The sequence below is a fragment of the Spea bombifrons genome, chromosome 2 (assembly GCF_027358695.1).
Source record: "Spea bombifrons isolate aSpeBom1 chromosome 2, aSpeBom1.2.pri, whole genome shotgun sequence".
Lineage (NCBI taxonomy): Eukaryota > Metazoa > Chordata > Amphibia > Anura > Pelobatidae > Spea > Spea bombifrons.
In genome coordinates this window covers 112,515,521-112,567,765 of record NC_071088.1, presented here as the reverse complement: position 1 = coordinate 112,567,765, position 52,245 = coordinate 112,515,521, and the positions used below count along the sequence as shown (strand labels likewise).

General features: G+C 38.4%; 4 protein-coding genes across 6 annotated transcripts; all 4 read left to right on the top strand.

The window, feature by feature from the left end:
* The first annotated feature begins 6,302 nt into the window (after window positions 1–6,302).
* LOC128473472 (retinol dehydrogenase 7-like) lies at window positions 6,303–9,813 on the top strand. Its single transcript, XM_053455701.1, has 4 exons — window positions 6,303–6,618; window positions 7,206–7,464; window positions 8,376–8,539; window positions 9,266–9,813. The coding sequence occupies exons 1-4, from the start codon at window positions 6,303–6,305 to the stop codon at window positions 9,478–9,480; spliced, it is 954 nt and encodes a 317-aa protein (XP_053311676.1). The 3' UTR covers window positions 9,481–9,813.
* Window positions 9,814–11,744: 1,931 nt separating this feature from the next.
* LOC128473470 (17-beta-hydroxysteroid dehydrogenase type 6-like) lies at window positions 11,745–24,166 on the top strand. Of its 2 annotated transcripts, none has more exons than XM_053455698.1 (5): window positions 11,745–11,775; window positions 17,193–17,523; window positions 19,426–19,684; window positions 22,363–22,526; window positions 23,750–24,166. In XM_053455698.1, the coding sequence occupies exons 2-5, from the start codon at window positions 17,208–17,210 to the stop codon at window positions 23,971–23,973; spliced, it is 963 nt and encodes a 320-aa protein (XP_053311673.1). In that variant the 5' UTR covers window positions 11,745–11,775; window positions 17,193–17,207; the 3' UTR covers window positions 23,974–24,166. The 2 variants fall into 2 exon arrangements, with proteins under 2 accessions (XP_053311673.1, XP_053311672.1); XM_053455697.1 differs by lacking the exon at window positions 11,745–11,775 and adding an exon at window positions 15,844–16,050.
* An 8,209-nt stretch (window positions 24,167–32,375) lies between these two features.
* On the top strand, window positions 32,376–36,791 carry LOC128473471 (retinol dehydrogenase 7-like). The gene is made up of 4 exons (XM_053455699.1): window positions 32,376–32,696; window positions 33,414–33,672; window positions 34,321–34,484; window positions 35,907–36,791. The coding sequence occupies exons 1-4, from the start codon at window positions 32,381–32,383 to the stop codon at window positions 36,122–36,124; spliced, it is 957 nt and encodes a 318-aa protein (XP_053311674.1). The 5' UTR covers window positions 32,376–32,380; the 3' UTR covers window positions 36,125–36,791.
* A 4,454-nt stretch (window positions 36,792–41,245) lies between these two features.
* LOC128473468 (retinol dehydrogenase 7-like) lies at window positions 41,246–51,844 on the top strand. 2 transcript variants are annotated; one of them, XM_053455695.1, is made up of 5 exons: window positions 41,246–41,282; window positions 46,899–47,231; window positions 48,628–48,886; window positions 49,849–50,012; window positions 51,553–51,844. In XM_053455695.1, exons 1-5 carry the CDS (start codon window positions 41,261–41,263, stop codon window positions 51,768–51,770), a joined length of 996 nt encoding a protein of 331 aa, XP_053311670.1. In that variant the 5' UTR covers window positions 41,246–41,260; the 3' UTR covers window positions 51,771–51,844. The 2 variants fall into 2 exon arrangements, with proteins under 2 accessions (XP_053311670.1, XP_053311671.1); XM_053455696.1 differs by lacking the exon at window positions 41,246–41,282 and adding an exon at window positions 43,720–43,850.
* Window positions 51,845–52,245: the final 401 nt, after the last annotated feature.

Below are 52,245 nucleotides of genomic sequence, written 5' to 3'. Positions count from 1 at the left end.
TAGCGGAATGGGTGTCCATGGTGAGGCCTACTGGAGCAGCAGCAGGGAAGGGAGAAGAGGCATGGATTAACTAGACACATTGGCATAAAAAACACATGGAAGTTGTCAAAACACTTTTGCTTAATTTTGTACAATCTGTGCTCTCAATCTAGCTGGTCTCGTTCCCTATACTCTGGTAGCTACTTCTTCATAGACACAGACTTCCCGCCTGAGCAGAGACACAGTTTGCATGCTACAGACACAGACACTTTATTTCAAACATGTATTGCAGTTAGGGATAGTTAATGCTCTCATGACTCCCAGTCTGGTATGTTAAACATCATGGGAAAATGAGTACAACTGGAGTGTCAAATGTTAGTTTTTTATCATTATGGATTGGCACTGCAGCTGCTATGGAATGCACATCTCATGGTTCTCAGCCATCTATTTAGTTGGCTGAACATCATGACAAACAGCAACTTGAGTGCCAAATTTTACCAAAACTGCTGGAAAACTATCAATGTCCTATTTTGGTTCCAAGCCTTTATGTCCCCCAGAATGCTCCCATGAAATACAATCATTACTGGCTGAACAACTGTTGCAACAGAGCCAGCAAAATAATTTAAAATGACACACAATAAGAAACCAGTACAAAACGAGAAGAGTGGGGTAGTTGTGGCTAATCTTTACCACCCCAGCTATTGTAAATTAAGTTCTCATGTGGTGCATGTACATGCTGGCCTATTGGCTACTGCCATGGTCATATCATGGGACAACTGCTAAAATTGGCTATTCTGTCCCTTCTTATGCTTTTAGGTTATGGAAGTCACCAGGGGAGGGCTGGCAGCCTAAGGCCTGGGGGGCAAGTCAAGTGAAGTGACTCCGCCCCCTCGCACTCACCTTTCACCCCTCACGCTGCTCCAATCACTATGCGGCCATCAGACTGCTGGAAAACGTATCTAAACGGCCGCTGGGTGCTGATGCCACTGGCTGGAGCTACTTTAATCCTTTTTTTATTTATTTAATATGCCGGATCGGCTTGCCATATTAAAAATAAATAAATAAAGTATTAATGTAGCGCCGGCCAGCAGCATCAGCACCCAGCGGCCGTTTAGATTCGATTTCCAACAATCTGATGGCCGCATAGTGATGGGAGCAGCGTGAGGGGTGAAAGGTGAGTTCGAGGGGGCGGAGCTTTCACCCCTCACGCTGCTCCCATCACTTGTTGGCCATCGCATACGGCCGCTGGGTGCTGATGCCGCCGGCCGGCGCTGCTTTAATACTATTTTTTTTTCCATTTAATAGCCGATCCGGCTTGCCATATTAAATTTTTTAAAAAAGTATTAAAGTAGCGCTGGCCGGCCGCATCAGCACCCAGCGGCCGTTTAGATTAGATTTCAGGGGGCCTGGGGGGCAATTGCTCCCTTGCCCCCCGGCCCAGCCCGCCCCTGGAAGTCACCGTGACAAGCAAGTAAAACCCTCTAATTTAAAAACAGGAATTTAAGGGAATATTTACTGCAATCTACATAAAGTTTTATTTTGCAGAGAGCTATGATACACAAAACATATATCCACCATCATTGAAAAAACTTTCGTCACGTCACTAAATTCTACATTTTACCATTTTCTATCGTAATTAAATATACTATATATATATATATATATATATATATATATATATATACGGTATATTGAACCTATATGCCAACGATAGCTCTAACCCAGCTCACACCTCAATCTGCCTCATCAAAAAACAACCAACCATTTAGTAGTTTTGTTGGGTGAGTCTAAGCCTAGCTTGTCCATCTTTATGTACTAGAAACTAATGTATATAGTATATTGCCTGCGTCAAGGGGTAAGTCCACTGAGGGGGAGATCTGCGGTAGATCTGCAGCGGCAGCTTCTACTTGTAAGTGGTTTATTGTTTTTCCTACAGATACATAATGCATGTAAAAGTACTTAAAGTGGTGGAGCTGTATGGGACACTATCTTATTAAATGGTCTGCCTCGTTAAATGATATGCTGTTTCTTAAAAGTAAAGTAGTCTCTTCTTAGTAAACATTTACAAAGCTGACTGCACTGACGAGCAAAATGCAGAAGCTATAGTTTACTTTGATTAAATATACTAAAAGCTGAGAAAGTTTCAAGTTAGAGAGCGCAATTAGGATACTTTTACAACTAAATGGTAATACATGTCTGAACAATATATTGTTATTTAAAAAAAAAAAAAAGGCAATTTGGAAAGTTGAACTAGGACGAGAGAAAAAGACCCTGCCAACAGTTAAACAGCGGGAACATTTTGATGTTGTAACACCAACCAGTTTTCCTTTTTACACATCTGGTATTTATCATCATGAGCCTGCAGGCAACATCAAGGAGTGTTTCTCCCTGAAGTTCAGCCAAGCATCATTATTTCTGACCTTGCACAGGGATTTAAGTCCATCATTCCACAATAGTTTCACAATAATCTTGAACACACGATACATTTCAATGCCAAATAAAATTATGTGGCCGCTCCCTTCAAGGTTATGTTGGTGGTTTTGATACACATAAACCAACCTTACAGCATAAAAACCCAATGTAATAATATCATTGTTTTTCATTAAGTCTCTTTATAGCTTTGATTTCAATTTTAAAGTAGGGTTATTAATTTACCTGATTTTAATCTAGTCCTGCAATATACCTTTTCCATAAACCCTCCCAGGTTAAAAGGGTAGTTTGATCACTCTAGCGAAAAAGGTGGCATTCCAGGCGGCTCTTTTAATGAGGTCCGCTTCTAAAATAGGCTTCATGAAAAGCATTCTTGCAATGTATTTCACTGTTGTAATAGTTCTATGCAATCTGCTACTGCTTTGTAAATAAATATACTGTAAATATGTATTTTCTATTAGCATACCAAGTTAAAAGACCCATTGAGACACAGTATCCATTGGCTATGTTCTCGTTTTACCCTTCCTTCCTGTGTTATAAATAGTACCTTTGTTTGTGAATAGCATGGTCGCTTCAGGCAACTCACCAGTTCTGTGTGTGACGTGAGGATGCCACGTTGCAACTGATTCCCAAGCCATTCAGAGTTTAGGCCCTGAAAAGGTGAGTACGTTTTATTTCTGTTTTTATTTTTTTAAATAAATCACAGGCATTGAAAAGTAAATCCATCACGTGAGCTCTCAACTACTGAGCGTTTACACCTTCGAGTGCCAAATTAATAAAAAGTCTCCGGTGGATGAATTGAATTTATGGATGTAAGCCTTTGCAGTGCAACATAGCCATGTTGTCAGAAGAACTCTGCTGATAATATTACTGCCAAATTCTTTGTTACCATTTAAAATAACAATGTACTTACAGACAAAGTGACCAGATGGGACTTTTAAATGCATATGCTTAAACGTTTAATTCTCGAGGTGTCAGCTAAGATGTACCTACCTGGCAAATTAGGTATAGAATGCTGACTGCATTCATCATATGTAGTGTACTAGGGCTGCTTATCAACTTTCTTAAGGACATTTGGATTTTTTACTTGTACTATTTGGTTTGGCATATGTGGGCTAAGTAATTGGGTAATATACATTTTTTCTTTTTTGTATTTTTGCCATTATATCATCTGCCTGCACGGTATCCCTAGGTAATATATAAGCCTGTCAACTAAATATAAATATAGCAAAACTATAGAAACTTTGGCACTCAAAGGGTTATGTGATAACACATAAATTTGTAATTTTGATTGCCACCACTTTTAAAGTGATATCCTACACTCCAAAGTGAATACATTACTCACTTATTCATCCAATAGCATGTATACCTCAGTTGCTGCTCTAGGTCTGACTCAGGACAGCACTCTCAGCCACCCCTTCTGGGGCACCCATTCTTACTTCAGATCACCTGGATATGACATCATATCTGAGCGATCTGTGTCTTAACACATCCTATGAAGGCTGTGCTGTCTCAGTATAGCCCTCTGTAGTCTAAATGGGCAGGTTGGGGAGATCGGTGATCTTCCTTGTAACCAACCCACGGAGCAGCTCGAAAGGAAAGCAGATCGCTCAAGCATAGAAGCCAAAATATAGAGACACCTCCAAACTTGTTATCAAGAAATCTGTAACATTGATTATATCTGTGTTATGACTTGAGTCACCTAACTGGTTGAGCTGCGTATTATGCAGGGTGAGAGCCCCACTTAGAAAGAAGAAACTTATCAGAACTGTCCCTACATAATATATATTGAAGTTTAAGTTGAAACTGCAACTGCCCTGTAAACTCTCACTTTACCGAATAAACCCATACTTCCCAACTGTCCCATCAAGCTACAGGCAGTGGGGATCATGGGTGGGTTAGGAAGGTCTCTCCTAACTAGCCAATCGATTTGTAAAATTGATTGATGTCTGTGCTGCAAAAGCAGATAATAGCTCCCACATGGCCTCCTCACGGCACGTTGATGGAAATGACACTGTATAGTGTGGTGTTCTTCCTCAATGCTTAGGAAAGTTGTAACGTAAGTGCAATGTTCTGCTCCTGGTCCCACCTATAAGCATTATCCGTCTCTAATTATGTCCCCCAATGAAGATGTCTTGCTTTTGCACCTGAAATGTTGAGGTAGATAACAATGGTACAGATACACGGGGACCCATAGCAATTCTTTGAACCTAGTAAGACCCGTTTCATAAGGTCTTAATTAAAGTAAAAAATATTTTCTGCCACACAACTTCCGCTTAATAGTTATATGTTTCAAAACATCCTCTTAACCTTTTTTTGTTTGCTTAGCTGTTGTTTCCAGTTTATATAATGGGCAGTATAAGGAACAGGCCTTCTGGCACAGGATTGGCCATCTGGCACACTGGGCAAATGCTCTGGAGGCAGATTAGGTCCTGAGGTGTGTAGCCGCCAGTTGGATACATGCCGCCACACGCTGCATGACTGTAAAAAACATAACATGCCTCCTGGACCTTTAAGGCTAATAAACGCTGTCAGGCCCAGTAGACTTTTTTGTGAATCTAGTGTTTAGCCAATATGTGTGTAGTAGATACATGGACTGGTTCAAGCAGAAATGGTACGAGGGTGGAGTATCGAGCGTTAACTGAGTTTAAATGAGATGCGGTGTGGACCCAATGAACTCTACATGAGGTTTACTCCAGTCAATTAGCATCCTTGTGTTTTTCTGGGAGTCATTTTGCCTAAACCATTCCTAGCTAGAAAGGCGCCATTTTTACCCTGCAAAGAACCCTCCAACAAACAACGGACTTACAAACTCAGCCTCATTTCTACTAAAGGTTATATTTAAAAGATTAAATATAGATTCAGGGATTAACATCTGGGGGTCCTCGTATGTATATTTGAGGTGCCCCCATTTTTACTAGCAGATTGACAACAGACAAGGTTGGGGTATCTCCAATCATTTAAGAGATAAACAAAAGTCTGCAGTGTTAGATCACAGATTGAACATGTAAGGTCTTTATGGAAAGAGGAAATTCTGAGAAGTCTGAATCTGAAAATATAACATTTATATCAGATCCATACCCCGAGATATCAAGCTTTTCTTATTGGTGCTGTAAATGGAAAAAACCCTTTGCTAGGTGTCAAATAAGTGGCCCTATCTCATAGCCGCTCCTGTTTTTCCACCACATTCATCCCAGAGGCTGGCCTTAAATTTGACCTGCAGTCAACAGGTATAAAATATGCTAGACTTGTAATTTAAGGTGCCCCTTTTGGGGGCCAAGATCTAATTCTGCAGTAAGACGCCATTTTTCTTGCCGGAAGCTCCCTGGTAATAGAATCAAGTACTTCTGTAAGTACAATTTCTATTAATTGTTCTCCCTTTTATTTTTATCTGTTTGGTATGATTAAATTGTTTTTGTATGTACTGTGAATATTTTTTTATTTCATAATAAATCATTCTTTTATTCAGTTCCTGCCTTTGTCTGTTATAAGAACCACAAGAGGCTTATTTAATAATCCACAGTTTGCATAGATGCTTGGCTAATCTGCATATTTGGGTATCTATCATAAACTACTTGGGGACAGTAGATTAATTGTGAGTTGAGAGTTTTAACCAGGTTTGGTTTGGTGGCAGCATTACCTATCTTTATATTAGAGTGGGAGGTATCTAAGCGGGTCGTTTAATGATTACTTTCTGTTCTAGTGAAGACAGCTAGTGATTTAGACCCTCTTACCGCTAAAATAAATCACATACCCGCTTGGAGTAGTGCCCATTCGTGACAAACGCCGTACATTATGTGGTGGTCATTGACATTAAAGTGCCAGTGCCACTTAGTTATGCCCAGTCCATACCTGATAAGGAAATATGTTTTACAGAAAGCTGTTCCGTCACCATGTGGATCCCTCTGCTGGTGGTGCTGTTGGCTCTGCTCTTCCTGTACAGATGGCACAGACAGAGCCAAATACTCAATAATCTCGCAGATAAATACGTGCTGATCACTGGATGCGACTCTGGGTTTGGGAACCTGCTGGCAAAGCAGCTGGACAAGCGAGGACTACTAGTACTGGCAGCTTGTCTGACAAAGAAGGGGACTGAGAATCTGAGGAAGGAGACATCCAGCAGACTTCAGACAGTAATCCTGGATGTAACTGATAGCCAGAGTGTGAGCTCTGCTACCAAGTGGGTGAAAGACTGTGTTGGAAGTGCAGGTATAGTAGCATTTGTCCATTAAAATTATTTTTGTGGTCTAAATTATTTCCCTTTGTAATTTCCTGCCTAAATACAGTACATTCATTTTTTACAGAAGGACTACTTGTTGTTCTACTAAAAACTCTACTATAAAAGGCTGGCAGTTAAATGAGTGACCACGAGAGCTCAGAAAAAACACCTGAGATTACCATGGGGCTTTCATTTTTTATACATTTTTTATTTCCTTTAGATTCCTAGATTGTATTAGGGGGTGCATAAACAAGAGACGATGGCACTGTCCATAATGCTGCTCATTAACACAACCACCAAATTTAAATCTAGTAAAGCATCTTGATTTGCAATGGCTTTGTGTCACAAAATGGCGGTTTTCTTATTGCCTTTTTGCCTTTCTTGGAATTAACCTACTAATTCTATTGGATTGTATGGTTTGCAAGCAGAAATTGTGTCTCAAATTGCTTAAAGAGAAGAAACAGGTATGAGTTATTGGAACAAAATAGTTGGTCAAGATGTGTTTACTGCATTGACAAGCACTTTCTTACTTGTGTTCATATTGTAACGGAATGTTTGAAATTCCTGTGTTTTGCAGGGCTGTGGGGTTTAGTAAATAATGCTGGTTTTGGATTTTCTATTGCTCCTAACGAATGGCAAAGAAAAGAAGATTTTCTTAAGGTCCTTCAGGTGAATTTGTTGGGAACGATTGATGTGACTTTAAACCTACTCCCTCTCATCAGAAGATCCCATGGACGAATAGTCAACATGTCAAGTGCTTTGGGAAGGCTGTCTATGGTTGGTGGAGGATACTGCATCTCAAAGTACGGAGTGGAATCTTTCTCCGATAGTTTAAGGTACGAGCTTGCCCCCCAAACCCTGATTTACAGATGTGGCCAAGGTCATTGGTGGTTACATAATGTACATTTTTAAAGATGCATGGGTCTGGTGTTTATTCATTTGACTAAAAGACAAATTACACAACACAATGGTTTTAAACATATTAAGATATTTAAAAGAGAATTACCAGTAAAAAATTCTGATTCCATGCACTGACAAGTAAGACTTATGCATGGTGAGTATAATCGTTTCTGATAACTTTTTCATTTTGTTAGTGGTGCAATCTTTTTCTTTTTCTGCTCTGATTAAATTTGTAGTTTTTTTTTCCAAAACAACATTCAGTGCACTACTTTCAATGGGAGATTTGCCTGCAACCTTCTGCACTCACTTTTAAACACGACTGCAGTAGCATTTCAGGGCTTAGAACGAGATCTAGACTAGATTTTGCATTGCATGAATACCTACCCTACCTGTCTACCTGTACCAGGTATGTCAGCATGCCTCAGTGGGCTCATAGGTTCTGGGACGTACCATGCCTAAACAATGCCCCAGCATCGCCACAATTGCAGGGGCACTGCTGTCTGCCCAGGTGTTTTAGGGGTTAATACTAATTTTTCAACAGCAAAGTAACGGTCTCTAGGAGTCCCTAGGATCAAGGGTGCTTCCAAGTCAATTGCTGTCAGTTAAGGATCTGCTGCAGTTCAAAAATGGTCTGAAGATGATCAGATCACTCCTGGCCAAAAGCTGTACTCTTTGAAGGGTTGAAGAATTGGTTGACCATTTCAGATTTTTTTTCCCACCATAATTGCAATATAAAAAGCAAAGGGTTTCATTTCTATTTAAATACCAAAATAAGCAAATATCAATACATTTTTAGGCATTTGGTTTTAAAAATGCTGCAGTTGTTTTGTTTATTTTTTTTCTGCAGAAGGGAGCTGAGGGCATTTGGTGTAAAGGTCTCTGTCATTGAACCTGGCTGTTTCAGAACTTTAATGGCTGACGATGAAGGTCACATTAAGAACATAGAACGTCTGTGGGAAAATGTTCCAGCTGAAACCAAGGAGTGTTACGGCGAGCAGTACTACCAACAATGTAAGACTCACATTGTGCATAGTAGTTTGGTGCTTAATAAATACATAATAGTATAAGAAAAAATAAATATTTCAAGTAACCAAAGGCTATATATATCAAATGCTTTTACAGCAAGAATAAACTCATTATATGTAGTCCTTAAACTTACATAGGGTTAAGTTTCAGGAAAATGTGATGCAGATAGACCAGCCCAATAGTCTTGATAAGAGTCGACTCAAAACCTACTAGCAGAAGCTCAGTCTTTAGTTCTGATTTCTGAATATTTTCTATGTAATTATTATGTACGCATTCTAGAAAACACTAGATAACTGTACTGATACTGTAGTGTTTACTGACTGTGATGTATGAAATTAAGTATGTCTTATTTTGCATGGAAAATAATTATAGAAATTATGTTATGTTACCCTATTACCCTATTGCCCTGTTTCCTTAATAAAATACCCATGTATGTTTAATTTACTATAAACTGAAAGTACATTGCACAGTTATCTAGAGTCTATTGCTTTACATAGGCTATATGGAAAAGTTTAGCATTAGTGGTCAGACAAAAAACATAATAATGAGGAAATATTATGATTTTTTGAGTATTTTTAAGTTAAGTTGTAACCAGTCTAGCATTCTTGCTACTTAGGGAAAGAAAAATCCATAGTACCTTTGTACTTTAATGTCTTTGCACTAAGCTTTCAAGAATAATGAATAAATCATGATTATGTTTTGTTCCTACAGATATCCATTCCCTAAAATGCCTGTTTGCAACAGCTAGTCCCAGATTACACAAAGTCACAGACTGCATGGAACATGCCCTGACTGCTGTTCACCCATGGACACGATACTCTGCTGGCTGGGACTGCAAACTCTACTACCTCCCTCTTTCTTACCTTCCTACTGTCCTATCTGATTATATGCTACATCGCTCTGCACCTAAACCTGCAAAGGTATAGCCCTTTGTCAGTGTTATATGCAATGCACTGGAATATTAAATACACAATGCAATTTGACCTGAATAACACCGGCTTACAACTTCTCATGCGTACCCATGGTTCTTTGTGGACTTGTAAAGCCAAACCCCAAAGTGGTTTGTGTTCATGATCTCTTCATAAGGATAGCAATACCAAACCATGTAGAAGTCCATTTTATAAAAAGTGACTAAATCTCAGAACCTCTTTTGCTGTTGTGTAGATGTGTTAAGAACGGGAGCTTTTAGTAGGTATCAAGAAAAGTGTTTGGTGTGTTCTGTCATAGGAAATAAATAAATAAAATATTTCAGATTCAAATTCTTGTTTTATATATTGAACTCTAGAGATATACAGCTATGAAAAAGCCTGACAAGTTAAATTGCATTGCTAAAACAAAACATATGGGCAGATATTTGTGCAAAAAATCTGATGAGGAAACAAACAATATACAAAGAATGCAACACAATTGTATATCAAATAAATAATATAGGTATCATGCAATATCAGTAATAAATGATGCTCTAGTGCAGCAATTGCGAACCTATGCTTGCCACAACGGGTACGCCAAAGCCTCTGCTGTAGCACAATGAAAAAATAACCGGCAACTTCTCCACCGCAAATGGAGTATTAATGCTATGCGTCAGGCTATGACGTCATATCCCGCCACTCGGCACTGAAGCCACACACAGCAGAGAGCCCCGAGACTTGCAGGAAAAGACCTCCAACCTCAGGAAAAAAGAGGTAGTGGGACAATGATATAGGGGAAGATAGATAGAATATAGGAAAAAAGAGAGATATAAAGAGGATAGATGGGGAGAACATTATGTTCAACATTTCTTTTCTCTTATGGAAGAAAAGGGCAGTGGCAGCAGCACGTTCCAAGTATATTAGATATATGTGCAAACACCTTGTACGCCTCCTGCTTAATCTAAATGTGTATAAATATTTAGATTGAACAGTATGGGTACCATGTGTTTGCACATATATGTAATATACATGGAACACATGTGCTGCTGGTGCCACTGCCCTTTTCTTCCTTAAGAAATGAGAAAAGAAGCGTTTTAAAGTTGCTGCAATTTTTTATATAATTCTGTTGGGGGGAAAAAGTAATTTTGTGTACAGTAGCTTTGTGCAGTGTTGGCACTTTGAGGTCTGCAACTTAGTTTAATGCAGAAAATTTGGCTCCCAGGCCAAAAAATGTTCTCTATCACTGGTCTAGTGAAACTAGAGACTTGTAATGAGTAAATGACGCCCGTTCTCTGTCTAGCTGTACACAGAGTCTAAGTGACTATATTATACCAATAGGTGGTGCAGCTTTCTCAAAAACTATTATTGAGAAATTGAGAAGACATGAGGGTTAAAGTAATAATGGATCGCCAGGTGCTCAGCAATGTGAGTAAATCAGTGCAGTTTTATATCCACACCAGTGGCCACGTTTCAACCCGATAGGGTTTTTCTCAAGCCATGATTAAAGTAATGGAATAAACAGATAAGAGAAGGTGCAGAAAGGAGAGCTGTAATTAAAGGGGGAGGGAGTGAAGCTGCACACACAAATGGAGGTTTTTCTGAATTATAGCAGTAATGTTAACCCTTTGAACCAGGGTTTCAGGTTTCCCCTAGGAAATTCTGTATTTACAAGGGGGAACCACATGGATATTTAAAAGAGGCACTCAGCTATCATAAGCATTAATGTACATTTGAGTTGAGTTGTCCCATTAACCCCTTAACAACCAGTGATGCGCCAGGGACATCACAATAAAAAAATAGCACGTCATGGCATTACATAAGCTTAGAAAGCCCTGCGATGCCACCTAATGGCACATGAGCACTGTTCTGCACCTGCTGACATTGGCCTAGGTCAAAATATGCCATTGTTTCTATGCACTGTGCCCAGTTCAGTCACTGTGTATGGTAAGAAGTCAGGACATCAGCTGTAGGAGCATGACACAAGTTGTTATGTTTTTACTGGTAAATTTGAGTGCTGTTGGCAGCTATGATTAAATATACTTAAACTTCAGCTTATAACACAATACAGTGTTGTAAATGAAAAATGGGAGAGAATACTAATAGAGAAACAAACAAACAATACAAATACTGCCCTTTGCATCATCTAGGCGTGTTTCTTTAAAGACTTGGTGACTTATAAGCCTTCCTCCTTAGCTGTGAACAGGAGGTGAATCTTACTTGAAGCAGTTGCTAAAATCATCCACCCTACTCTCTGCCAAGTGGTTGCAATAAAAGGTAACAATACAACACTTTCTGAATCCTGCAAATTCTGTGGTAAGTGTAGCAGTAAAGCTAAACCATACACAATTCTGCATTGCAGCTAGACAACACAACACAGTATGTAGTGCGCTATTTTTATTTTAAAACATACAACTCTTGCGTTGTGACTGTGCTTGCCTTTTTTATCCGCCCATTCTACAAGTTAATCTTTGTACCCTGTTAAACAATGAATATTACCAGGTAGCACCCAAAATGTGGTCCTTTGACGGAGGAGAGTCAGAGTGCTTTCTACTAAACAAATCATTTAAAAAAATCTTTGATTCCTTATTGCACAGTAGTACATAAAAAAAAAACTATTTTAGTTTGCACTTGATATGCCAGACTTCTGCCTTGATATGCCAGACTTCTGAAACAAAAAATGTCTTTTTACTTTGGTATATTTCCTGTGCTTGTTCTATGGCATGCCCATTGAAATCAATTTGTGTTGAGTAGCGATAAGAGATAAGTGCCCATTGACTTCAATGAGAGTGTTACAAGGTGATTTTAATGTCCTATAACTTTCTATCAATCACTGTTTAACCACCTGATCTAGTTATTGCTGTTTGCATAAACCAGGGTCAAAGTACATCTGTATTTTTTTATGAGCGCTCCAAGGTAAATGTCAAGAGCATGTTTGAACTCTGCTTTTAGTTTTGAAACAGATTCCATTGTTGGATCTTTTAGGTTTAAGGAAACATAGTGAGAGTTATTTAGAAGCGTGTTGCAGGTGCACAACAGTGAAAAATGAGCAAAACTGCAGTTGTTCCAATGTACAAACATTTTTTGTAACCATGTTTTCAAGACTTTAATAGTAGATCCGTGATCCGCATTTCATAAATAAATAATTGTTGTTTTCCGTGCCCCAGAAATCTTTTAAATTAAGCACCACATGTAAAGGAACAGTATTACGTCTGCAATTGATGTATAAATACTGGTAGTTCCATTTGAAAAAATCATAATTTGTGTGCCTACCCTAGTTTTTAGAAAATTATTTTGTTTTCACTGTTATTTTGTACAAAATATGGGCAAATATGTTTTTCCTTCCTTTTTCCTTTACCCTTATATCCACCTACTTCTGTTGCGATTGCCCATACTAGTCCTTTAGAATGTAAATTTACCAGCAGGACCCTCATGTGTATTAACTGCCCCACTTAAATTGTACAGTGCTATATTATGTGTTAGTGCTTCATAAATAAAAGATAATAATATTAATAATAATAATAAAACATGTGGACTTAAACTATGTATGAATAGCCTAAGTCCTAAGGTGTCATGAAAAAATGTATGGTTGCCTATGCAAAGTATAAGCTTTTTATAAGATTGTTTTCTTAATATAAGCGATTAAACTGGTTTAGCCTCTCAGGGATAAAGGTGTGTGCAAAATAACAGATGCAAATCTTGTTCCAGTAATTGTGTAATTTCCATTAAGGCAGTAATGCAACTTCAGCCCATATTTCAGAAATGAATTACACAACTTTTCTTATACTTCTCATCTGCAGCATTTCTTTGTTCCTAATATTTAATTGTAATCTCACTCACTTATTTTATTGACACAGAAGTGTTGGGTAGCATGAGTAGCAACAGAACATTAATGGTAATTCCTAGTTGCACACCTGGTCAGAGAGAGAATGTAGTGGTTGGACCCACATGAAAAACAACAATGCTTTAATGCCAGATTTTTCCTTCATTTTTCATGAACACCCACAGTGTGATATATGGGAACTTTCTGTTCACAAATTACTGGAACCACCTTTGTCAATGCGCAAAGCCAGCTATCGTCATACCTGGGAACTTCTTGGCTCCGCCTACCCGGAGCCTTCCCTCGCGGGACGCGACCAGTACTGCACGCTGACGTTGGTGGGCGCTCCCGCTGACGTTTGCGGTCCCGTTTAATGGGAAAAATGTGCGGGGAGTGGGGCGTTCAAGACCCCACTCCCGTGATCCGTAGGATTCGGGTCTTGACCCAGAGAACAGGAGGAGCAACGCTCACCCGGCAATTTCTGGGTCAAACCCGGAGAATTCCCAGGTATGGCGATCGCCCCCAAAAGACCAGAGTATACACATTAGTCTGTATAAACTGTTTTGACATCATTTGATCAAGAGTAATGCAAGGGGTGTCACTGGCATCATACAAGACCATGGCCTTTTGTGTCCATAATAACTTTAGCAACTGTTGCCAAATACATCACAAACACTAGTTAACACCCCACAATACCCTATACACATATGGAATGCAAAAACATCACAATCCCATAGGCACGTTGTAGACTTTCATCACTAGAAAAAGTGATCCTTTTGGAGATAACCATTCATCACTGAATGATGGCACAGAAAGGAAACTATGATATTTCTTTGCTCACAGAATACCGTATTGGCCCGAATATAGGCCTCACTTTTTTCCCCCAAAAGTGGGGGTGCGGCCTATATTCGGGCAGCAGGGTTAGGATACAGAGCCCCCGGTGCAGGGGACCCGTATCCTACTCTCTCATACGCTCAGACAGCCTCCCCTGCCGGCACTTTCCACGGGGGGAGTGCCGGCACGGGAGATTGTCTAAGCGCATCGCACAGACGTTCACCGGCTACAGTGATGCGCATGTAAACAACCTCCACTGCCGGCACGTCTGCACGATGTGCTTTAACAATCTCCCTTGCCGGGAATTCCCACGAGGTTGTTTACGCGCATCGCCGCAGCCGGTGAACGTCCGCACAATGCATTTTTCCTCTGCCCCCAAGACTTACCAGAGCAGACTCCCGGGTGTCTTGCGGGGCCGGCGGGGGACATCTACGCAATACGCGTATACAACTTCCGGTGCCGGCACTTCCGCTGAGTGCCGGCACCGGGAGTTGTATACGCGTATTGCGTAGATGTCCCCCTCCGGCCCTGCAAGACACCCAGGTGTCTGCTATGGTAAGTCGGGGGGGCAGAGTGGCAGCATATCTCGCGGGGCGGGGGGACAGAGTGGCAGCATATCTCGCGGGGGGGACAGAGTGGCAGCATATTTCGGGGGGGCAGAGTGGCAGCATATCTCGGGGGTGGGGGGGACAGAGTGGCAGCATATCTATTACAAAACTTTTTTTTTAAAAGCACCAAACGTTTAGGGTGCGGCCTATATTCGGGTGCGGCCTATATCCGAGCCAATACGGTATATCCTTAACTGGTTGCTTCTCTTTCACTCATTGAGAGCTGCTGCATCTGTACCCCTCTGAGCTCCATTTTCTTGGCTACTGTAGCATACACAGTGCAACTACTGCTATTTGGCCAGTGGAGATACATTGGCAGATTATACATTAGAGCACTGGGTCATCAGGGCCTAGTAAACCTAATAGATAATCCACCACTGCTGGACTCTGCTCTTCAAGAGAAGAGCAAAAGCTGCCCACCCTGCTATAATTTCCCATTCCTAGAGTGGTTGGTGAGTCTACACTCACATTTTCCCCATGAAAACCTGGATATGTATAAATGAGTATGAGAATAGACAACATGTCATAACGCTTATGGTGAGTCCCTATTCTGTAGTGTCTGGAACGAACAGTATTGTTGAATATTTCATATCCTTAATATAATTGTGTATTATATAAAGCTATCTCTACCCTTCATGCAGGAAAAGCTCACTAGTGTCTAAATGTTCCAAATGTGTGTTGAATTTTTCAACTCTCTTGCAAACTTCTGGGAATGTGAATAGGCCCCGAAGTATGTGAGACTAACATTCTGCACAGTCCTCTATAGTTTCCTTCCACATCGCACTACCTTTAAAACTAGGGGGCAGAAATATGATGTCATATCCCAACACCCAGAAGTATCAAGGAGATGAAGCAGTAAGGTAAATGCGTGGCTGATTAAGAGCATTCACGATACACTCTTCATTTGAAAGCTGTATTTTATTTAGAAGTAAATAGAAAACCTTTATTGAATACAATCACAGTTGGCCTTCACACATGACTTGATTTACCTTTTCCCAGCAGAAACTTGTTTTTAGCTTTGCTTTTAATCTTAAAGATAAGACATCTGTGTTTTAGAATTGACAACATTTTGCTTTTAAATGTATGGGAGTGCCTTGCAGCTCAATTAAACTAAAAGACATAAATGCCAGCTTTATGTGTAAAACTTTTATTAATCTGTAACACCTCTACTTAAAACTCACTACCAGTTCCCTGTTCCACTTCTGAAATTAACATGGTAGCACCACATGTAATAGTCTGAATTGTGGAACATAAATCTTTTTTGGTAAAAAAAAAAAATCTGCAGAAAGAACCCTCTGTGTCAGATATTCCAAATAAAGCAATTACCTGGTAAGTTATTTTTGTTTAATTTGGAAATATTATTTAATATTATTAAAGCACAACTTATCATCTTTTTTTTGTTTTAGTTGACATTCTATGATGTTTTTGGTTAACTAACCGTATCTAACAGAATGCAATGCATTTGCTGCGTGGGAATGTCTTGTGTCTCTTAATTAAGTGCATTTTATGTTCTGAAAAAATTACTTTTAAAGATTTAGAATTAAAGGATGCTTTCTGACACCTAGTCTATGGAATAACCATAGCTATTGAAAATCATGCAAGTTCTACATTGCCTTTTATGCTCAAGGGGATGGAAGCTTGCAACTGCTTTCTAATGGTCTAGCTTAAGGTGGAATATTGCTTATTGCCAGCGTGTCTAAATGTTGTCTTTAGGTGCTGGTGCTAATGGACCAGAGCCTGGGAATGAGAATGGGCAAGTAGCTTTGTACTATCAGTACAAGGTAGCTTTGTACGGACCTTTTCTCCATCTGTATAGGTTTAAAAAAGCTCTAGCCGTTATATGCACATTTATGCATATGATACCTGAGAAGTCCCATTACATTTTCATAGTGTCCCTCTTGAAAATTCATGGGGGAATTCTACAGATTCTCCTCGTAGGCATTTACCTAAGGTACATGCTTTTCAATAATGCATATTAACATACTCAAAGTGATTTAATATGCATTATTGGAATCATTCCCTGGGAAAGGGATGGCATGGAGAAGGCCTGGATACAACTTTCTTCATCCTCGTGAAGGTTCATTGGCATACCTGGGAACTTCTTGGCTCCGGCTACCGGGGGCCTTCCCTTGCGGGACACGGCCAGGACTGGAGGAGCAGCGCTCACTGGACAATCTCCGGGTCAAACCCTGAGAGTTCCCAGGTATGTTCATTGGTAGTTTTCTTGGTGCTTAACTATATATATGCTTTATAGGCCATAACAAGTAATACATAACATAACAATTACAGAAACAGGCGAAGATGGTCATGCTCAAGCAAGTTTACAAAGTAGAGGATATCAAATATAAATATAACAATTGATAAACCACAAAAAAGTTAAGTATTATTTGCAGAAGATAATTCTTACAGAAGATAATTCCTACAGTTTCCTTTTGGGTGATTTTTTTTTTCTGTTTCTGCCTGTATTCTAGTGAAATTGCCCCATCATGTGGCTCCCCCTGCTGGTGGTGCTGTTGGCCCTGTTCTTCCTATACAGATGGTACAGGCATAGCCAGATACTGGAGAATCTCTCAGATAAATATGTGCTGATTACTGGATGTGACTCTGGATTTGGGAACCTGTTGGCAAAGCAGCTGGACCTGCGTGGGATGAGGGTTCTGGCAGCTTGTCTAACTGAGAAGGGAGCTGAGGATCTGAAAAAGGAGGCATCTAGCAGACTGCAGACAGTAATCTTGGATGTGACTGATAGCCAGAGTGTAAGCTCTGCTGCGAAGTGTGTCAGTGATATTGTTAACACCAAAGGTAAGATATTAACAATTAATATGCATCAGAATCATACCATCTCTATCCTCAGTAGAATTTTGCCTTTATTGATTTTGGTAAATTACTGATAGATATTTTATTGGATCTTACAGCCTAAGATTACACAAATCTATAAGATTTATGAATAAAGATGTATGAATAAGCTGCAGTAAAAAATGAGTATGTTACCTTTATATTTGTATTGCAAAAGGAAATCTTGTATGTCTTCTACCTTACCTCTTGTTATCAAACCAACTATGCACAGGGCCAGACCTTGACCAAGTAGCACCTTGGGTGAGAATACTATTTTCTATATTTTATATAACCTTATATTTTGGCACAGTTTTTGTTTGTTTATCCAATTACAGTTATGAACACATTTTTGCCTTGCTGTTTTGCCAACCATTATTGTGATCATTAGGGCTGTAAAACATTCCCACACACTCATACCCAGCAAACGTTCCAAGCTTCAGTAGGAGACCTCATCAGCAGAAGAAAGATGGACACCAGGGTTTGTTTCCCAATACACATACTTGGCAACTTTGCAAGGATAACTTACTGAGAGCACTCTCTTTTTGCACAAGCAAAAATAGCTAGTCGTCTGAGAATGTGAAGACTTTCACTGTCCAAAATAACTTGTAAACAAAAAATTATTTACATCATATATGAACCATTTGGCCTACATAATCTGCCCATTTTTTAGCTGTTGGAAAACCTCAAACCTTACTTGGCCCCTTGGTCTTGTCTTATATTAACAACAGTATTATGCCTATTCCATGCATGCTTAACCTCCCTCACTGGATTCACCACTACCCAGTGGCGTAACTACAGGGGTCGCAACTGCAATGGAACCGTTCTTCCTACGACCACTTATTTCTCGTACTGGTTCAAAACAGGTCAGAAAGGGCCCTTTCTATACTATTTTGAACCGGCACAGGGAGACAGGAACGTATCGGGGTAAAACTGAGGCTACCCGCACAGTGTGTGAGCAGTCAGACAGAAAGCTGCAGGAGAGGTGAGAGGGGTGTAGGTGCAGGGGAGGGGTGTGAGGGGGAATGTATGTTTGTATGTATCTGAGCATATCTGTCTATGTATAAGGGAGTGTGAGCATGGATATCTATGTATACATGTGTGAGCACAGTTGCATAAGTGAGTGTGCATGGATTTGTAAGTGTTTATGTGTGTGCATGGATGTGTAAGTGGTGTGAGAGTGTCTGTTAGTGAGTATGAGTAAGTGTGTGTAATATGTGTGTGTGTTTAAAGAGTTTATGTTGGAGGAAGGACAAGGGGCAACGAAGGCACAGACAAACTGAGGGCAATAATGGCACAGAACAGCTTTTTTGGGGCAAAGATGGCACAGCTAAGCTGTTTGTTAGTAAGGAAGGCACTGATAAGCTACTTGGGGCAAACACACTCACAAGCTGTTTAGGGCAAAATGTGTCACTGTGGGAGATGTTCAGTGGTGAAGTTGGTGTGCCCCTGTGCAATTGTAGCGCCCTGTGGTTTCTAGTTACGCCCCTTCCTCTACCACTTTTTTAGCAGGTTATTTCTCATGTCCTCCACCCTCTCAGTGAAGAAAGACTTGGTGTTTGGCACAAACTTTGACCTAAAAGTCATTAGGACTTAGGATAATTTCCTCAGCAGGACTGTGTCCTTGGCAGCTACCGAGTTTGGTTTTACAAACTTCTGACTATTTATCACACCACTCTACTTGCTTTTGTTTGACCAAAATTGCCATTTCTTTTGTAAAAATATATATAGCTAGATGCGTACTTTTTATTACTGTGGATGTGTGGACTATATAAACACTGATGTGTACATCAAAATGGCAACAAGGGAGAAAGGAGGCACATTTTATAAAGACTCCTAGCCATTAGATTGACTCTCATGTTTCTTTTGTAGGACTTTGGGGATTGGTGAATAATGCAGGAATTGGTGTCCCAATTGCATTCAATGAATGGCTGACAAAGGAGGATTTTTTCAAGATACTAAATGTTAACTTGTTGGGGGTTGTTGATGTCACAATTCAGATGTTACCTCTGATCAGAAAAGCCAAAGGACGTGTAGTCAATGTAGCAAGCGTTGCTGGAAGAGTGACGATGTGTGGGGGAGGATACTGTATGTCTAAATATGGCGTCGAATCATTCTCCGACAGCCTGCGGTGAGTGTGACTTAACATCTGCAATTTGCACGCCTGTATTCAGAATTTGTAACTGTTTTCTTCCGATTATCTTCAAGCTCTTGAATAGTGATATATGGCATGTTGCAGAACTTTTCCCTTCAGTGCCAAGTATTCCATAAGGCAGACTAGGAATTTGCCTGGAGACCAGTATTTTTACTGGGCACTGGGAGGAAACACCATTAATTTGGTGATGGTTTAACCTACTATATGACATGAATGCCCAACTATCTATTTATTGTGTGATTATAAATTGGTCAAAAAATTAGATTGTGGGCATGCCAACAGTCTTGGGGGGGGGTTGAAAAATCAAATCATCCTCTGCTTATTGATTATTTTTTTTCAGTCTCTGGTGGACACACACAAACACGTTACAAATGCCTATTCTCGCAGCCATATTGTCACAACATTGAGGAGGACATGCTGCCAAATTGGGCAACTATGAATTGATTGGTTTGTTTCCATGAGAAACCTCCAGCCCCAAAATGTTGCTATTGATATAATTAGTTAGCTAGCCCTACTGTCACAAATTTTGAAATGCTTAATAGTACTGGCAAGAAAAACTGTAAATATACTGTACCCCTAGTGTAGCCTACCCCAGGCAACCTTATTGTTCATTCAGAAGAAGGAAAAAACCTAATTGACGCAATTTCTAATTGTGCTTCAAAAAGGGGAACAATTTCTCCTTGATTCCAAATGTCAATCTGTTATATAACTTGATCAAGAGGCTATAACCAATTCTGCCCAATTATATTCCTGTATATTTTTCTTTTCATAGTTAAAGCCAGCTACTGAATTTGGTAGCACAATGTCTGTGGGTAGTGAATTCAACATGTTTATTGTTCTTAATATAAAGAACCCCTTTTGCTGCTTTAAGAAAGTTTATTTCTTCAAGTCTGAATGGATGACCCCTTGTTCTTTGCATAGTCTTATGAAAGCAGCTGGTATTGTATTGCATAATAATATACCGTATTTTTCGCTCTATAAGACGCACCTGCTGATAAGACGCACCTAGATTTTAGAGGAGGAAAAAAAAGGAAAAAATATTTTGAGCTAAAAAATGGGCTAAAATATTTATTACAATAACTGAATAACTTAACATGAACAATAGCCAACAGCAGCATTAAGAACCATCATTACCAATCCACAGATTCCACACATACCAATCCACACATATACCAATCCACAGATTCCACACATACCAATCCACTCTCACTGTCACTCAGTCTTACTGAATGATTTCCTACCTTCTTTTCTACCTCTTTTCTTCTTACAGCAGTCTTCTTCTTACAGCAATCCTCCTCTTCGCTCCTCTTCTTCTGTCTTCTTCCGGGTCAGAGGGCACTGTGGGCGCGGCTTCAGTGCCGCCGGGGTTTGTTGTCAGATCCCGGTGGCACTGAAGCCGCGCCCACAGCAGCAGTTGCCGCGCGGATCGCAAGGGAGCAGTATCGGAGGTCTTTAACAGACCTCCGGCTCCCTTGAGTGATATTAAGCCGGTTCAAGGGAACCGGCTTAAAATCACTCAAGGGAGCCGGAGGTCTGTTAAAGACCTCCGATACCGCTCTCTTGCAAGCCTGCTCCTCCAGCGGCGGACATTACTGTCCGTCTCTGGAGGGGTGCCGGGTGCCGGCAAGTTGGCACCCCCTGATGAGCGGCACCCGGTGCGGACCGCCCCCCCCCCGCCCCCCGCTAGGTACGCTACTGGGCGGCGGTCTCCAGATGAAGACCTCCCCTGGACGGCGAAGCGAGACAGAGACTGTCCGGGACACTTTTGGTGAGTATATCGTTAAACCCCCCCCCTCCCTGCCTGCATCTTCGCTCCATAAGACGCGGCTGATTTTTCATCCTACTTTGGGAGGAAAAAAACTGCGTCTTATGGAGCGAAAAATACGGTATATGCCCTCTAAGATACTTTTATTTCTTAACTTCTATTATTTTATTTCTTAACTTTTATTAATTAAACTTCTCTAGCCTTTCTTCATAATTTTGGTGTTCCATTTGTATCATAAACTTTATAGCCTGCATCTGCACCTTTTCAAGTTCCATAATGTCCTTTTTAAGGGAAGGTGCCCACATTGGCACTGCCTATTCAACATGGGGTCTTATCATTGACTTAACAGGGGCAAAATTATATTTTCCTCTCGTGAATAAAAAACTCTTAATTCATGCCAATATCTGGCCCTTGCAGCAGTTGTCTGATATTGAACATTGTTTCTAAGATTTTTGTGTACAATTATTCCCATATGATTTTCCCCTTTTTAAGGATATAGTTTACATATTTATTTATTTTCCAAAAATGCATAACCGGGCAGGGAAAGAGTTTCCTCACACAGTGAGCGGGGGCACCCGGGGCAGGCCGCCTCCCTTTAGTTATGCTACTGCAGTGGCCTAGGACAGAACCCTGAGGAACTTCACTTACCATGGTTGTCCATTTAAATATTTTTCCATTGACAACAACTCACTGAACTCTTACCTTTAAGCAGGTTTTCAACTTGGGTGTAAAAATGTTGCCTAAGTGTAAGGCAATGAAAACTTGAAGTAAACTGTATCAGAGTATAATCTACCTCATAACCTCTTATATTGGCATGTAATCTTATTTTATCCTTCAGGTAAAAGCCCTGCGTTTGTGTTAAATGTTGATGTATATGTTCCTCCAATAGGCGTGAGATGGTTCCATTTGGTGTCAAGGTATCTATTATTGAGCCTGGTTTCTTCAAAACAAGAGTCACTGATGGCGAGATACTAAAAGACTGCCTGACCAAAGTCTGGGCACGTCTCCCAGAAGAAGTCCGTAGGGCCTATGGGGAAAACGTCTATGAAATATGTGAGTTCTCTGTTTTTTAATTAAAAGGTATACATCAAACTATTTTTTCCATATGGTATGTATATGACAAAGTTTTATTCAACTACTGGGATTTAAAGGTAAAAAATTCATTTAAAAGGGAGTTTTAATGCTAAACCCAGCAGTCTATGTGTTATTTATTTAATATGTTGAGTCATAAATATTTATTATTTTCTAACTTTGACATTATAGTTGCCCACGCCAGAGGCACAGCCAGGGAATTTTCATTTCCATCATGCTCTATGGCCCCATAATGAAATGGGGTACAGGAAATCTACTAAATAAAAAATATTGTGAAGAACATTTAAAAAATAAGTAAAGATTAAGATGAAAAAAACGAATAAATATCAGTAACATTTGGGTGAAATTTTAAATTCCACCTTAACAACACAAGTATATATGGATGCAAAATAAAACATCCTTTAGAATCTGTTAGTTCTTACACATTAAAAACCGTTTTAGTTAATTTTGTTTTAGGTTTTATATCCAAAGATTTGTAAAATGTCTGTTTTGTTATTTACTCTAACTAAATGCATCCCAGAGTTTGTTTAAATGTGGCCCAAGTATTTAGAGAACCAAAGCAAACTGGGGCCCTTAAGACCTCCCCTGGGTTAGCCCCCCCCCATTTTAAGAACTTTAACAAAAGATCCTTCAATTTGTTAGATCTTTTTGTTAGATCAACTGTTTTTTTTCATTAGATCTACTCTAAATATTCAATATTAACAATCTTTTTCAGGGGGGGGGGCAACCCATTGTCAGCTCCCCTCAACAAAAAAATTAACCAAACTGTCATTGATTATGATAGCTCTGCATTAGATCACGTTTGATCAGACAAAATTTTTGTTAGATCTAGTCTAATTACTGAGATATTGCATATTTAATGAGCTGAAAATTGGAATTTGAAATTTTGGAATTTTTTTTATTGATTTTGGTAGATATTCGTTAGATCCAGTAAGATTAACAGTTTTTTTCGTTAGCTCTATCACGCAGGAGGCGGTATTCACAATCCTATTTTGTATGTGGGGGACCCCCACATACAGACCCCCCTGTAGTTAGCATGTTATGATCAGCTGTTCCTACAAAGCAGCTATAGCCACTCATGTTGAAAATTGTTTTGTTTATTGACAAATGCCTTACAAGTGTTTTACTTAAAAACTGTATAGTCATCCTGTACTTCAAATAATACTTTTTTAATTTAAACACAGATTGCAACACTTTGGATCAAAGTCTACCAAAATGCAACACAAATCTGCACCTAGTCACAGACTGCATGGAACATGCGCTGGCTGCAGTGTACCCCAAAACACGTTACTCTGCTGGATGGGATGCTAAACTGTTTTTCCTACCTCTTTCCTATTTACCAACAGCCTGGGTGGATGCCCTCATGAGGGTAAATCTGAAACCTGTGGACGTTAGTGCAAGTGACTGAATAGAAGTCAATTAATTAATTTAGAACCTTTAGAATATGTGTAGACCCATTATTATTACTAAAAGTTTTAGCATTTGAAGTCCAAAGTGTGAAATTTTAAAAATGTTAAGTATTCTACACTTTTCTTTTCTGTGCAATTTTTTTCTGTTGATGGAATACATAATAAATGTTGAGAGAATCATCTTTAAATGAACAGTCAAGTTATGTTTGATGTCGTTGTCCTTTTTTTTTTTTTTTTATTTCATCTGTTTTAGCAATATAACAGCATGATGGATAACACTTATTAGCATTCCAGCATTTTAACCACTCATGGCAAATTACTTTTGCTGAGAATAAATCACAGAAGTAAAAAATGAGGGTACATAAAATCAGAGTCAAGGTCTAAGCAGGGCCAATAACCACAATCAGGCCGAAACAAAGTACCAAGAGAAGCAAGCAAGAACACAAAAGCCAGATTCCAAGTGAAGGGGTCAGGCCTCTAAAAATCCCTAAACTAAAATCAGGGACAGGAAATTAGGGAAGAATCAATGCTTCAGTAAGGGATACAAAGGCCCCTGAATATTGAGTTACAAGTGTGTCAGAAATCTGAAGAGAGATGACAGGGAACATGGGGAGACATGAATTCCCCCAACTACAGAGCCTCCTGGGAGTGAAATGAGCAGTTGAACAACCTCTTATGCTCAGGGTTGCTGGATCTAATTCCAAGGTTCCTGACACCAATACTGTTCGTTCAGTGAGCAGAATACTCACCATTTTTCTCCTCAATTAAACATATGTACACCCTGTAAATACATACCCCCATACGTTTTCTACAGTGCCACCACATATGATTCACAGTATCTTGATTAAGTATTTTTTATTATTGTTATACTTTATTTATAAAGCGCCGACACATTCCGCAACACTGTACATGATGAAAATTTTTACAGATAACGACAAGTATAATACAGCAATTGACACACAAATACAAGAGGGATGGGGGGCCCTGTTCCCGGAACTTAAATCTAGGTGGATAAGGAGTGAGAAACAGGAGATGAGGACTGCGTGGTAGTGAATTATTAAAAGGATGCTGAGGCAGACGTGCTTTACATGTTTTGCACGAGGTACTTAATCATAAGCTAAATTGTCTAATTGTGTTTAACTGTAATATTCTTCTCTCCGATTCAGTGTACCCACACATGGTATTTAATGGGGGGTTTCAGAACAAGAAGTGCTTTTCTTCAGATACCATTTTTGGTCATCTAATTTCCTATTTAAAAAAAAATGGTGAAATTTGTTTTTTTTATTTTGACACCTGGTCTGTCTGTGCCTATGCCCTATTTGGGACATCTTTGAACCTGGGTCAATCAAACCATAATTTTTTTTTAAAATTAAAATTAGACACCCCATGAGTATTTGAAATGCTAGTATTTTAACTCTTTCCATGCCAGGATTTTTTGGGAGCATACAGTGCTAATTTTAGCACTTGCTTATAAAAATATATATTTGTTATTTTAATTTTTGGACTTTGTTTACATTTCGCTGGAACTGGATAGTTCCCCTGATGGTGACATCACTGCATGATTGTTTTTAAATGTTACAATTTTTTTTATTTTATTTTTAACTATTTTTTTTTCCCTTATAAATATTTTACTAATCACATTGTGTTTAGGAAGCTAGGATCTATTGACTTGCATGGTTGAATTCCTCTATTCAACCCACAGCTCTCACAGTGGCACTGTTTTCCGGAGCGGTGTCGCTGTATTCCTCGCTATCAAGGCATTTCAACAACACCATTGAAGGTTAGGAGCTCTTTTAAATCAGGTGTACACCGCCATACAAAAGGGTATTGTTGTGCTGTTGTGGTTAGGTGCTGGGAGAGTCACTGTTGGTGACACTGTGCACCGCTATACAGTATATGACGGATGTTAACCACTAGGGGATTGGCCATACGGGGCCCCTGCAGTAAATTTTGGTGGTGCTGAATGCCTCGACATCGAGGAATTAGAAAAACACTGTTCAAGTGCCAGGCACGTCATTGGTTAACTGTATTTGTGTAACGTGCTTGGCATGTCATTGGTCATTAAGGGGTTAAAGTAGAATTTTTATTCAATTCATACATGTTGCTCCTTTTGGAGCCCTGTTGGTGAGTCCATATAGTTATTCATATGCTTTATACTTGTCTTGGCTTTTTAGACTATTAGTGTTTCTTTTCAGATTTTATATTGCAGTTGATATATTATTGCAATTGATATATTCAACAGTTAATTCATCATTTCAATATGATGAATTATAGTTTGTTAAAAAAATTACAATAAGTATAGAAACAATTTTCAATGTTTCACTTAGGATTTCTTTTTTAGAGTAGGTTAATGAATAATAACCTAATTTATATTCTATAACATTGTGAACATTATTGGTAACAGTAATATCCTATAGTGACAAATTATACAGAACTAGAAGTGAAATAGTTAATTAGCACTGTTTTCCGATTGAGAGAAGACGCCAAGAACATCTGTAATTAATTTATCAAGGGTGTGGTTAGGCACTGTAAAGGCAGCTCTTAGACTAGTCTGAGAGGAAGACCTGAGAGCATGCTGCTGGACTGATCCTCAAACTACAAAGTAGGTATAATAGGAAACTTACACAGGACTGTGGATGTTGTTATTCAGGTGCCTAGTTTAACTGAGTACCTGCAGTCAGCCAAGAATATAGGCGGGCAAGCAAACAGCCTGGCCATAGTACAGTTAGATCTCCAACTGGGAGTGTTTAATTTGTTTGTTTTTGATGTATTTGTAAAACACCCTCTGTATACGCTGCCCTGGTATCTGTATGCTGTACCTACTACAAAAACTCTTAGGATCATCCAACAGAGATAAAAAGCCTTACACCCATGTATATAGTATTTTATGGTCCAGAGGGCCACATTAATCTTTTATATAGTACCCCATAGCAAAGTGTTGTGTTTATTTGTTTGTTGCTTTTTTCTTCTCAATAATCTCTACTTTTAGGGGTGGGTCTACATGGTATTTGGACATGGTTTTTAATATATTTTATCTGCTTTTTTTCTGCTCTGCTGTTTTTAAGAGACTTTGTACTGATCATATCGATCATGAAGCAGGGCTCTGTAGGCCTAAATTGCTGACAACAAATAGATTTTGCTCCTGCAGCTGCATTGGCGGACACTCCCACTGAGCGCATGTCAGTCTGCACCAAATATGATGTCATAGATTTAAGATGTAACCTAAGGGTCATTGGTGTGCAGGGAGAGCAGCTTTAAAGGGGCAGATAGAAAGAAAGCTGCGGGTGAGGTAAGGAGGTACTCCACAAACTTGACAATGAAGCAAAAAAACTCTGAATATTCGTCCAAAATATGTGGGTCCGTATTCACTCACTCTCGTTCACAAAACGTTTCCCTGCCTTGTCTGACGACCGCTTCCACTGGTTCTTCTTCTCCCTTCAATCTTTCTTCGTCTACATCTTTGCAGACATTACCAGAAGGGAACTTCTGCCAAAATTGGCGGCACTTGCGGTGACATCCGCTCCCTCGATTGGATAACCAGGGAGAGGACATCACCACAAGCACCACCATTTTGACAGAAGTGCCAGCTTGGTTATGTCTACAGAGATGTGGACAAAGAGAGATGACAAAAGATAGAAGAAGATGTGGAAGTGGTCAGCAGAGAAGGAATGGGAACATTTAGAGAGTTTAAACAAGAGCGTGAAAGTGGGCACCGGGCAATGACTTTTGTTCTGGAGTTAAAAGCAAATTTTCATCCAAACCCAATGGGCAGGGAACGGAAACAAAGGGGCCAAAAATGAACCAAGCAATTTGTCCGATTAGTCTAGTATACATACATACATACATATACACATACCCACTAACACTTTACACATGTACCCACAACCCCTCAAACACCATACTCTCTCTGATAATCCTTGCATCTTACTCAGCCTCCTTTTTAAAATAAAAACTAATAAAACAGACAGGGTAAAAGAGCTAGAAAGATAAAACAGTTAGTAAAATAAGTCTCCCTTTCATTTTACCATGAAAGAGAGAAAAATACTCAATATGAAGATAAGGAAATTGTGATAAAGGAGGGGGTTTGGTAATTTTACATAAAAATCTATATGAAGAGGAAGCTTATAAACAGCTCAATTAAATTAACACCTATAAAAAATTAACCCATAACCAGATTGAGCAAATGAAAAATAAATTAAAAGATTTATTAGAAGAAGGTTTAAAGGACTCATTAATCGTGAGAGAAGAAGCCAATTACATAAATAATCAAAATCCAGTGACACCAGTTATTTACTTCCTACCCAAAATCCATAAACATTAAAAAAAATCATCCAGGGTGCCCTATTGCCCTACCAGGCGTTAATTCTATTTTATCAAATTTATCAGAATATGTAGATTTGATTCTATAACCAGTGGTAAAAAAAAACTTAATCTTATTTAAAGGATACAATAAACTTATTGCAGATTTTCGAAAATTTGACTTGGAACCCTAATTTTATTTTAGTAACGTGATGTACAGTCTCTGTATACAATCATTAAACATGAACATGGATGCCAAGCTGTCAGAAATTTTTTAGAATTCGATAGATTAACTGTTATTTCCCTTTTTTTATTGATGTTCTAAAAGCTTTATTTATCAGATTATTAATCTTTTACTAAATAGACGCATGGGAACTACATTTCCCAGAAACCCTCGCTTTGTTTATATCAAAACGGCGGTTTCTACAACTTCATTTATTTTCGTTTTAAATTCTATTATTATAAAGTATATTATTTTAACCTGTTCTAACTGCTAACAATCCTAATATGTCCCTGTTTTATAAATATCTAAAACCTATACAAGCTACCAAAACAGCATTTTACTTATAGAGGTTAGCTCCATATTGCTTGCAATGTCTATCAAATCTAATTATTTGTAAATTTTATCATTATTTTGTATTTTTATAAATAGGTAAATTTCTACTGTTTAACTGTTTTAGGCCACGCCCCTAGATTATAACATCATTTTGGTGCCATTTTACATATTTTAAATAATGTATCAACGGAAAATGAATCCAGGAGCTCTGTTTCACACCCTGAGGAAGCCTGCTGTTAGGCGAAACGTGTGTGCTATTTTTTTTTTTGTCTTTTACTAGGTTTTATTACCAGCTTGAATAAATATTTTTTTTTAAATAAGTTATTCTTGCTCCTGGACCTGTTTTTACTCTTTTATATATTTTTTATCCGGAAAAACCATCTACTACCATTATGTGGGGATCATACCAACTAAGCGCAGAGGAGTGAGCAATTCCAACATTGCTCACCAAAAATCATCAAAAGAACCGTAACAGTGTGACGCAAGAATATCCCTAGGCGAGGATCATATCGCCTACTTTGGGGCTAATCATTAAGCCCCCATCTGCTTGATAAGACATACTAAACCATTGTGCTTTTCTTTCTTTTTTATAACTACTATCCATGTGAAGCGCAACCACTACCTCCCTGTGACTACTGTTTTTTAAATAAAAGCTACAAGTATATTTGCAATGTTTATTATCTACTGTAAAGGTAAGTTGTTTCAAATAACTGTTTTCCCGTATTTCAGTTTTCTCGCATTATACGAACTATACCGGCGCTCTCAGTTGGTCCTAGCCCATCACATGATGTCATGAGGCACAGTGATTTTAGAAACTGTGTTTTGTTATGTGTCTTATTTTGGACTTATGTGTTTTTTACAATATACTTTAAAATGCAGGGTTTGTCCCTGTTCTGAGCAAAAAAAAATATTAGGGCCAGAACTCTGTCCAGAAATGTTTCAGTATGTTTTTGGCCCATTTGTTTTCGGGCAACTTATTTAGTTACCTGCCCATTCGGTTCGGCCGAAATTCTGGGGCATTTTGATTTTGGGAACAAATTTTTTTGCCTGGTGCCAACATTAACCCATTTACTCTCACACTCCCATTCTCCTTCTCTGCCTTCTCTGCTGACTACTTCCACTTCTGACGACCACTTCTGTATCTTCTTTTTCATCTTCTTTCTCCCTTCTCTTCTCAATTCTATCTTCCTTAATCTGGTATATTCTTTCTTCATCCGCATCTATAGCTATAGAAGTACAGTATTCCTAGGTGTTGTGGATTGAGTGTCCCCAGGATCACTAGTTAGAGGAAGATGTAGAGGAATTTGCTCCCATTTTGAGACATTTTCTGTTGTCATATGCAGGCTCCTTCTCCATGTGACCCTTCCTGAGGAACTCTTCAAAAGTTCCCTGCCCACAAAGAACTTTCTGTTACAAAATTATATTCATTAACATAATTGTATTCATCTATTTAAACTGCCCATAGATTGTGGTTTGTTTGACAATAGGAGTGATTGTTTGGGATATTTTGCCTAAACTCAGGCTGACAAAGCCACCATTATCTAATTGATTTCTAGTCTTGACGTTTTACCCCTGTCTCCTCACCTCACCTCACCTCACCTTGCAGAGTCTGCCTGAAGCCACTCATATAAAGTGGGTTTGAGATATGTGTATTTTGCTTATTAAAATATTTCAATTGTAACAACCATTACTTCATGGTGCAGTTATAAACAGGATAACTTCTGTAATCCTTGGCCAAGGAGAAGCTGATGAGGATGATGTGATTTCAGTGTACGACTCAGTGCAAGATATTTTCAGAGATCAGACACAGTGTTGTACTCGCTTTACCGAGGAGGGAAGAACTGATAACAAACAGTGATAAAGTCCATCTATGTAGTCAGGCTTTGACATTTGCCTCCATTATATCATGTTTCCTGGCTGACAAACTCACTGCTCTGCAGCTGTCAAGTCTGAGGTAAGAACAGGACTACTATTGTCTGATTATTGCTTCTTAATCTAGTCCTCTTCTCCATGTGATCCTTCTGGCATTATTGAAATGAGTTACACAGCAGAAAAAATCAAACATAATTGTATATTCACATAATAAAAAGCAACTTAAAGTGAACCTGAATACAGGTAGTTTACAGCCGTAGCAATTTACAATCTGACCGTTTGTTTCTCAAATACCTTTTGATAGTGGCTTTATGATATTGGTGCTACAATACATGTATGACTGTACTAAATTAAGAAATTAAATTTATAATTAAAATGCTCTCACAACTATGTTACTAGAGCATATCTGAGCATATCTGAATAAATTTCAAATGGCCAAAGAGGGACACTTGCATTAGGTCTGTGATTAAAGTTCAGGGACATTGGTTTACCAGGGAGTGTTGTGTGAATATTTTTTGAGTAAGGTATGTTTAAGACGGATATTTTTTTTTAACTGTTTAATTTAAAAACAATTCCTGTTGTTCCATAAACATTGTGTCTTTTAGGGCAGTAGATTTCTGGGCTCCCTACTGATCCTACAGAGACCATTGGCAAAGGTATTTCCTTTTGAGTTCATAGCCTATACCCCCAAATCTCAGCTAGCTTTTAATGAGAATTTTTTTCTTTTTTATACTATACCGTGTTAAGGTATTTGTAGGCGCATAGCTTACCTCAGTAAAATTGTTCAGAAAGCTTACTTATATGTCTGTTTTCTGTTCATGAGCTAAGTGCCATCTTCAGGGCTACACAGTCTGCATTTGAAGATGAGATTTGTCAAAGCTAATGGTTGTGATTTCTAAGGATATTTACTGCTTTTTTGCTGACCTCTACATTTACAGTATATGCAGTGTTTTATGCACTTGTCGGACACAAACACTCTATGTCAAGGAGGTCAAACTCAGGACATAGATAGCGGCAAACTGACCTCTGTATATCCCCACTTGAACATGTGATTTTACAGTGCTCAAATATTTAGACTGCGCTTCCTCCATAGGAACTTAAGTGTGCCGCCCTTGCTTAAGATGTTTTGGGCTTCCACCTTTATTAATCCATCATTAGCTGACGGATACAGTCCAAAACATCTGGAGAGCCACTCCCTATGTTTGGCCAGGAAATGTTGGTTATCATGCATTCAAGTCCCATCAAAAAAAAACCTTAAGCGGGTCAAGGTTCCTTTGTCATGGGGCTAGAGAGGCTGAATTACCAACATGTTTCTATTTTCTGCATACTTGGCCAAGCATTTTCAAGTGTTAACAAAAAATTGGTGTAATATATCTGTAAGAGAAGAGCTGTTATAGTGCTTTCCTCCTTATGTTACAGCTTCAGTGAATCTTAACAAGCACATTACAAGCAAATGCTTGTAATTCTTAGTAGTTTTGTTTTCTGGCCCAAGAAATAACAATCTTTTGTAGCTTTCTGAAACAGAAAATTATAGTTCAAAGAAACCAATTGTTTAACCTGGTATAATATTATTACTTTTTGTCTAAGGCAAAATTATGACCCAGTCTGCATTACATTATCATTTCTTTAATTTTGCTTTTTTCAACCACTTATTTTTGTTTTTCAGTCAGTTTCTTACAATGTGGCTCCCCATCCTGGTAGCAGTGTTGGTTCTAATCTTCTGGTACAGATGGCACAGACAGAGCCAGATACTTGAGAATTTATCGGATAAATATGTACTGATTACTGGATGTGATTCTGGATTTGGGAACCTATTGGCAAAGCAGCTGGACCGGCGAGGACTACTAGTACTGGCAGCTTGTCTGACAGAGAAAGGGGCTGAGGATCTGAAGAAAGAGACATCCCGCAGACTTCAGACAGTTATACTTGATGTCACAGACAGCCAGAGTGTCAGTTCAGCTGTCAAGTGGGTCACTAGTGTTGTTGGTGATAAAGGTTAGACATTAATTGATCTTTGGCAAAAGTATTATTTAGTCACTGAGCCTATAGCATAGATACTGAACTGCTAGAATGCATTAATAAATCTATGCTTTGACTGTACTAGAACATGCTACAACATTTGTCTTTATGCACTTAATCTGTACTGTACCCATTACACTTACCTTAAGTATCAAATGTCAAACTGGCCCAATGACTTTCTAAAATTCAAAGGCATGAGTCGTAGCAGAGTTCAATGCAACAATCCATCTTACTGCCTTTCCTATCCATCCAGGCCATACCCAAAAAACTTTTTAAATGAGCTGACCATGAGCCTCTTAAAATATCAACCCTTTAATAGCCCATGTGAATAGTCTGATTTTATCCAAGAGATCCACAACCCCTGTTAAGATAAATTTCTAATTTTCATCTTTAATCTCAAACTTACAGGTTCCCTTGGTTTTGGTTTAAATTATTTTGTTGATTATCTAGCACTTGTAATCAGGTTCCTGATACCTTTTGTGTACCACATATGCTATAGACTCTCTATATTATAGATCCAGTATAGATATGTGCATATTGGCACAGTTAAGATTTTTTCTTTATATATATTATGATTTCATAATGATTCAGGATTTGCTATTTTATTTATTGTGGGGTTCTGTAGCAGCATGTCACCAGTTTAAGTCAGATTCACAATGTCTATTTAAGCGTCTTGTCATCTTTCTTTTTTAGGACTGTGGGGACTGGTGAATAATGCTGGTGTGTCTCTCCCAACTGCACCAAATGAATGGCTGACTAAGGAGGATTTTTTTAAAATCTTGAATGTTAACTTATTAGGCGTTATTGATGTCAGTCTCAAAATGCTACCCCTCATTAAAAAAGCTAAAGGACGTTTAGTGAATGTAGCGAGTGTTGCCGGAAGGCTGACTTTCTGCGGGGGAGGATACTGCATGTCTAAATATGGAGTGGAATCATTCTCCGACAGACTTCGGTGAGCAAACGCTGATACAAATCTCAGCTATTTGGACTTTGTATTCCTATTTAGTCCTTTAACATTATCATTTGACAAATCCGCTATGATGCATTTTATCCTGCATGATTTCAGCCTATAAATAAAATGAGTACTCCCTTCTTGCATAGAAATTGGGATAAAACAATTATTTTGCTTTTCTCTCTAATTTCCAAGATTTTTTTAAAATATTTACCTTTGCTATTTTATGGTAATCCACATTATTACATCTTACTTACCTCCTTTAAGGGGAATGGCTCAATTAGAAATGTATGTAGACCTAAGGCAACAGAGAGAAAGCATCCCTGCTAACAGGCAGGTACCTATTCACAAGCAGCAGAGTTCGGTACCTCCTGTGGCAAAAGTCTATCTCACCACCTTTTCTTAAATGACAAAAATCTGTAACCATCATTTCTTTGACATTATTATTAGTCTACACCCCTAATGTTAAAGAATTATCCTGTTTTAGTAAACATGTTGTTTTGGGGATTTTGGTGACAATAATACTGTATGTAGCAAACATTATGCCTTTTGTACATTGTACCTATACTAGCTTTTAAAAGCTGAAGGGTTATCATCTTGAATTTCCAGATGAATTAATACATTCATTATGATACTGGCATGTTACAGGGTTGAAATGATCCCATTTGGTGTGAAGGTATCTATTGTGGAGCCTGGCTTCTTTAAAACACAGGTGACAGATGCAAATCTACAAAAGGAACAATTGCGAAAAATCTGGGCGCGTCTTCCAGAGGAAACCCGAAAAAGTTATGGTCAACAGTACCTTGACAAATGTAGGTGTTCTTTAAGATAGATAATTTAGCATTTTGATAATGATATCTGTAATTAACATAGGAAATTACCTTTTAACAGTTTTGGATTGTGATTTAATTTCTTGTTTGCTCTTACCTTCTGTCAAGGTATTCTGGTGAATGAGGTATCGTGATCATTCCCAGGCCCAATATCAATTTAAGGTGCATACCATAACAGCCAGTCCTATTTTACTTCAGGGAGATCATGCCAAACTAATCTTATTGATTTTTTGATTGGGTGACTAAAATAATTTAGTTTGACACTGTCCCACATAGACGACTTATCAATAACCTGCAATCTTTGAGTCTGGATCCCAATATTGTTTAATGGATTAGGCAGTGGCTGAGTGACAGACAGCAGAGGGTTGTAGTCAATGGAGTATATTCAGAGCAAGGTCTTGTTACCAGTGGGATACCTCAGGGATCTGTGCTTGGAACCATTCTCTTTAATATTTTCATTAGTGATACCGCAGAAGGTCATGATGACACAAAGATTTGCAACTGGGTTGCTGTTTCTTGGAGTAAAAAGCCAAATGGCAAATTAATTAGATAAACTGGAAAAATAGTCAGGGCTGTGGCAACTGATGTTTAATGTGGGTAAGTGCACGATAATACACCTAGGGTATAAAAAGGGCAGAGTATAGAATATTTGATACAGTCCTAACCTCAACATCTGAGGAAAGGGACTTTGAGGTAATTATTAGGACTTAAGGGTAGGTAGACCGTGTAATAGAGCAGCAGGAAATGCTAGCAGAATGTTGTTCGAGAAAGTTCAAAAAAGGGCTACAAAAATGGTTCACGGCATGCAGGATAAAACTTAGCAAGAAAGGTTAAAGGATCTTAACATATATAGCCTGGAAGAAAGACATGACAGAGGGGATATGATAGAAACATTTAAATACTTAAAGGGAATCAACATGATAAAAGAAGAGAATGTGATTAAAATAAGAAATACCACCACAACAAGAGGACATAGGACATAGTCTTAAGCTAGATGGACAGTGGTTTAAAACTAATATCAGGAAATATTACCTTAGCGAAAGGGTAGTGGATCCATAGAATTGCTTTCCAACAGAAGTGGTAGAGATTAATACAGTGAAGGTGTTTAAACAAGCAAGGGTATCGGCATAATGCTAAGCTTGATATAAGATAAGGCCAGGGACTGAGGAAAGTATTCAGAGGCTGGGAAGACTAGATGGGCCGAATGGTTCTTATACACCATCACTTTTTATGTTTCTATTAATGCTCTGGGAGCCTATGTGAAAAGAATTGTATTGGGCACTGAGAAAGGCCACAAATACTGTTTTATTCTCATGTTAATATTCAATCTTTAATGTCAGTATCTAAGAAACACAGACGCTAGAATTGCAATAATTAAAATAACTCTGCTTTTGTCACATCCAGATTGCAGCACCCTTGAAACCGTTCTGTCAATGTCCAGTGCGAAGCTGTCCTTGGTCACAGACTGCATGGAGCATGCGCTGACCGCAGTGTATCCCTGGAGCCGTTACTCTGCAGGCCTGGATGCCAAGATCCTGTATCTACCCCTGTCTTACTTTCCTACTGCAATAGCAGATTTTGTCATGAATTTAACCTACCCTAAACCATCACAAAGTGTATAACTGCTTCCTATGTCTTAAAACCACCTCAGTTACGTGTTGCAGCCAGCAAAAATCTATACACATTTTTGAGAATAGCTGAGAAATTCCACCGATGTTAACTGTTTCTAGGTTACAGAGTAAATAAAAACGAATAAGTTAATTTAAAATGATTGCTTGGCAGAAAAAATAATAGGTATGTCTACAGATAACCATTACATTTGTCATCATGATTTATAGCACATGTGAAAGATTTGCGGACGAATCTCCTATCCTCGTCTTTGACTATCGTGAATAAAGAACAAAAATGTGTATTTTACAAATACCACAGGGTCTGATGCAACAGGTCTCAGACACAATATAATTTTTTTGTAAAAAACTCACATGATATGACCGTCGTATTGTATTAATAGCTCATAAATCCTAGTTTAGGCTGGTCCAACACATGTGTTGAATAAATAACAGAATTATAGTATAAAAGTAACAACTAGGACAAGAGGGTAAAAAATGTAGGTGTAATATGTCTAGGTATAATTTGAGAATGTATACCTTCTGTGAGGAAAAAAATGGATTTGTTGTTTCTGAACACAAGAAAATTATAATTTCAGTTACACACAATGAAGAGACCTCTGATCTTCTGAAGGTTTATGTGGCTTTACATCTTATTCAACACTGACCCAATAAAAGGAAACCACTTAAGGTTCCTTTTAAAGGGTTAACTCAACTGCCAATTTCAATTGTAATCAATTTCCATGCACTTGCATTTTATATTGAATAAACCCTATAAGTTCTAGTGTTTTGTTTTTTTGTGTTTTTTTTTTTACCTTTCATGGCCAAGGCTGTTTTAAAATTTCTGCGGGGCTCATGTCCACAACAGCCCCTAAATTAACCCTAAACACCCCATTAACCACAACTGCCACAAATTAACCCCAAACACACCATTAACCACAGCTGCTCCTATATTAACCCTAAACACCTCATTAACCATAGCTGCCCCTAAATTAACCCTAAACACCCTATTAACCATAACTGCCCCTAAATTAACCCTAAACACTCCATTAACCATAGCTGCCCCTAAATTAACCCTAAACACCCCATTAACCATAGCTGCCCCTAAACACTCCATTAACCAAAACTGCCCCTAAATTAACCCTAAACACCCCATTAACCATAACTGCCCCTAAATTAACCCCCACCTCCCCTAACTTTCAGCAGCCCAAATATTAATTTTATACTTACAGTTAGATGAGTGTCACAGCCATGTGGTTCTGGCCTTCTGGGAGAAGGAAGGGGCGGGGCCAGTTGTCACAGTGATTGCAGGGAGGGACTGGTAAGTAGGAGCTGCTGCTGGGAGTCAGACTAAACCGATTATATAATGAGGGGTATTTTTCAGAGCGTTTGCTCTGAAAAAACCCTCATTTTATAATCGATAAAAATCGATTCAACTAATCGATAATGAAATTCGTTGGCAACGATTTTCATTATCGATTATTATCGATTTTATCGATTAGTTGTTGCAGCCCTAGAAGAAACTAAGTAATCAATAACACCAGACTTATGTTTGTTCACAGGCCGACCATGAACTTAGACATGATTCTTTGTTCCCGAAGGAGGTAAAGTGATTCGTATATATCGAGGAGAGAATAATAAATATCTTAAAACATGTCTTGTTCTGTAAAGAATGGCTTAGAGCATGATAGATGTGTAAAGCCTGTGTCAGTTGCAGGTACTGAAAACACACAGTGATTTTCCAGAAGGGGCCAGGTGGTCTACTAACCTCAGCTGCCTGTAAGCATGTTGGTTTATACAAAAGTCAAAAACAGTGCCAACTTTAGCCCCTCCAGAGTCCCATGCAAATTCCGCTGCAAAGTGGTAATTTTTAAGATTTGTTTTCACTATATATTTATTTATTCTTTTAGTTTTGTTATTTTTTCCTTTTTATGTGACTTTTACAATTTAACATAGTTCATAACATAGTTCATAAGGTTGAAAAAAGACCAAAGTCCATCAAGTTCAACCTATATACATATTGTGTCCCTACCGTGTTGATCCAGAGGAAGGCAAAAAACCCTTATGAAGCAGATGCCAATTGCCCCATACCAGGGGGAAAATTCCTTCCCGACTCCAAATATGGCAATCAGAATAAATCCCTGGATCAACGTTCTGTCCCTATTAATTTACTATCCATAACTTGTGATATTATTGCTTTCAAGAAACACGTCCAGGCTCCTTTTAAACTCTTTTATTGAGTTTACCATTACCACTTCCTCTGGCAGAGAGTTCCATAGTCTCACCGCTCTTACTGTAAAGAACCCCCGTCTGTGCTGGTGTAGAAACCTTCTTTCCTCCAGCCGTAGAGGATGTCCCCTTGTTATAGATACAGTCCTGGGTATAAATAGGTCCTGGGAGTGATCTCTGTACTGCCCCCTTATATATTTATACATAGTTATTAAGTCCCCCCTAAGCCGTCTTTTCTCCAAACTAAATAACCCTAATTCTGATAATCTTTCTGGGTACTGCAGTCCTTCCATTCCCCTTATTACTCTGGTTGCCCGTCTTTGAACCCTCTCCAGCTCCACTATATCTTTCTTGTACACTGGTGCCCAGTACTGTACACAGTATTCCATGTGTGGTCTGACTAGTGACTTGTACAATGGTAGAATTATTTCCTTGTCATGGGCATCCATGCCCCTTTTGATGCACCCCATGATTTTATTTGCCTTAGCAGCAGCTGCCCGACACTGGTCGCTACAGGTAAATTTACTGTTAACCAAGACTCCTAAGTCCTTTTCCATGTCAGTCGTCCCCAGTGTTTTCCCATTTAATACATATTCCCAGCCTGGATTTTTCTTCCCCATGTGCATAACCTTACATTTATCCGTGTTGAACCTCATCTGCCACATCCCAGCCCAAGCCTCCAACCTATGCAGATCCATTTGTAATCGTGCACTGTCCTCTATTGTGTTAACCACGCTACAGAGCTTAGTATCGTCTGCAAAGATTGATACTTTACTATACAATCCCTCTACAAGGTCATTAATAAATATATTAAAAAGAATAGGACCCAAAACTGACCCCTGTGGTACCCCACTAGTAACAGTCACCCACTCAGAGTATGTACCATTAATAACCACCCTCTGTTTCCTATCACTGAGCCAGTTACTTACCCACATACACAATTTAGAATAGTTACTTTTCTAAGCTTCATGCCAGAAATGTACCAGCTCCCAATTGGTGAAATCAAAACAACCGGAAAGAACATGAACAGGTGCCACAATGCTTCAAATTAATGTGTGTAATGTGTAGCAAGAAATCCAATTGAATTACCTTGATGTGTATACTTTTCTGTAGCCTTTAAAACTACTTACATTTATCATTTAAAAATCTTTGCGTAATCCCTATTATAAAAATGGGAATTTACGATTAACTCAATATATTTTACTTATGAATAATGCATTTATAATAATACATGCATACATTTAGAGTGTTAATAAACATAATTCAATCTAATTTCACAACTACTTTGAGCTCAGCAGTCTGCTTTGACATGCATTGGATTCGGCGCGGAATCGTCAGATTTTGTGGTGTGATTATGAGATATGCCCATTAAACATTTGCATGTATCTAACGTTCGGAGTGTTTGTTTTGTGGGTTTATGGCCTGGGAGTTGACTAGAGTTTATTAGTATTTACTAATTAACTTTTCATTGGATAAGAAGGACCTCATTAGCATACCCATAAACATTCAGTTCAATGTGATGTCTGATGAACAACGCCAACAATATCAAATTGCCTACAATGGCAGCCTCCTGGCAGCTTATTGTAAAAAAAATTATAAAACTAGGTTTTGTTCAATGCTAAATTACATTATTGTATACAGCACTGCATTTAATTCCTAAAGAAAAAATACAATCTTTCAACGAATAGTTGCAATTTTTAGAAGATGGGCTAAGTTATTGTTGCAACTCTTCCAAATGAGGCACACATCCACATAGGGAAAAATAGATATTTGACAAAAAATAGTGTAACTCCATATGCAAATAGGGGCTTAGTAGTATTGCAGATACAACAGATGAAATATACAAAAGCGTGTACAAAGTAATCAGCATAAAACCAGGCACAGGGAAGTCCACCATCCAGCAGCAAGAGCTTCCCAATATATCCCTCTCTCTCTCTCTCAACGCGTTTCACCGGTCAACCGACTGCCTCAGGAGATGAATCAGGATTTCCTCAGGATATCTTCTTTCGCAGCTTGCCCGTAGATATAATGTAGACCACCTTCCTTACAGCTCAACAAATCCAGAGTGCTGCCTAATTAGGGAAAGTATTATTTATTCATTTACACCAGTGGTGTGTGTTTGCTTTTCTTGTGTTTTTGGTTAAATTTTTGTTGATAGAGCCTCAGTGAGCCTCAGAAGACATTTTGGACATCCTGCAAAACAAATAAATTATGTTTTAAGACTTCCATATAGTAAAATAATATATTAAATTATTTTAGTACATAAAAATATTAATACAAAAACCAAAACTGTCTGCGCTTTCTGTTTTTGTTTTAGTTTTTGTATACATTGTACAGCCAACACACTGTATTTGCAGCATGCAAATGTTTGATAGGCCTCATTTGTATTTTTTGAGCCTGAGACTAGCTTAGCGCACCGACATTTTTTCTTTTTCTTGTTTATAAAAATATTAATAATAACTTTTATTAGATCATTTCCAATAATTTTGCATTCATTGTTTGCCATTGCAATATAGCAAACAGTCATCAAATGAAATTGCCAGTACATAGTTATTAATTTAATTCATTACTCAGTGACAAATGGTATTATGTATTAATACTTTTAATGGAAGAGATATGAGCTGTTATTATAGGTAATTAAAGGTGATGTTTAGCATGTTTGTACCTTAGTGCTTCATTAGAACCATGATTTCTAGTGCTGTTTGCTTTTTTTTAATCGTGTGAAATGTTGCTAATTTTTTATTTTTCTTCATTGCAAGCTAATGCCTTTTTGTATGCTGGGCCTATAAATACACCACCTTCCACTAAATACTCAATCTTCTTTTATCCAGCTTTTTCTTTATTGAACTGTATTTACATGGGAAAATGTACTCTAGTGACACCTTTTGGTGTATTTGAAAATAATCTATTTGGCCATCTAGAATGTTCAGGCACAAGACTTCAGGTACAATACAAGGTGCTAAAGAGGAGGGAGCAAAAACTGTTGAAACGGATTCATCTTGAATTTGAAAAGTCTTTCAACACAAATGCATTACACACAAAAAAACAGTCCATTAGTCCACCAAGAGTAGAGTATCTCCTTGGAGACACTGACACAAATCCTCAACAAAAACATTTATCGGGAGGAGAAATACTTCATTTGGCCAACAATAATAATCACTGTGCACATTATATCAGCCTATTCTATTAGTGAAGTTGTCAGAGAGTCCAATAGTTACTCTACATGAAGTCTTACCATGCCTCACATACCTTCGGCTAAGACAAGTACTTGTAGTTGCATTGTGTGATGAGGAGCACCTGTTACACCTAAGCACAGGGAATTTGGAAATTATATCACGATCTCATCACTGTAGTGCACTATACCTCCACCAGGCTGAGTATGTATGCCTTTTATGTGTTTTAGGTTGTGCACTCCCCTTTTTCTGTATGTTTTGCTGTGTCTGTGTGTCTGTTACTGTATGTGTATTGTGTTAGAATATGTGTGTCAGTGTTAGTGTATGGTGTTAGGATGAGTGTGTGTCAGAATATGGGATAAGTGTGTCAGATTTAGTGATGCCTGCAAGAGTGGGAGAAGGAGAAGTAGGATAAAGAGTGTGTTTATGTATGTGTAAGTGTATGGTATGTTTGTATGTATGTGTATGTGGTTAGAGTGAATGTGCTATGTTGTTTACAATATGATCCACTTATAATCCCCATGAAACAATGTGGCATGGCACATAAGCTGCTCAGGGCACTAAAACACAACTGTGAATGTTGAGAAGACATTGTGGGTACACCAGGTACCATCCCCAAAATGGTATCATTGCAAACGCACAGGAACTGAAAGGGGACTTGTTTAACTATCTTAAGGATTATGCTATTCTAAACGTATAAAAAAGCTTTCCTGAAACATCCCAAACCTTCTGCAAACCACCGTTGGAAACCAACCAAGCAAGAATCAAAAAGGTATTCAACCACATTTGGACTTTTGTCACATCTGCAAGCAAGTTTACAAATTCATATTTTGTATTATTATGCATGTTTTTCCAAACCAAATATGTATTTTAGGGACATTGTTTCTTTTTACCCCAAATGTTTTTCATTTTGTTTGTATTGATCCCATCCCCCTATGGCCTCCTACAGCCATAATCCTGCCCCTTTTTATTCCCATGAGTGGGGATGCGCAGGAAGGGTGGGAATGGGAGGTTATTTTTTGTTTCTTATGTACAAGCAGGGCAAAATTTTAGCCTGTACCTTGAATGCTTCACATTCTGGCTACCAGATTTTTTACCATTTTTATACATAGGACTTCCTTTTGACACCATTTTATATGTCCATCATTTGGTATGAACAATATATCAAATATGGAAAAGAATTTAAAAAACATTTTCATCAAGTTTAGTGCCTTTACTGACACAGAATTGCAGATTTTTTATGTTTAAAGGGCTAATATGCTTCCTGACATACCAAGCTAGTATTATTATTTTTAAAACTATTAGGTTGGATGGCAGTGGCAGTTTTTTATTTTAGATTTCTAGGTTTTTTTTTTTTGAGAGCCCCAGGTCGCACTCTTCGGTCGTCTACTGTCGTGCGTTCATCGATCATGAAGAAAGGTGCTGTAGTGATCCAAACTGTGAAAGCCACAGTGGAGCCGACAGGGCCGGCCGAAGACTTAACGCCGCCTGGGGCGAAGTTTAAAACGCCGCCCCCCCCGCCGCCGAGGGGGGGCATTTTAAACTTCGCCGACGCCATAAATACCCCCCCCCCCCCCCGGTACTTACCTTTAAACAGTCCTGCGGCGAGTCTCCCTGCTCTGGGATACTAAATACAGATGATAATCCAAACTAAAGTAAAAAAAATAATTAATAAATGTCACCTACCGACTACTAAAACCTACCTTTTGAGCAAAGACTTGATGGAAAAGATGGTCTATGGTGCAAACATTTGGGACATCACACAATGCATTTTTAATTTGCTGAGCAACATCGTGAAATAAGCATGAATCCAAGGAGCATATCAGATTGTCAGTATAGTACATAATTTAAAGGTAAATATTTGTCCCCTACAATGTTTAAGAGCAAAAATTAATTGCGCAAGAGCCTGATGATGTCCCTATCTTCCATAGGGACATCAGAGACCGTAAGTATGTTCTATCCATTAGGGGTAGTTGGTAACTATAATGTTCTACTACACTGAATAAATTCCACAATGGAAGGGTAAAATGACAAAGACTTTTTTTTCAACCATGTGCAATATTTCAATACCAAATTCACCCATTCCAGTGTTCGGTATTGTGCAATTAAAATCAAATGTTGTAATAAATCAATCTTAAAGTAAAACCAACAGTGAATTTAATCTCATTGTACTAAACTTAGAGCATAGTCGGAGAGTAATTATTTGCTAGTAACACTGAATTCCGGTGGACATAACATGCACTGCAAGCTGGAGGGAGGAGACAGTTATACATAATAGTGCAAGTGTGATATATGTTTATTGTGGCACTTTGAATGAGCCTCTCTCCATTACAGACAAGGTAATATTTTCTGTAGTTTCCATGTAACTTTAGCTACTTATGCAAAAGAATGTAGTTCTTTATGTTAAGGTAAAGGTTAAAAAAGAAACATGAGAAAATAGTGATTCTTCGAAAGGTAAGGGCATTTGCAGAGATGTACAGTTTTTCTTCAATAATTATCTTCCTGCTTGTATGGGACTAAAGTTCAGCTTGCATGGAATGGACTATACATGTATTCTTTATTAAGTGTACTTTAGATTTAACTCTTGCTGTTTTCAGCTTGTGAAAAAAAAGAAATATATGAAGAATACCCTGCTTTATAAAAAAAAAGGTTGTAGCTATGGGGAATACAGTTCCAGTAGTACAGACTTCAAGAAGTAGTACAAGCAACACAGAAAATGAATGCTTGGGATGTGCATAAAGCTGTAATGAGAAATTAACGGTAAATTAAAACAGTGATTAAAAAAAGGGTCACCGGTAATCAACTAGGGATCAACTTTAATTCAGTGGCTGACTAGTTATCTGGAGCTATTTTTTAGCCCTTCTATTATGTCAGTATTCTCAGGAAAATAAATGCTCTATATTACTTATGGATTCTTTTGGGGGGGTATGGGGGTCAGATGTTGGAGGTCTGTATTCTGTGCCAAGAGGTACACAAACTCAGATTGGACACTGTACTGCTTTATTTTACTATTAACCTTTATATGTCATTTTACTTGTCACAGTGAAGGAGTGGATACATTCTGTTCTACGTGTGGGTTGATCTCATGGTTGTACATGAGGATTTAACTGTTGCAACTAGGATTGTAAAAATTGTCATAATTAGAACTGTATAAAAGGTGTGGAACATGTGTCTGGTTTTCATTTGCAAGGATTTTCACATTTGCTACAAATGGCATTAAAATATCTCATGGTTGTATATGAACCTTTGATTCTTGCAACTAAGGTTGTAAACTTGACATAATTAGTATTGCATAAAACTATAGAATTTTTCCTGCAAATGGCATTAGGCCTAAATTCTCAATTGGTTGATGTGGGTGAGAACCAAACTCCGCCAGCGGAGCAAACAAGGCACTGGTGGCCGAAAACATTTTGAAATCGGTCTCGGCGAGTAGGATAGCAGGTCCCTTATCTCTTGTTCCACAATTTGAGTCCCCCTCGGCCTGGTACCTTAAGAAGAAGCCTGGCAAACATTGTTTTGTTTCTTAGTTCCAGAGATTCAGAGCAACTGCTTCCAAGGCGCCAACGTCTGGTCTATCTTGTCCAGAGTTGTTGTAAGGATTGTTGTATGTGCAGTCAGGCAAGCCCTAGAGCAGAGTGTTGAGATTTGGTTGCCTCTGGTGAACCTTACATCCCATTTCCGTGACAAGGAAGGTAGACGTTAGGCTACATTGTCATACCAGGAAGAGCTAAGGGCTGCAGGTTTCAAGCTTTGGAGTGGCATGACATTATATGGGATTTCATTATATGTAAGATAATAAAGGGATGAAAAAAGGGCAGACAACCAGATAAGCATTAACCAGTGTCCTTTTCCTTATGGACATCGGTGATGTTTCAAGTTTCATCATTATGTCATTCAATTTCTTCAGTGCATTTAGATTAGAAAGCTAGTTTCCCCTAGCAGAGGTCAATTGGGTGGTCTACAAGTGTCTGATGTCTCCTTTTCGTCAGGATTAGTGGAGTGGTAAAAACAAAATCCACCTAGGGGCGCTCGTATGGACCGATTGTGATTCTCAAAATAAAAGCAAAAAACAAAAAGCACGATAGTGTAGACAAAAAAGAAATCAAACAACTATCTAATAGAGTCCAAGATTGTATGTGGTATTCAAGCCTTCTAGAAACCTCCTTGGGTTTGCATTCAATCCCCATAAGGAGAAAGTACCAAAAAACAAGAACAAAAATAACCATGGAATGGTACCTTCATGTATTTGGTAAACTGACAAGGGTTAATTGCACTTACACTTTGATGGGCATACTATGAACATATGCAATTCAGGTTTTTCTCCAGGGGCCAACACGGTCTCACATCTGTCTGTGATTTTCCTCCTCTGGAGTGTCCTCTGTTTTGACTTGCCCGGAAGAGGATATTGCTGCAGAGGGATTTAGATAGAGTGGGGGACTGGGCACACAAATGGCAGCTTAAATTTTATGTAGATAAATGTAAAGTTATGCACTTCGGGGTAAGGAATGCACAAGCAAGTTACAGCCTAAATGGTAGTGAATTAGGGATAACAACAAATGAGAAGGATTTGGGAATTGTTATAGACAACAAACTAGGCCTCAATGTGCAATGTCAGTCAGCAGTTGCTAAGGTCAGTAAGGTGTTGTCATGTATAAAAAGGGGCATCAATTTGCGGGATAAAAATATAATTTTGCCCCTTTATAAATCAATGGTAAGACCACACCTTGAATATGCTGTGCAATTTTGGGCACCTATTCTAAAGAAGGATATTATAGCACTGGAAAAGGTGCAGAGGTGGGCTACAAAATTAATAAAAGGAATGGAGCACTATAGTTATGAAGAAAGGTTAATTAATTTAAATCTGTTTAGTTTAGAAAAACGCCACCTCAGAGGAGATATGATAACATTATATAAATATATTCGGGGCCAATACAAACCATTATGTGGAAATCTACTAATAAACAGGACTATGCATAGGACACGTGGTCACGCATTTAGACTGGAAGAAAGGAGATTTAGTCTAAGGCAAATATATATTAGGCTATATTAGTCTAATATATATTACAGTTTCAAAATAAACCTTACTTGACTTGAAAACAACAGTATATCATTTTTGTGGTTGCAATAAGAAGGTAAACAATTTATCATAAAATGTAGTTATTTTGTGAATGCTCATGGACCCATCCAATTATATTCTGAAATAGATGGTGGTATTTGATGGACCATAGTATTTTAAGCTTGCCTATATGTCACTATTTATGTCCATTACATAGATCCATTTAATGCCAAATGCATAGCATGATAACATGCAATAACACATGTAACAACAACTTTGCTAGCAGCATTTCAGAATATTGTCAATGATGTCTTGCATTTGTGCATTACAGTCGGACAAAACTGCCTCACAATGTGGCTCCTTCTGCTGGTGGCGTTGGCCCTCTTCTTTGTATACAAATCGTACAAAGAAAGACAAATCCTTCAGAATCTCCCAGATAAATATGTGCTGATCACTGGCTGTGACACTGGCTTTGGAAATTTGCTTGTGAAACAGCTGGACCAGCGAGGAATGCAGGTACTGGCAGCTTGTCTGACGGAGAAAGCAGCTGAGGATCTAAAGAAGGAGACGTCGAGCAGAGTGCGAACAACAACACTGGATGTCACTGATACCGAGAGTGTGAGCTCTGCTGCTAAGTGGGTGGCTACTATCGTTGGAGATAAAGGTCAAGTGTGAATTTGTTATTGATTTGAGCAAAATGATGTACTATTGTAAAAATTAGTATGTGACCCATTCATTTTAAGTCTATACATGTCCCATTTGACTCTTTTTTGTTTTACAGATATTCAGGATTATTTTGACTTTTGTTTGTATGCATCCACAAAATACTTCATCACTTGCCACAAATTCAAATGTTACCTTTAATTAAACATCTAATTGACATTTTTGCAGACTTAAGAGAACCCCGCAATGCTTCATCACACACATAATATCTGTTGACAGAATGTTGAATGAAACTCTTTATTGTTATTTTTTTAACCTTTCTCAATAAGTTTTGATCTTTGGTGTTCAGTTTTTCTTTAGGAATATTTGTTTTTACAGCAATGCAAACCTTTAAGAATTTAACTAATCTCTAAAAACCATTTCAGTCTTTCAGATTTTCTTATAACCGAAAACACAAATCCATATTTTTATTATATATTTAGCTGCCTTCTGAGGCATAATTCATGGTAATAACGTGCAAACATATATATTTTGGTGCTTTAGCACCAGAAATAAGGGCACAGCCGTATGATTTTCAGGAGCGCTTTTTTATTAAAGTCTCCGTTTAAATTCAACTACTTATAAAGGGTGAGTTTTAAAAATATTTATTTTAGCGCTCCACACTTTTCTGATGCGAAAGCACCAGAATATATGTTTGCACTTTGTCAGTTTGTGGAATAGGGGGTCATTCCACGTGTGTGTTTTTTTTAGCTGCTATCTTCTAAACCTTGCACTACCATCACTACTGTTTATTTTTATAACTCATGGTGATGGTGGTGTATGGGAACCTAGCTACTCAAATAAAAAACACAATGCATGTGTATATATGTATATATGTCATGATACAACTTCACCTGCCAGTGGTCATCATGTTATGGCTGATTCCGACATATCACATGATGTAATGGTACAAATACCAAATCTGCAACTCCATAACTCTCATTAGTCTGGCTGAGTGTGATGAAAGTTGTAGTCTACAAAACCTCACCTACTGATCTTTAATATATATATATACTAACACCTGTACCCCACTGTAACTTATGTTGTATGTGTTTTGTGTACTGCCAGTAACCAAGCTCATGCTGATGAGTTCCCATTAAGGATGAAACAGATGTCCATGAGTGGTTATCTGGCTTCTGTACCTCTGCACTGGCTTTGTTTAAAGGCTGTCTAGTACAGAGGATATTTGCTCCAAGGGGTCCATGTATAAAGTATATAAAGGCAAAAAAGTGATCATTGTTAACCTCATTTGCAAACATATTAGGTGGAAGGGAAACAAATAACTACTTTCACGGCTCCAGACTGCTTTCTACATTCCTGTGTTTACTGTTCTGAGATACGTCTTTCTTATTCTTTAGGTCTTTGGGGCTTGGTGAACAATGCTGGTATTGGGGTTCCATCTGGCCCTTCTGAATGGCTTACAAAAGATGATTTTTTAAAAGTCTTGGAAGTAAACTTGCTGGGGCTTATTGATGTCACAATTAAAATGTTACCCCTAATTCGAAAATCAAAAGGACGTGTAGTTAATGTAGGAAGCCTTGCAGGAAGATTGACAATATGTGGGGGAGGATATGCTGTTTCTAAATATGGAGTGGAATCATTCTCCGACGGCCTCCGGTGAGTATTACTTATAAATCTGCTGACTTCCTTATACGCATTCTGACAGTACCCCTTTTAATAGTTATATGCTAACCCCGCTATTTTCCTTCATTCCATTTTTATTAGTTAATGTTATATCATTGAGTGGTTATTTTATATTGTTGAGTGTGTCAGGAGACGTATGGGTAAGAGCTTTATAAGTGAACACCTTCACCTTTTCTGTGTCGTCTACCCAGCATTGTTGGGTTTGAAAATGAGTAACATGAGGACAGGTTATCTTTTACTAACACAATATTTAACGGGATATGCAATGGCATCTTTCTGAAAAGTTTTACTTAACAAATTGCATGAATGCTGTGACACTTGACATTAAATTGCAAAATTAAGCATGAACACTTATTGGTAAGGGACACAGACAAGCACCTAATGAGACTTCTTGCCCAAATGGCCACCTAAATATCAATCTCACAATCTTTCCATGTAGGCCATGATTATCATGCTAATATTCTAATGTACCCCCAAAGTCTCTTGTTCTGTTCACACCCTGAAAAAAACATAAGGATATATTATATTACACCATTATTGGCCTTCCTGCATAAACAGTTCCTCCCATTACAAAAAGGACAATTAGATCATCAAACTTGTTCATAAACAACGTGCTCCTAGATTAATATGTGAAAAGAAGGGTAAGCTGTACCCTCCTACTTAACCAAGGAAACGGCCGCCATATGTAAAGAGCAAGTAGAAGGCACACAAAGACATATAATTTCTTTATTCACTATTTTGTTACAAAAACAAGAGGAAATGAATGCTGAGTGTCACTCCAATACTGTTAAGTATTTATTTTTTAATCCACATGGTATAAATAATAACACCTCTCGTGTTCATGGATTTTTTTTTAGTTCTTGTATGAACATGCTGATTTATGCTATATTAAATTTATATAGTGTATTTTTTGAGCATGTATGTGTTTATTTCAGCCGTGAAATGCAACCATTTGGTGTGAAGGTATCTATTGTGGAACCGGGATTCTTTAATACAGGAATAACAAATCCAAAAACTCAAATAAAAAACATACAGACACTCTGGGAGAGGCTTCCAGAAGAAACTCAGAAGTGTTATGGTGAAGAATACTTCAAAAAGAGTGAGTCTTTAAGTCATTAACTCTGAATCATATAATAACAGTTACCTGTGCATTGTCTTTAGTCAAAGGTGATACCTTTTCTTGGGAAAATGACCGAGAATACCATTCGGTGTTTAAAGGTATCTTCAGAATGCAGTCTATGCAAAACTGTAGTTAGGTATTTTTGAAGGTACCAAGCAGAAACCACACCTGGCATAAATACGTTCCTCCTCACTTACTTGCATGTGTTTGGTCAGAGCTGGCTCAGCCCCTTCCTCGAGTTTTGTGTTTAAGTTTAGCATAGGATTTTCCTTTTATGAAGTACAGTTAAGTGGTGACAAGCTTAGCATGCAATGGCATGTCTTGTGAATTTTATTTGTGTCCTTGTATGTTATGTTCCTTTAACTATTTCTGTTTCCATGTTCTCATTTTTGTGAAATTTTCTTTCCTTCTGTGCCATACTTGTCCTTTCAATGTGGTCCTTCTGTGAATCTGTACCATGTAGTACAAATCTGTCCATCTAACCTCTAGGCATGACATTCCTTTTGCACTGTGCTGAATGCCAGCTTGTGTGTGCCCTCATCTGCATACATGACTATGTAGTATAACAGCATGGTGATAAGCGACACATGGAAGGTCATGATGTGGATGCCACTATATGCCACTCTGCCTCCCTGATATGCCTTATACCCTCCTATATGCCACTCTGCCCCATGATATGCCTTTTTACCCCTATATGCCACTCTGCCTCCAGAAATGCCTTATACCCCTATATGCCACTCTGGGAGAGTGGCATATAGGGGGGGTATAAGGCATTTCTGGAGGCAGAGTGGCATATAGGGGTTAAAAGGCATATCATGGGCCAGCCCCTTTAATTTCATTAGGAGCCGGAGGCGGCTTTCCGCTCGCAGCCGCTCAGCGGCTGTTTTGATTGTTGTTCTGCCGGCTGCCAGGCCCACTGACCTGCAGCCCCACCGGGAAAGTCCGGCCCTGGTCTCACCCTTCCTCTGCCCCTGCAAAGCGGGACAGGGGAAGTGATAGGCGCCTAAATTGGGACAGTTGGGGGGCATGCTAGAAATATAGAATTTGACAGCATTTAGAACCATTCAGCCCAACTAATCTGTCCATATTTCATGATTTAGAAACGCAAGCCTTAATCAGTCCTTGGTCTTGTCTTAGATTCAGGATAGCCATATGCCTATCCCTTGTATGTTTATATTATCCCACTGTTTTAGCCTCTACCACTTTTGGGAAGCTGTTTCACTTATCTAGTAAACTCAAATTTGCTAAGTCTCTGACCTTCTAGTTTTAGATTATGACTTTTTGTTCTCCTCTTTTTAAATAAACTTTACTTTGTTAAACCCTTTTATGTATTTAAATGTTTCTATCATATCTCTCCTTCTATTCTCTCCTCAAAGCTATACATATTGGGATCCTTTAGTCTTTCTTGATTTTTCGGGATGGGATTAACTTTTTTATCTTGCCATGTGTAATGGATGATCATGTTTCAATAAAGAATGGTAGTATTGACATTAGTCTATGTTATGGCTTTTATCCACAGATTACAAGGTTGTTGATTCCATTGAGAAAATCTGCAGCACAAACCTTAATCTGGCCACAGACTGTATGGAGCATGCACTAATAGCAGTGTACCCTCGGACTCGTTACACTGCAGGATGGGATGCCAAACTCTTCTTGTTACCTCTATCTTACTTTCCTGCAGTAGTAGCTGATTTTATTCTTAATCTTGGTCAACTTAAACCAGCCCAGAGTATCTGATTGTCCTATTACCTGGAAACTCTATACCTACATTAAATTGTTCTTGTTTGCCAAATTAAAAACATTTGGTCATATGTGTGAACATTTAATTAACTTAATTAACTTAACTTTTATGTTATAAAATTAACAAAATGAAGAATGAAACAGGAAAATAAAAGATGTGAACCGTACTTGGACTATTTGCCACCAGTTATATTTGGAAAAGTTAGGGTTAAAAAAAATCATCAATTTTTCTCCTCCAGTTGTGTTTCTTTTCCAAAACTATTAATATATTTTTTTACAATTACCCTTTTTCTCCATAATTGTTTAATCTAGGGCTTGTATGCTAACAGGTTATTGGTAATAGAATTGGGTTGCATGGAAATGAGATGGGGAAAAACTAGGCCAATGAGGTGAGGAAAAGGGGTTCAGAGCACATCACCCTGCACTATCCCCTGCCTTGCACTCAAAGTGATAGAAGAATCTCATATGTTGA

Excerpts from the sequence above, each read along its gene's own strand:
- LOC128473472 (XM_053455701.1), top strand. The coding sequence starts at position 6,303 with ATGTGGATCCCTCTGCTGGTGGTGCTGTTGGCTCTGCTCTTCCTGTAC. Across the intron at positions 6,619-7,205 it reads AGACTGTGTTGGAAGTGCAG|GGCTGTGGGGTTTAGTAAAT; the intron begins GTATAGTAGCAT and ends TGTGTTTTGCAG. Across the intron at positions 7,465-8,375 it reads TCTTTCTCCGATAGTTTAAG|AAGGGAGCTGAGGGCATTTG; the intron begins GTACGAGCTTGC and ends TTTTTTCTGCAG.
- LOC128473470 (XM_053455698.1), top strand. The coding sequence starts at position 17,208 with ATGTGGCTCCCCCTGCTGGTGGTGCTGTTGGCCCTGTTCTTCCTATAC. Across the intron at positions 19,685-22,362 it reads TCATTCTCCGACAGCCTGCG|GCGTGAGATGGTTCCATTTG; the intron begins GTGAGTGTGACT and ends TTCCTCCAATAG. Across the intron at positions 22,527-23,749 it reads GGAAAACGTCTATGAAATAT|ATTGCAACACTTTGGATCAA; the intron begins GTGAGTTCTCTG and ends ATTTAAACACAG.
- LOC128473471 (XM_053455699.1), top strand. The coding sequence starts at position 32,381 with ATGTGGCTCCCCATCCTGGTAGCAGTGTTGGTTCTAATCTTCTGGTAC. Across the intron at positions 33,673-34,320 it reads TCATTCTCCGACAGACTTCG|GGTTGAAATGATCCCATTTG; the intron begins GTGAGCAAACGC and ends GGCATGTTACAG. Across the intron at positions 34,485-35,906 it reads TCAACAGTACCTTGACAAAT|ATTGCAGCACCCTTGAAACC; the intron begins GTAGGTGTTCTT and ends TGTCACATCCAG.
- LOC128473468 (XM_053455695.1), top strand. The coding sequence starts at position 41,261 with ATGTTCAGGCACAAGACTTCAG. Across the intron at positions 48,887-49,848 it reads TCATTCTCCGACGGCCTCCG|CCGTGAAATGCAACCATTTG; the intron begins GTGAGTATTACT and ends TGTTTATTTCAG. Across the intron at positions 50,013-51,552 it reads TGAAGAATACTTCAAAAAGA|ATTACAAGGTTGTTGATTCC; the intron begins GTGAGTCTTTAA and ends TTTTATCCACAG.